This window comes from Panthera uncia, chromosome D1, assembly GCF_023721935.1.
Source record: "Panthera uncia isolate 11264 chromosome D1, Puncia_PCG_1.0, whole genome shotgun sequence".
Lineage (NCBI taxonomy): Eukaryota > Metazoa > Chordata > Mammalia > Carnivora > Felidae > Panthera > Panthera uncia.
Window position 1 is genome coordinate 24,892,779 of NC_064808.1, and position 72,089 is coordinate 24,964,867.

General features: G+C 45.3%; 1 long non-coding RNA gene across 1 annotated transcript; it reads left to right on the plus strand.

Moving 5' to 3' along the window:
- The first annotated feature begins 22,481 nt into the window (after positions 1 to 22,481).
- On the plus strand, positions 22,482 to 41,032 carry LOC125934773 (uncharacterized). Its single transcript, XR_007461526.1, has 3 exons — positions 22,482 to 26,299; positions 39,372 to 39,606; positions 39,988 to 41,032. It is a non-coding gene; the product is annotated as an uncharacterized LOC125934773 (long non-coding RNA).
- Positions 41,033 to 72,089: the final 31,057 nt, after the last annotated feature.

Consider the following 72,089-nt stretch of genomic DNA (forward strand, 5'->3'; position numbering starts at 1 on the left):
CTACCACCCATTCTATGCTTTCTATGCCCTCTGCCAGCACCATGTTTGGATGAAATCCTTTACCTTTTATGACCCAAACCTTCATTGCCACAAGATCTGAGTCCTGAGGGCAGCTCTCTTCATTTGCATGCCACAGTTATCCCATGATCAGGACTAAAAGGCAAAGGGTACCAGGAGATGCCCCTGGTCTCCTCTGTTTGGAATCCCCCCAAATTCTAACCATAGTCATTCTTGGCCCCATTGGGTAGCAGCATGCCAATTTTTCCTTACTAATACAGTGATTCTCTTCTCTTTCGGTTCAGGTATATGAGGTTCCCATGACGGCCAGCAGCAAGCTCAGCTGATAATTCATTAGAACAATAGCTGTGGTCCCTGGGGGAAGCATTCTACCTTCGGGCCCTAGGACCTCCAATCTTATTAAGCTCACAGACACAGGGAAAGGAGGCAACATTTTTTTTCTAGGAAGGTTATTTCTTGTAACAATGAGAGGGGGCATTTTTACCACCACCCCTGGGTTTCCAAATCTGTGCATTCTCCAGGTGGGGCAATGGTACCATATGTTCACTATTTGTCATATGCTGCAGATTGTGGGACAGCACCCTAACCTCACAGGGTAGTGCCTGACAGATAGATCTGTAACTGAGGCTTCTGCAGGCTGTCTTACTATTACTCCCAGGGTGATAGGCAGTCTCTAAAATGCCTCCCGATGATCCCTGCTTCCAGGTATTCATGTCCCCGTGTATTCTCTTCCCCTTGAATGTATGCTGGACCTGGTGACCTGCTTCCAATGAATAGAATATAGCAGAAGGGATGGGATGTCACTTCTAAGATTGAGTTACAAAAAGACTCTGGTTTCTGTCTTCCTCACTTCCTCCTGCTTTCTTGTTGGCTTGTTCTGATGGAATCCGGCTGTTCTGTTGTGAGCGGCTCTCTGGGGGAGGTTCACATGGCAAGAAGCTGATTTCTGCGGCCAATAGCCAGCCAGGACCTGCAGCCTGCCAACAGCCATGTGGGTGAGTGACTCCAACCCTAGTCAAGTCTTGAGATGATTACAGTCTTGGCCAATATCTGGCTTCTAACTTTGTGAGGGGCTCTAAGTACCCAGAGAAACCATGCCCATGGTCCTGACATCTGGAAACTGGGAGTTAATATTTGCTGCTTTAGGATGTGAAGTTTTGAGGTCATTTGTTAAGTAGCAATAGATAACTAATACATCCAGCCAACTTCTTCTGGTTGTTGGGGTATATGGAAACATCAGTAAATTCTGTAGTCATGAACCCCATGCTGTACTATTGTTACAAAATGATTCCCTTACTTGGAGTCAATGTCATATGGAACACCACTCTAGCAAATAAAGCTCTCTATACCACCCCAAAAGATAATGCTACACAGCACTGAGGGTAAGGAAAGAAAATTCTGTAAATGAAATGGGTGTCTTTTCCTATGAGGACAAAAGCCTGCCTTCTCCATAATAAAAGGGACTCATCTTGCTAATCATCTTGCTACCAGGCTGGTCCCCGGGGAATGGAAACACATTACAGGCTTATAGTTGTTTCTTTTTGGGGCAGAGTGGTCTTGGCAATGGTGATAGCTATATGAGCCTTGGTAAGGGAACATTTATGTTGTTGGGCCCACCTTGCCACCCACTCCTACTGCCATGACTGTTTCTCACATGGAGCAAGCACAGGGTCATCTAGAAGAGACTGATATCCTTCAGACAGATCACCTTGTCCATTTGATTATTGGGAGCCCCATCCGCAGTAAATGCCCTTGGTGAGTATGTATAGAGGACACAGATATCCTCCCACTGTGTGCCTCTTCCCAGAGAGCCATCCCCATACCTCTCCCCAACCTCCTTGTCATTAGTCCTTCAGTTCTTCTCTTTCCAAGTCCCCAGCCCATCAGAAGTTCTACTCAGAGCATTTCCCATCACCGCTGTCTCTTAGGGACAGCCCTGACTGTGTCTGTAATAGTGGCCATCCACTTCTGTTGGTGCCAGGATCCCATGCAGACCCATCCATAAACTTGATCCGTTATTGTCTCTTCTTCTTTAAGTAACCATGACAAATTTCCATGAAGGCATCCATATGGCTGCAAGGAGAAGGACTAAATGCCATTGGGATCTGAGACACTTGCTCATGCAGAGTACTTGTGCCTTTCAGACCACACAACTGGCTGATTTTCTTTCTTTCTTTTTTGAAATTTATTTTTGAGAGACAAAGCATGAGCAGGGGAGAGGCAGAGAGAGGGGGCACAGAGGATCCGAAGCGGGCTTTGCACTGACAGCAGCAAGCCCAATGCGGGGCTCAAACTCACAAATCGTGAGATCATGACCTGAGCCGAAGCTGGACATTCAACCGACTGAGCCACCCAGGTGCCCCTGCTTGCTGATTTTCTACCTGCATTCTCAGTTGAATATTCAAAGCTTCTAACTTGCCCTTTTCATCGTGTATACTCTTTTAGGGTCTCCAGAGATAGCCTGCCTGCACCATAATCTTTATAATCATCCTTGTCACCTAAGGGACTAAAACCACAGCCATTGATCTCAAAACAATACCCATTCCATCACCTGCCATAGCGAAAACGATCAAGTATTCCTAAGACCACAGCAAACCACAATAAACAGTGCCCCTCCACTCACAAGATAGTTGCATGTGTGCTTAATAAATGTCTTAGCAACCCAATCCCAGATTCCCGTTTTGAAGGGCTGTTTTCTTGGGCCACCTCTGGTACCGTTTACTATCAGTGTCCTGGCACAAAACAGACAGCACTCTGACTAAGGGGACTGAAGAGAATTCAAGAGGGTACTGTTCACAAACGTGTGGCTGGGATACTAAAGCACTCTGGGCGTGACTAACGAGAAAGCCACCACCACTCCTGCATCGGAGGAGGACAGGAATGGAGTGGTTCCCAGAACCTAGTGGGGCCTCAAGCCGTAAGGGAGAGCTGGTTTCTGTAGAGGAGCACAGCTGTTGTGGAGGTCTGGTTGGCAGGGAGCTGGGGAGTAAACACTCTGAGCACGCTCTTACCTGCTCTCCACCCCCCTGCCCTCGTCTGCCACGCGCCATCGACCAGATGTCAGAGGGCAAGAGAGGCTGCTGATGTGCACACACGTCAGCCTCCAAAACTACAGAACATGTGGACCAGGGTGGCAGGTGGATGTGAAGGGGCAGATGGGGACCTTTCAGCACATGCCATCCTCTCAAGAAGGTAAGAACGGAGTTGGCCTAAATGTTAGGAGACTCCACTTTTATCACCACCTCTGTCAATCCTTCTCATCTATAAAGGAGTTTTAGTTTCCATGCTTGCCCAACTGTCTTAGTACCAGTGGGGTTGGGGACACAGGCAGGAGAGCGCTAGGGTTGGCTCCAACTATGGTGGGATGTGGGTCTTGAGTTTTGCTTGAAGGTTTGAGAAACAAATCATTATTTCTTTAACATGCATTATGAAATCAAGCACAACGTTTCTAATTGTGTTGTTGAGATACTGTGCATTTAGGGAGGTGAAGTTTAAGTGCCACCCCCCCCCCCATTCTGTGCTGGGGACATGATCATTCTCACATGTCACCACGTGGGCTTTGGTGGAGGAATTCAGCAAGCACTGAATGATTCTCAAGAGTGTCTCCACATCTGACCTCCAGAGCTCCTAAGATCCAGACTTCTCCTGGCATTTGAGTTCCACTCCCTTAGATCCTGGATTCCTTTTTCAAATAGCCCCAAATAGAAAAGCTCAACTTGGGAAGGTATGAAGCCCTCTCAAACATGCGTTGAGTTTGCAAGCCCATCACATCTCAGCCCCACCTTGAAATATCTGACCGGAATTCAGTGCTGTCCATTGGTTGACCTCCTAGCAATGAGCTGTTCCCTGGAGGGCTGCTGGCTGCTGGCTTCCCAAGGGCAAGAGCTGGGCTCAAAACATAGGAAGAGTGAAAGGTAAGCAGACACTGGCCGCCAGAAGTGTCAGAGCAGAATAAGACAGGGATAATGGTGGCAAGAGGTGGGAGCAGAGAGGAGCTTAGCAGTTGGTAATGGGGGCACGGAAGTGACCATGGAGGTTGTGGGACTTACTGTAGGTCTCGTGCTAAACTTCACTGTTGCTGCAATAAAGCAAAAGGAAATAGACCTACATCCAGCTGAGCTACCATTATTTATTCGCTCGGTGGCAGGCTCTGTGTTAAGAACTGAGGACAGCACCCAGGGAGTCAACTACAGTCCTCTGCTCCAAGCTACTGAAGGGATGAGAACAGTACCTAGATAAGACAGATGAGTCTATCGGCTTGCATGGCACTTACATCTGTCTAGTGGAGGCAGAAGAACAGAAAAACGAGGAAGGAGACTGACTCATCCATTCAGATACTGCTAGGTGCTGTGAAGAAAAGAGTCTATGGGATAGACAGGGGCTGGTGAACTTCCCCTTCAAGGGTCAGACGATAGTTTCAGCTTTGAGGGCCATCTGGTCTCTGCTGCTACCTCTCATAAATAGTACTCAGCTCTGCTCTTGTAGCACAAAGGCAGCCACAAGCAGCATGTAAATAAATGGGTCTGAGCAGATCTGAGCCTCTGACCATAATTTGTCAAGCCCTGGAATAGGACAAGCTGGGAGGAGGGGGAAGGATGTTAAACACCCTGGGGACCTGAATAATAATAATAATAATAATAATGGCCAATCATGGGTGGTCTTGGAGAAAAGCAGTCCAGATAGGACAGTGAGCACTTGCAAAAGCCAAGGGGTGAAGGATGCGGCATGTTCCAGGGAGAGAACGAAGGCTGGTGCATATGGAATATATTAAACCAGAGCGAAAGAAGTATGGGGTGATGTCACCAAGGTAGGATGCCACCGAGTCTGGAGTTTTTCTAAGTATGACGGGAAGCCATTGGAGGGTTTTAAGGACAGTGGCAATCAGAGAGGTCTGTTTCTTGTCAGACAGAAGAAAGAAAATAGTAATTCCTTATTTACAGGGCATCTGGACAGTGTTTAGCACATGGTGGTATGTAATACCTTCTTGTGTATTGGTTGATAAGGCACTGTGCCTCCAAAAGTCATCAAACGCAGGAGAAGGTGGGACTATAGAAACCAGCTGGTGCATCTCCTATATTTTAGAGCAGAGTGGATTGAAACACAGAGAGGTTAAACACTTTGCCCAAGATCAGTCAGCAAGTTAGCAGCAGAGCTGGGCCAGGAACCCTAGGGAGAGAGAATGTCAGCAGAGAAGCTTGGCCTGATAACAAAGCATTCATTGTGGGAAGGGCGGGATGATTCTGGACCCAGTAATGGTGATGTCACTTGGCTATATTAGTGAGCCCGACTCCATATGGACTTAATGTAAGAGATCTGGGGAGAGACAAGCTACGAGAAAAACTCGAGCAGCAAAGATTTGTAGGTACTATGAGTTGAGCGGTGGCCTTGAGTGCACGGAGAAGGTCCTGGGCATGTATGTCCTTCCAGTGCCTGTTGGCTGAAGAATCATGGACACAGGACTCCAGTGGGAGAGGTCAGAGGTGGACAAGAGGACACGAGCAGCCCCCAAATGGAAGTGACAAGGGCTCGTTTATGAGAGCGTTTAATAAAACACTAAGAGAGCTCAGAAATACTTTAGTGACACTTTGAGAAGAGCTGAAGGATATAGTAGCCGGCGAGACCAGTGAAAGGTGACTTCTCGCTGTCACCTGCATTCCATTTTTGCCATCCTGTCTGGTGTGCTCTCGGGAAGCACGAGTCACGTTTAAAATCCAGGTGAAAATATACGCACCCATATCCTTGTCCATTCAGCAAATACACAGGCACCACCTTAAGTACCTATCTACTGGCTCTTCCAAAACATTGGTTTTTCTTGGAGCTCGTACACATAGCACTAATGACCCCAGACCTGTGCCAAAAGCAAGCTTTGCCAACCAACCTTGCATGCTGGTCCGGGCAGGATTATGAAAGACAGAAAGGATCATACCTTTCGTGTGGAATACAGCAGGGCTGGGCACCAGGAGGGCCATGCTCAGGGTCTTGATGTCACCTCTCAGGAGATCGGACTCCCCCACAAATGGGGGAAGCAAGATCTCACCGAGTTAAGACCCTGATGGCCTGCCAGCCAGGTAGCTTTCCTGCCATTCTGGGCTAGGGCCCCAAGTCCTGCCTCTTGCACGACAAAGTTAACTTTCTATTTTTAGGGGGAAAACTGCAATGAAATGTACTTTCCAATTTTAGGGCTCTTGCCTGGGTTCTATTTCTAGTGACCAACTGGAAAAATATCTCTCATTCTGCGTGTACGTATTTGAAATCTGGCCAGTGACTTCAGAGTCCACTCCCTGGAGAGAGTTTGCAAGAGAGAATCAGTTCCAAACAATGACAGGACCGTGCTTTAAGGAGAATGTTAGCCTGTATTTTGCAGAAAAGATGTTAACCTTCCCGGCGCCGACCCTATCACCTTCAGCCACAGGGAAATTTGATTTATGTTTTGTTTCCCTCTGGGATTCAACTATGGCCTTGGGGCTTTCTGTTAATGAAGATGATGAAACTTTAGAACGCCTAAGGAAGAAAAGTCAGAGTTCCCAGAAGAATGCCAGCCCTTTTGTGACTTTCTCCCAATGGGTTCCAATTCTAGGAGGAATCATGGACAGAAGAGAAATGCCTTACTGTAAACAAAACTGAACATAAGATGTGCTGCATGGGCCTGTGTTATCTTCACTAGAGAGGATGTAAGCCTGCCCAGGAAAAGGTGGTTGGAAGGAAGCCACAAAAACCAATATCAATTGAAACATTAGATGATCCACGCAGTGGGATTGAGACAGTTAAGACAAGTCAGATCCGTTGGCCCAACAGGACAGTTACGTAGCTGGCATTATTCAAAATGTCTCAAATGTGCTTCCACTTTTAGGAGATGGAAACCGTGCTCTCTTTTGGGGGATGATGATTCATCTTTAACCCCAGATACACTTTATGAGGCTGGGCAATGCGTCTGGAGGGCCCAGGCCTGGCTTCTCAATCTGGAGTAACTGTCCCCTGGAATTCCATGCACCATGACAGGTTCACGAAGTTTAGGAAAACAGAGCATATGTTTCTGGAACATTCTTTTCACTTGCAGGTTGGTAGTTTAAAAAATAACGGTAAAGTATATAATGTACCGGGGTGCCTGGGTGGCTCAGTCGGTTAAGCATCCAACTTCGGCTCAGGTCACCATCTCGCAGTCCATGGGTTCGAGCCCCGCGTCAGGCTCTGTGCTGATGGCTCAGAGCCTGGAGCCTGCTTCAGATTCTGTGTCGCCGTCTCTCTGCTCCTCCCCTGCTCACTCTCTCTCACTCTCTCTCTCTCTCTCTCTCTCAAAGATAAATAAAAAGTTTTTTAAAAAGTAAAAAAAAAAGTATAGAATATATCAATGAGGCCTATTGATGACCATATCGTATGTTCTGAAAGTCTTTCTCTACTGGGAAAATGTCTTCTATTGTGAGTCCTGCTGGGATTCACTCTTCCACTTTCCCTTGTAGCTAGGCTAGGGGCTGTGTTTAGGTGATGCCAGGCAGATACATTCAGCTTGGCAGAAAGCCCTCCAAGAGAGGGGCCCTGGAGGATTCCACATTTTGGCACCATGGTGGCAGAAGCGTCGTTTTCCACATGCAGTAGTGCTGGGTCTCCGGTATCATCTCCAGTGGGATCAGAGTGAGGAGACCCATCTGGAATGAGCCGTGGCATTTGTGTTCAAGCCTGATGCCCCTGGGGATTCGCTGGGGCAGCCCCTGCCGGATGATTTGGGCATGGTTCCTGTGCGTGGAGAGCACGACTTTCTGGTTCTCCTTTAAAATCCACAGTTGCCCTTAAATGTCCTGTTCTGCCTGAGCTTGCAGGAACGGCCTCTGCTGTTTTCAAGCAAGAACTATAACTGCTACCCATGGATGGATCATGGAGCCAAAACAAAGGCTCGCCAGCCAACGTCCATGAAATTTCACACTTGTATGGAGCACTGTAGGCTTAACTTTTTTATTCTTTTTGGTTGCTAAGGGCATGTTGACCAAAACGTCTTGAAAATCCCTAGCTGAAGGTAAAGTATGGGGGAAAAAAGGAAATAAATGAGAGGTGGGAAGGAGGCAGGACAGAGAACAAAGGAGGCGCAGAGAGAAAGACAAATAAGCAAAAGAAGTGTTGGTGGGGCCCCGCGTTGGGCTCTGTGCTGATGGCTCGGAGCCTGGAGCCCGCTTCGGATTCTGTGTCTCCCTCTCTCTCTGCCCCTCTCCCACTCGCATTCTGTCTCTGTCTCTCTCAAAGAGAGATGAACATTAAAAAAAAAAATTTTTTTAAAGAAGTATTTGTGTACATAATCGCCTCCTTTAAAAGGCCGAGGCATGCATTATCCCATGTGTTCCTCCCATCAACCTCGTGACTGTGCCCATTTTACAGACACGGAAGTTGAGGCCTACTCAGAGAGACTGTGGGACTTGTCCAAGACTATGTAGGCGGAAGGCAGCGGAGGCACGTGTTGGAGCAGAACACTTGTCCATCAAACCCTGTGCTTTCCCCGCTCCGCCACACAATGGGCCGGACGCTCTGTTTCTTCATCTTGTTTTCCTCAACAGCAAAGGAAACTGAAGCCCAGAGAGGAAGAACCAGAAGCCATCTTTCCGACCTCCCTCTCCCAGGATCCTTCTCTCTAAAACTTGTTCCCCACACCCAACACCCTGTCCGTGCCAGGTGACCAGATCACCGTGGCCCAGCTGTCCGGCAGGTGTGGCTCTGCTTGGGTCCTGCGGTTTCAGGTGTTGGAATGCCCCTCTGAGCAGCAGGTGCTGTCCTCAGCGAGTGTAAACAGTCCCTGGCCAGAGGCACTGCGGCTTCCAAGGTGCCAACTGGCTTTGGCGGGAGCAGGAGCTCTGTCTCTTCCTTCCCTGCCCGTCCCTCTCATTATGCGGTGTCACAGTGGCCTGAGCCTCACATACACATGGCTTTGTCTGGAGCGACACGTGCCAAAAGAGACGTGGAAGTGAGAACTGGGCCACTGACAGACAGCGTCTCCTGTTGGAAACTTGCACACCGCCACATGGCCTGTGTTGGCAAGACACCCTAGGGCAAGCCTGGGGAGAAGAAGAGGGGAGACCCGGGGCCCCCAGGCGGGCCCGGAGCTTCTGGCTACATGGAGTTGGAACGCGATACCACTTGTGGGTAGAAAGGAAAAGACATAAAAGGGGTACGGGAGATACACCCAAGAGTCCGGAACTTAATCGCTGATGATTCTGGCTCTCATTTATTGAGTACTTACCATACGCCAGCCATTCTGTTGAGCACCTCCCATATTCATTCTATTTGAATAAAAACCCTAAGACAGGTACTATTATTATCCTTATTTTTCAGACAAAAAAGGGTTAAGATATTTACCCAGAGTGACACCATTAGAGAACGGCAGAACAAAGATTTGAGAACAGGCCGGGCCATTTATGGAAGCCGTATCCGATTACGCTCTTATTACGTACTCAGCCTTTCGAGTTCTAGGTGGCTCATAAAGCCATCTAGGAACAGTGAACTTGGTACAGTGAATTTGAGCCTTTTCTCTCCCCTGCAGTCGCCCAAGGATTGTGCACCCAAATCCCGGCCGAGCTCCTCGGTTGAGCGACTGAGGACCCCTCCACGGTGCTCTTTAAATGCCCGCTGGGAGCTCTGCCTGGCACCCTACCGGTCCTGCAGGCTCCCCAAGGCTGTCAGCAGATCATCCACATTCATACCCAGTAAATACAAGAAACCTGACTGGTGGGATTTTCTTTATTTTGTTGCTCATACGACGCCAAGTCAGTACGGGCTGATAATATTTTAGTGCTTATTTTTGAGGCCGGGTTATTGTCCCTGACATCTTCAAACTCATTATCCTCTGCTGGAGGAAGGTGGGACAATTTTTGTCACCATGGAGCATAGGTTTGGGCTCCATACCCCAATCCACCCCATCCCCGCTTTGAGGACTACGTCTCTGACTTACAGGGGAGGAGTACAAACAGATGAGAGAAATTATCATGCCCTTTTGTCATTAAAAAAAAAATGCTCAGAACCACCTTTCTCAGTATATGTCCAGCCCCTTTTCACCCATCCAAGGTGGAAACATGGGGTGGGAGATGGCTTTTACATCTAATATATGCAAGAGGCCTAGTTCATGGGTCTATAACTAAATGCTACTATGGAGCCAGGATGTAAAACTAGACCAACCTCCGGGATGACAAATATGTGGCCAAAGCAGACATTGCTAGTCAATCACAGCACTCCTTGGAATCAGGATGTGACCCCTCAAATGCTCAAGAGAGTGCTCTCAGCAGTCGATACAAATCAATCAGAGCACATGAGATAAGATCTGGTTTTAAATGTAAATCAGTCTCTGTGTTCCTTACCGGGAGAGACCCTAACTTTTGAATGCATTTGTCTCCCCTCAATGTAACTTAATTGATATAGTCTGAATAGCCCCCCATGTTGGTTGAATGCATAAATGGATGAAGCAGTGAATTAAGGTAGCTATTTAGACAGAGGTAGCTCAGTCTTCTTCTGGATGCCCTATCTTTGATGGAGGTGCTGGAGTCTTCTGGTTACCAAAGCTGGAGTCTTCTGGGTACCAAAGCTGTGTTTCGTTCACATAGATCCCCTCTTGCTGCTTTAGCCCTACAATTTTCCACACTGATCCCAAAGCTGGGGAACTTGTACTCCAGTGTCCTACAGGGCTGTTCGGGAGATACCTTTTGCCCATACTCTTCCTGTACCCTCCACCATAAAAGTTAGACAAGACTTCATTGAGTTTAAGCCAAAAGACCCATTAGAATAATAGACACTAGGGTGGATTTTCTCAGCCTCTGATGACTAAGTCTTTGTTCCCAGCCCAAGCTTCTCTGCTTGACTTGTTCTTCCCTTGGGATGAGTTCTCTCCTGGGAGGCACCTCATGCAAATAACCTTCTACTAGACCTGCCCTGTCAGCTCCTCAGAGTTTCCTAGTCACGACTGAATTTTAGCAGTGGACACCACAGCTTATACATAATCTTTTATTCTCCCTCTTTAGCCCTACATGTGGGAGATCATATGTAGCAGTTAGTTATTGCTACATAACAAACCAGTCCCAAATTTAGTGGCTTAAAGTAACAACCATTCCTTATTTCTCACAAGTCTACAGGTCAGCTGGGCAGTTCTCCTGGTCTGGGTTCAGCTTGACTGATGCCAGCTGGGCTCACCTATGTGGCTGTGGTCAGTTTGTTAGGTGACTGGGGATGCCCAGTCTAAGATGACAGGACGACTTGGCTCTCTTCCATGTGTTCCTGACTTACTTCTAGCAGACTAGCCTGAAAATGTTCTCATGAGAAGGGCCAGGGTCACAGAGGGTAGGCAGAAATGGACTAGTGTTTTTCAAGCCTCTGTTGGGGTCAAAGTTGATTACATGACCAAACCAAGAATTAGTGTAAGAGGATACTACTAAAGGGGTAGATGCAGGGAGGCATGAAAATGGGCCATGAATGCAATCTATCTACCATACCATGGAAGAGGATGTGGCTTTCACCAGTGGGAAACATTTGAAACAGTGCCTGGATGTGAGCCTGATTCCCTTTCATGATGGGAAAAGTTTCAAATCAATGATAGTCGTAATTCGGTTGAATGTCTTAGGATCAAAAGCCTCAGTTGAAATGCTCTCTGTGTTGAACGGGCTTTGGCTTTGGTCAGTCTGCTAGGTTTTCCTCAAGGACCTTACGAGATGAAGCAAAAACAAAGGACATCCTTGGATAGTCAAAGCTGGCTTTAGGGTCCCCAGACACTTCCCCTCTGTGTCCTGAAAGTACTTCCTTTGTATCCACAATGACACAGACAACCAACTTCCTGTCACTCCCCATCACTTGGCTCTTGTACCAAGCTGGGCATCACTCCACTTGCTTAGATTTCTACAGCAGCTGTCATCATCTGGTGGTTTGGATGTGGTAGGTGTCAAGAGTGGGAGTGAGGATTCATTTTTGGTGCCTCCAGAAGCTATCTGGTTCCAGCAGCAACTCTTTAGCCAAAGCAAATTCTCAGTTTCAACAGGGAAGACATTCAGGAAGTACAGACTGATCACGCCTTTCTGAAGGTTTAACTCCCTTCACGCCTATTGTGGACTAGCTGAGTCCTACTGAAGATCTGATCATTCTCCCGGGCTAGCCTGAACAGCCCTACAAGGATTATTGAATGCATCAAGACTGTAAATGGGCAACCACCTTTTGGGGATCATCTCAATTGGAGAGATCTAAAAAAAAAGCAGTTATTTGCAGTTTTTTCACTCTTTGGGGAGATCCCTCCTTTAGGAATGAGCAGCAGGATTTTAAAGCCTTCTGCTCGTTGGGTGAGCAGATACACGATAAACCTCCCTATTCCTTATGTCCGGTACCCATTAAAAAATCCAAACCAATTCCAATCACCTTTCCCATTAATCTTGGATGTTAATTCACAACCCTTTTCTGTGCAACCTTCCAGGTAATCACTCCAACTGATTAGAGCTGGCAACTGAAATGAAGAAGATTTATCATATTGAATAGGGATGGACCGAGGATACCAAGAAGCTGGTATACGTTTAAAAAAAAAAAAAAGAAATTTGCACATAGATTCACCCAGGGAAACACCATATGAACATGAACACAGAGCTGTATAAACCAGGGGATATCAAACATTGCCAGCAAACCATCAGAAACTAGGGCAAAAGCATGGAACAGACGCTATCACAGCTCTCAGAAGGAACCAACCTACCGACATCTTGATCTCAGGCTTCCAGCCTCTAGAACTCTGCGACAATAAATTTCTGTTGTTTAGACCCCTCAGTCTGTGGTACTTTGTCATGGCAGCCCTAGAAAACTGATAACACAGGTCAAGGAGAATCTTGCCTATGGAGCGCAGATTATTTCTAGGAGGTTCAAAGAGACGGGCAATTGGAATAAAGAAAGGCAGCTTGGAAACCAGATAGATGAGCTCTCTCCCCTCAGCCACAAACCCACTTACAAATACACCAGAGCCCAGAGAAGTTACAGGGCTTAACTATAGTCAGTGAGCCAGCTAGTCAGAGATGCAATTTAAGGTTAGGTAACTTTTGACCGTCACTTTCCCATGCCCAGTTTCAATGCATACCTTATTTTGTCATTTGCTTACACACACGTCTCCTTTAATTTACCGTGACACCTTGAAAACAGGGATTATATTCCTGGACTGTGGCTTGGTGCCTCCCATGTAGCAAGCCCTCAATAATATTGGTTACTTACGGCTAATTTTTCCAGGGTCTTCCACAGGGTCGTCTCCATGTTGACCCAAGACAGTGCCTTTCCAAGAGAAATGTCTGCTGACAATATGGTGTTCCGGGTGAAGGGAGCCGCTATGAAAAGACTTAAGGTTTTGGCCAGCTCCCTTCTACAAATTGATGTCTCTTCCTCAGCTGATACACTTCTTAGAGGCAGGGACCCTTTTATTTATCTCTACGCCCCCCCCCCCCCATGTTGCCCACAGCCCAGGGTCGGGCTCAAATCATGGCAGACTCCCAGTGAACATGTGTCAGCTTGGACAGACCTTCTATGCAGCCGCCTCGCTGTTGAGCACAAGAGGAAAATTTACAAGGTGTTATTTCGCTAAAAATATACCTCTGAGGGGAATCTGATGCTCTGCCTTGTTATTTGTAACTCTTCCTTTCCAAAGGAAGCGCTGAAAGAAATCATCATCAAAGTGACACTTTTCAACACTTAAAATGTCTGCCCAAGTTGAGAGAACAAAGCTTCAGTCAGTCCAGTCTTTGCAAGAAGGTCTCCCACAAGGCACGCGTTTGGTGTAAATTTTACACCGTGCTTGATTTTCCATAATAAACAAATGCTTGTAAGAGCTTAGGACGTGGAACTCGTTTTATGCATAAACATAGAGTAAGATCATGATTGTATTGATATATTACATAGATCAAATAAATGTCTTAAATGTACTTAGGAGGTGACCTCATAGTACTCACGTCTCGCTTTCATAATTAGTTTTGGTATGTTTATGGTTTCAATGGGTTCTGGGGAACAGAATGTTATTTGCTGTAATTGAACTGGTAGGAAGTCAGGATTGGCTTTATTCATGACAGCTATTCAAGACCTGCTTCGACCTGTATATGGGGAGTCACTGGAGTATGTTTCATCCGGCTACACAATTGTGGTGTTCAAGAGCAAGGTGAACATACAGCAGGCAAGTGGAGAATCTCCCCTTCCCCTTTCCTGCCGCCTCAACCCACCCCCCACCCCCCAGAGGATTTTAGCCTCCAGCGTACACAGATTGGGGTAGATGAGAAGACCCCGCCATGTCAAATGCACCATGGCACTGTCAGCCCAGGGCAGGGACAGCACTGCCATGCTCTCCCCCAAGATGTCGTGGGGTGCATGCCCCAACGCATCCCCTGCTGTATCTGCTCCTAGGTCTCCTACTGGGAGCAGATGGGAGCATGGGGTATCCTGCCCGCAGACAAGGCTTGGCAAGCCACCCTGGGTGAAGGTGGCAGCACTCATGGAATGGTGGTGGGGACAAGGCATTTGGGTGAGGTCTGGGGCACTAGGAGGTGGGGGCAGGGGGCAGGATCGCCAGTGATCTGAGCTTCACTGTCCCATCAAACTTCACTTACAAAACACAGATTCAAAGATGAATGAAGAAACGCAAGACTATAGCAATGCCTTGTGTTAGACTCAAGCAAGGTCTCCTGAGCACAAGTCTCAGATGACAGCACCAGCTCCTTGCCCTTGAATCCAGCCTCCCCTGGGACATTTGCAGAGGGGCTTTCTTTCTCCTATGGGCTTTGATAGATGTGCCAGTCCCATGTGGAGGGTATAATGCTTTGTTCAATGCTGTGTATGAGCCTAGCTAAACTAGCTTGTAAGATTTGGGGGAGTCATCTTTATCCTTGTTTTCCCCAAAGCACGCAGAATGGTGTTTTCGACACGCAAGGCACTGACAAACGCCACAGAAGTCGTACAAGTCACAAACCGGTGTGCTGAGAGTTATTCTGTCGCACGTTATGTGGAGCTGAATTACAGTTTCAGTCGTGGCCACGCAGACCTCATTCCCATCCACAGATTTCCATGCAGCGTTTGTGGCAGAAAGGGTGGAGGGGGCAATTTCAAGGCACGATGTGGGACAGAGGTCCGAGGAGGGAGGTTTCTGAGAAAGAGGTTGCCTGTTGGCTCGGAGCCTCAGTGCACATCAGCGATATACATGCATCGTAAAGCCATGTCGACTCTTCCGGGAGAATTAGATAATGGTATGCCCTGGAAACCATAAGAAAAATGGAGACACGCCTTAAGTGTTGTGGTTGAAAACTGGAAACCACAAACTCTCAGCTCCTCACCATTGAGACTTCTTAATAACTAAATCCCTTCCTGACTCTGTGCATAATTGCCTGGAAGAGGGAGCGGGAGATGAGGTCCTTCCATCCTGTAAGGTCCACACGCCTGTTGGCTCCATTCACTGGCTCCCTGCCGTTGGAGATCTTCATGCCAAGTGGCTGCTGGGAGAGTCATGAAGCCGGTGGATGGAAATAGCCCTGCTCGCTGGGGGAAAGAGGACTTTGGAGCACCCTCGTCTTGTCTTCTTACAAATAGCAACCAAGCATTTCTGTACCTCTGCCGGTTGCCATAGAGACCGTGGGGGGAACACATGTAAATATTCGGCATGTGTGAGACATGCTAATGTCCTCCAGGGCAGTGTGGTTCCTCTTCTACTTGGCTTTTCTCTCTCTGGCCGAGCAGAGCAGCAGTTTGCAGCCACATCAGTAAGCCCTGTGGTTTTAGGCGTCAGACTCGTGCAGCTCGTTTTTAAGGAACTCATCTACCGGGAGGGACTGGGAAACACCCCACATTTAGATCATGAGACCCGGGCTTGCAATGCTTGTCTTTCTACTTTGTGGTTGCAGAAGCTTGTTCCACCTCCATCTTCTCGTCCTCAAAGCAGGGAAAATAAAGCCCTCTTCCCGTGCAGAGGATTACGAGAACGGACACAAGCTCTGGAAAGATGCGAGCACTAGGTGTGCTTAGTGACATTGTTATGTCATTACTGTGTGCTCCCAAAGGCTCGTCAAACTGGATCCGTGACTCAGGGGTTGGCATGTAGAAACGGGGCAGCTCGTCATGAGAGTTAGCGGCTGGACGGCAGTGCTCCTTCTCGGAGTTTGGTGTGGATGTCTCCACGCAGTGCACCTTGCTCTATTGAAGGCCGTGAACTCACAGGAGGAATCCCAGGCCCTGGGGCTTTGCCCTGGCCTCTCTCCTTCCGTTTTCCCAGGGCCTCCGTGGTGATCAAGGGCCCTAGCACAGCCTTACATCCATAGGAGAGCAGAACAGCTCAGCCACTAATCTCCCTGAACCTTGAAGAAACCCAGGAGTCTTCTTAAAACGCAAATCCACCCCCAAGGCTTGGAGAAGTCCACAAATCCAGCAGCAGGAACCTCCTTCTCAAGGGGGCACCGAGAACCGAGGGGTATGTGTGGGCCCAGCTCCGGGTTTGAATTCCAAAGTCAGCCCCTCGAATTCCAGCCCCTTGTGTGGCTCCTTCTGGGGGGTGGGAGGAGGGGCGGAGCCAAGGATCAGGGTGTTGTCCTCGATGACTGCCTGTCTGCTGCCACCCACGCTCTGAAGAGTTTCTTTCCCATCGGAATGTTCCTGCGTATCTCCTTGACAACACGGACACGGTGCTGTGGTGAGGGGAAACAATGGGAGTCAGCCAGCTGGGCGGAGCCGGGCCTGCGGTGGCTTCCCAGGACGCACTCTCCCTTCCAGGGTTCTAGGTTCATGTTTGTGCTTCAGTCTAGCACAACAGCGACGCTGAGGCGCGGCCCCAGAAGAACCAGCCTGGCACGTGTTTCTTGGGCCGCACAGCCAGGCGGCGTGGGGAAGTCGGGACACCCGACTTCCGGGAAGACATTCTCTTCCCTTGACGTTCTACAAGCCAAATCTTGCATCTAGAAGGAAAATGGACAGACAGTCCTGACTTATGATGCTTTGACTCAGTGGTGTCCGATTTTACAATGTGCCCAAATAATGCACACTGAGTAGAAACCGTACTTGGACTTCTGAATTTGGATCTTTCCCCAGGCTAATGATACGCAGTATGATCCTCTCTGGTGACGCTGGGCAGAAGTAACAAGCCTCAGCTCCCTGCCAGACGCACGATCGCGGGGGTCAAGCTCACAACCAGCCTGCACCCACACAGCCCTTCTGTGTGTCACTTTCAGTACAGTACTCATAAGTTACACGAGGGAGCCAGCCGACACTTTAGTATCAAGTGGGCCTTGCCTTAGATGATTTTGCCCAACTGTAGGCTAAGGTATGTATTCTGAGCACGTTTAAGGTAGGGTGGGCTAAGCTATGATGTTCGGTAGGTCAGGGGTGTTACATGCATTTTTGACTTATGATATTTTCAATTTATGATGCGTTTATTAGGACAGAATCTCACTGTAAGTTTAGGAAGATCTGTAACATAAATATATATGTAAATACGTATCAGAATTTCCATGAATGATAGCATCTAGCGGGCTTTTGTTGTTGTCGTTGCTGTTGTTGTTTTGTTTGCATTTGCTTTGCCAGGAAAGGAAAGAGAATTAAAAAGGAAGGCACTGAGAAAGGGAAGACATGATATTGACGATAACTAGTAGGAGCAAGCTGAGAACTCATGTATTCAATTAGTATGTATGAGAATTCGCTATATACCAGGCTCTGTTTTAGGCCTGGGGATACAGCAGTAAACACAATAGACAGAAATTCTGCCCGCGTGGACTCACATTCAGGTGACAAAGGCAGGAAATAAGAATGACAAATTTATTACCAAATGACAAAATTACCCAAAAACATTCCAGTAAGTGAAATAATATCGTGCGTGCGCATGCAAAAAGCAGAAAAGGATGGGCGAGGAGAAGAGATTTGCCATCTAGGATAATAATAACCAGGGGGATCTGAGTCAAGTCCTGACAGATAGAGATGTGAACTGTGCTGTGATGGGGAAAGAATACTCGAGACCAACAGGAGGCCACTGCAAGGGAGGGAAGGAAGTGAGTGGAAGAAAGAGGATGGGGCTGTAGCGTAAAGTGTCAGTTCAAGTCGGGCCTCAGCACCACTGAAGGGATTTGGACTTTCTCTGTGAGTTAAATGAGGAGGTATTGGTGGGTCTTAAGCAGAGAAGGGGCACTGTTTGACTTCTGTTGAAGGGTCCTGGTGGCTGTCTCATGCAGAATGGACTGGGAATGGAAGGCCACCAATACTCTGAGTCTGACGCCTGCTCTCACTTTGTTAAAGATGGGAACTGGAAAGTGCTCATGAGGTCAGAGACAAGGCTACCGCCAAAACTTGCTCTTATGTGATTAGAAGGGCCGAAAAATTGGAGAAGTTGAAAATGGGATACTTGGGTGTGATTCAGTGCTAATTGATGGTGTTTACACACAACCTAAAATCACCCTGGCTATCACCAGTGGTTTATCTCCCATCCTTTGAAAAATGCGGTCCAGAGAGCAGCCCAACAGTCACCATACACAAATCTGTAATTTATCCAACCCGTGGAGGTTTCTCTGCAGGAAGTTGCTGTTCAGCTATGACTTAGGAGATCTAAGCCTGACCTCTCCTTAACTCCATTGCTTGGGCTAGCATTCAAAACGTAAAATGTTTTTATTCAAGGGCAATGGGGTCACCAATTGATTCTGACACACTCAGACATGGAAAAACATGCAGCTCCTTTGTTTTTTTACCACTGATCAAACCTTTGCCCCCTCCCAACCACATAGAACTTGGAGGAAAAGCCTGGACTTACACACTCAGTCAGCATATCTTGGCCTCTTCCACTATCCCCTGGTCTTCCGACATAGCACCTGAGCCTCTGGTTGATGGAGGCGTCCTTACTATGTGTCTATGGGTATGGGAATAAGCATGGCGAACTCTGGTCTTGGTGGCCTCACCTGCTGGGTTTCTGGACCCAGCTAGTATCCTCAGTTGCCCCTGGTCTAGTTTGTTTATTGGCATGGTATGGCATCTGTAGTCACAGGACATTGATGCTGCCCTTCCTCCCAGAAATCAAACTGCTTGATCTCACTGGCCTCCATTTCCAAACCCCAGGCTTCTGCATTGCCAACCATCCCTGACCTTCAGCAGGGCATGTGGTAACACAAGGATATATCACATCGCTGACTACCAAGTTCCCTCCATCTTCTAACGCTGCCGTGTCCTACTCAAGCCATGAAAAATGTGGGGCTTCCGGTAGACGCTTCCAGCCTCCTCCAGGTTATATGGGGGACATAGTTCACTTGCCCCAATGGTATTAGTCTCCCCATACCTTTCTGAACGCATCCATGGTTCCCTCCCCAACAAGGCTTGGCCCCAAGGAGGAGGTGAGGCACCCAAGTATGTGAAGGTCTTACCCTGCCCCCACCACTCTTCTCATTTCTGTACCATCCTGGGCAGGAAAGAGTAGTCCTTTCCCCATGCCTTCCTTTCTGGTAAGAATGTTGCCCTCAAAATATCTTTTCCTTTGCTAGATTGGCACCTGGCCTGCCCACTTCCTTGGGGCCCTGATGGCTGTGTCAAGTGCGCCCCGAGAAGCAGACACTTAGGACAGAATTAAGAATGTAAGAGATTTATCGGGGAGTGACACTTGTGAAGATAGAAGATGGAGAAAGCAAGATTGGACAGGGACAGCCTCAGAACGCTCTAAGCTTTGGCCAGTGCAGTGGGGGATTCCAGAACACAGATCACTCAGTAGAGGAATCTCACATTGAAAAGAAACGGCCAGGCCTATCACTGGCTGTGGCTCAGCCATTAGCTGGGGGCTGCCCCAGCTCAAAAGACGAAGCAGAGGCTAAGATGCTAATATCTGGAGGCTGTAAGCTGACTGCACACCTTACAGCTGAACGGCCAGTGCTTTCTTGAAGGAAGGCCCAAACGGGCACCTCCAACACCACTACCGTGTGAAAGTGTTGCTAGAGAGATGATCGATGGGGGGGATGGCAAAATCACACCAGTTTAATCTTTTGGACATATCTTACAAAATACCCAAGCTCTTAAAGCCAGCACTGAGACTAATAATAATCTCAGCCCACATCCTCTTCACTGGAGGTGAGGCTTCTCCACTGACTGCAGCATGGGACAAGTCACACAGACGTGACTTCTCCTGAATCTCTCCTAAGAACATCTTCACCGAGCACAACGCTGGCATAATGCTTTAAAACCACGAGCCTGAGCGTGGCCCTCCTGGAGCCTTCTGTTTTTTACCTGAGGCTTTCTGTAAATACCCCGAATGCCCACTTTAATCCAATGTTTGGAACCGTCGAGTGCCCAGCAGTTAATCTAAACCCAGGTGTTTCTGTTTTGTTTTGTTTTGTTTTTTTCAAGCCAAGGCTCTGTGTGCTCCTAGGGAAATGTTAGTGGTTTGTCAATGGCAAACTAACGGTGATAGATGTCTACAAATCTTTAGCAAAGAAATTTTCTGTGAGTCAGAAGCCTATCATCCAACTGTCTGCTCACCAGGTTTCCTTCCTGTGAGTCACATTAAGAAGATTGACTTCTTCTTTCTCAGTTTTCAGCCTTGTTTTTGGTTTAATCAATGGCAGTTGAAGCCATATTATAATTCTTGGAAGTGTGGGTACATGTCATTGGTCCTTTCTGCCAGACAGCCCTTGAAAGGAAGTCATAGAGAGGAACTGGAAAGAGGTGAGAAAGAAGAAGTCTGTATGTGGAGAGAGGGAGAAGGGGGAAAAAAAAAAAGACTAGAAGAGAAACCAAAGGACTAGAAATTTCTTGCTGTCCCAGAAGTCAAAACATTGTTTGTTTAGTCACGATTTATAACAAAGGTGGCCAGTGTCCTAGGAATGAGGTTACCAGACAAAATGCAGGATTCCGGTTAAATTTAAATTCCAAATAAAGAATTTTTATCATAAATGTGTCAAATGCTATGTGCCAGACATACTAATATTAAATAGTTTTCATTGTTTATCTGAAATTCAAGTTAAACTCAGCGTCCTGTATTTTTATTTGCTAAACCTGGTTACCCGACCCAGGAGACATTTCAATCTCATCACCTTGGGTTGATGAGGTGACGAGCTACCATACTTAAGAGGAAATAGAGAGGATGACACCATACGCCTATTTTCTAGAAGAAAGATCCAAATTATTTGGACTTGATAGTTCCTTCTTTCTGCGGCAGCCCCTGCCTTCCAGCTCTGGTGAGCGTTGAACACTTAAAACTGACCATTGGTTCACACCCACCAGCCGGTCACTAAAATTGGACTCACTGTACTAGACTTGGTATTTTCCATAACTGAGGTAAGCTTGAATCCCACAATTCTACCGAACCTCATTCTTGACTTAATTCCCACCATGTTTGTCCTGTCAATAGGAATGAAATTTTGCCTTGGTTTCTGCCTATACCTGAGGTACTGAACTATAGAGCATTCAGTTATGGTTTTGACATCCAGCCTATACCTTATCTTTTCCCTCTTTTCCCTCAGCCCACACCTAGGATGTGTCTTCAAACCAAACATGGCAGCTGGGACCACAATGCTGACTCCAACCCTCATCCTCCGGTAGGACAGGAGTTACCAAACATTTTCTGTTAAAGGGTCAGATATAAAACATTTTGGCTTTGTACACCCTACAGTGTATCAATTCTACCACTGTAGCGTGAACAGACATGTCCTAATAAAACTTTATTTACAAAAACAGATGACAAGCCAGATCAGGCCCACAGACCCTAGTTTCTGGGGCAGCTGTTTCTGCCCCAAGGCTTCCACGTAGATATAGATGCTGCCCTATGCCACATCTTTTTCACCTGCTATTATGTCGATGGCTGATCCAGGACCCCATTAAGGGCCAGTCCTATTTTACAATCTTGGTGCCCTCGTCTTGAGCCTGGCAGTTCCCAGATTTCTTCTCTTTTCCTCTACGAGGCTCTGAGGTCCTAGCATGTCTAGAGGATGAGCACACTCGAGTGAGTCAACTTCTGCTTTTGTTTCCACACTACAATAAGGATCCACCCTCTTTCTTTCCATAGATACTATCTTAGTTTAAGATTTAGTTGCCTGTGCTTTAGACTGGGTCTGGAGGAATATTCATCTGCTTATCACTGCTGCATAGTAAGTCAATGACACTACCCACAGAGCTAGGCGTGGTTTATCTTGTAATAGCTATGGATTTAGAGAAAACCCTTCTCTCTTAGCTGATTAAAAAACCCAGGCAGAACCAGGTAAAATCAGCCAGTGCACAGTTTCAGGGCTACACATGCAGTGCTTCAGCATGAAGAAAAATCAGCATTATAAATTGTATTGATGCTGTTATTAGAGGTAATAATATGACCTCGGAAAAACCTTATTATGGTGTGAGCAAGCAGGGCAGATTTCACAAGCAACTCAGTACCTGCATGAATAAATCCACCTACTCATAGGGTAGGACTTTGGGATCTAGTGAATGAATTTTAAAAAAAAATAAAGTTTTAACTAAGGAAAGGACAACAGCTTTGAAAAAAACTGTACAAACATTTTCAATAATGTTAATTGACATTGGCTGCTGCTCTGGGTCAGTTTGACCACCTTGTTCTACATATCCTTTTACTTTATGGGGTAAGTATTTATCTCAAAGGTTGAGTGCAGTTAAAGAGTTTGTAAGCCAAAGACTATTTTAAATAGAGAGTTATAATTTTGGAGCCTTCATTCCCTCCTTAAAAAATTGTTTCTATTTATCCTCTTTCATTATAACAAATTTGCAATAACCATTATATCCCCAAATTAAAACTCTCTATGCTTTCTTAGAAAAGAGTATTTTTGAATTATCTTTTGATAATTGTCTGAACTCCTTCAAACCAGTCAAATGTTGCAATTAATTTTGATGATTTTGGAAGAGATTTTTTACATTACTGTTATTTTGTGGTTTGATTATAACTGATTGCATTAGATATATGCTCAATAAATACTACCTGAGGTAAAGAGTTCTGTAATAATTGTGACCAACGGTCAAACTTTTATTAGCATAGACTTTGTTTTAACAGGTGTATTTTTTATAATTGTCCTGTAATGAACCGTGCACATTTAAAGCATATAGTACGATAAACTTTGACATATGTACAGACCCATGAAACCATCCCTCCCGTCAAGATAAAGAACATATTCATCACCTGCCAATTTGCTTATGTTCCTTTGTAATCCCTCCTTCCCATCTCTCCCCATCTGTCCCTCACCCCAATCCCCAGACAAGCACTGGTCTGCTTTTGCATTTTCTAGGATTTTATATAAATAGAACCATACATTATAAATTCTTGCTTGGCTGGCTTATTTTATGCAGCAAAATCATTTTGATATCAATCCGTTTGAAATGTGCATCAATATTTTACTCCTTTTTGTTGCTGTGTGATCACTTGATAACAGTTCGCCCATTTACCTGTTGATGGACATTTGGATTGTTTCCGCTTTGGGGTTATTAAAAATAAAGCTGCTATGGATATTCATAAACAGGTCTTTGTATGCTTAGGCACTTTCATTTATCTTGGGTAAATACCCAGGAACAGAATGGCTGAATCACATGTTAGGCGTGTGTTTAACTTTTTTTAGCAAACAGTTGAACCTGTCTTCCAAAATGTTTGTACCACTTTGCATTCCCACCAGTCCGGTGTGAGAGTTCTAGGTTTTCTGCATCCTCGCCAACACTTGGTACGGCCAGACAGCTTTCACTTTCGCCTTTCGAATATGTGTGTAAGTGATATTTCTATATAATTTAATTTGCGTTTCTCTAGTGACTAATAGTATTGAGAACTTTTTCATGTGCTTATTTGGCATCTGATATTTTATTTGCCAAGTTGTCTGTTCAAATATATTGCCCATTTTTAAATTGGCTTTTTTGGCCAGTTTATAGTAAGTTTGAGAATTCTTTATATATTTTGGATCCAAATTATATCACAAATAGATAATTTACAAATATTTCCTCCCACTCCGTAGTTTATATTTTCATCCTTTTAACAAGGCCTTTTGAGAGTTTATTTTGTTTCGGTTTAATAGACTAGGATGTGGTTTATCTTGCTATATGCTCCTTAGACACTTGAAAAGAATATATTTTCTGCTATCGTTGGGTGGAGTGCTCTCTAAATGGCAGTCAGATCCTATTGGTTGAAACTTCCGTTGAGTCCGACTTCGGCTCAGGTCATGATCTCACGGTCCGTGAGTTCGAGCCCCGCGTCGGGCTCTGTGCTGACAGCTCAGAGCCTGGAGCCTGTTTCAGACTCTGTGTCTCCCTCTCTCTAACCCTCCCCTGTTCATGCTCTGTCTCTCTCGGTCTCAAAAATAAATAAATGTTAAAAAAAAATTAAAAAAAAAAAAGAAACTTCTGTTGAATACTACATCTTTGCCAATTTGCTCTCCAGGTATTCTGTCGATTATTGAGCAAGGGATGTTGAAGTATCCCGGAATAACAATGGATTTGGTTTTTTGTCCTCCCAATTGCATCAGTTTTGCTTCACCTATTTTGCTGCTCTGTTGGTTGGTGCACACACATTTAGGATTGCTATGTCTTTTTGTAGATTGACTCTCTTATCAATAGAATGTCCTTCTCTGGCTCTAGTAATATTCTTTGCTCTGAAGTCTACTTGAATTCATACTAATGTGGTCACTCTTTCACGTGATTAATGTTTTCATGGTCTACCCATTTATTCTTTTGTTCTCAACTTGCCTACATCATTATATTTGGAGATTTTTATAGTCTGCTTATAGTTGGGTCATGTTTTTAAATCCACTTTGCCACTTTTTGCCTTTTAATTGGCATATGTAGACCACTTACACTTACTATAATTATTTATATCTCAGGGCTTAAGTCTGCCGTTATGTGTCTTGTCTGTTCCTTTACTCTGTTTTTCACGTCCCTGTTTTTGCTTTCTTACCTTCCTGGGGGTCACTTGAACATTTTTTTAGAACTCCATTTGTATTTATCTGTAGTCTTTTTGAGTGCATTTCTTTGGATAGTAGTATTTTTTTGGGTTGCTCTAGGTATCACGTTGTATATGCATAGTTTATCTCAGTCTACTGACATCAACATTTACTAGTTTGTGTGACGTATGGCCACTTTATTACTCTTTATTTTTCTTTACCATTCTCCATTTATAATTGTCTTAAATATTTCCTCTACATAGGTTGAGAACCATATCAAACAATGTTAAAATTTTTGCTGCAACTATCGAACATAATTTAGAAATCTCTAATGGAGAAGGCAAGTCTATTGTGTTTACTCATATGTGTGCCTCCCATGTCCATTCATCTTCTTCTCTGGTGTTCCAAGATTCCTTCTTTTGCCACTTCTATTCTGTTTACAGAAATTCCTTTAGCAATTCTTTTAGGGTAAGGCTGGTTGACAGGTTCTCTTGCTTTCCTTTATCTGAGAATATACTGATTTCCTCTTTGTTACCGAATGGTATCTTCGCTGAATATAAGATTTTGTGTTAACGATTCTTTTCTTTGAGCACTTGGAAAAAGTGTTGCTTCATTTTGGCCTCCGCAGTTTCCTCTGAGAAATCTACTGTCATTTGAATTGTTTTCCCCTTACAGGTAAGGCACTGCTTCTGTCTCACTGCTTGCAAGATTCTTTATCTTTGGTTTTCAGAAGTTTGACTGTGGTGTATCTTAGGGTGGCTTTAGTTGAGTAATCTTTGCTTGAGAGTTTTCTCAGCTTCTTAAACATGTGGATTTGTAGTTTTTGCCAAATTTGGGAAGTTTCCAACCTCTGGTACTTCTTTTTAGCCCTGCCCTCTTTCTATTCTTCTGGGCCTCTGATGACATGAATGTTAAATCTTTTGTTACAGTCTCACTGACCCTGAGGCTCTGTTCATTTCTGGTTTTACTTTTCCCAGCATATGTCTCTCTGTTGCTCAGGTTGGGTAACTTCTATTGTTTCATCCTCCGGTTCATTGATTCTTTTGTCCTCCCCATTCTCCTGTTGAGCCCATCCACTGAGCCTTTATTTCACTCATCATATTTCAGTTCTAAAATTTCCATTCGATTCTTTATATGTTGCATTTATTTGCTGAGACTTTGCTGAGCTACTCAATAGTCTCATTTGTTTCAGATATGTTCCTAATTGCTCCTTGAAGCATTTTTCTGAGGACTGCCATATAATATTTGTCAGATAATTCTTACATTTCTGCCATCCAGGTGAAGGTATTTATTGATTTTCTTTTTTCTTTCAGAGATCTTCCTGGTTCATGGTATGATGAATGATTGGAATTGGAACCTAGGCATTTGAATCTTAATGATTCAATAAGACTCTGAGTCTTATCGAAGCCTTCTGTTTTGGCTGGCTTCTGCTGACATCTCTCTGGCAGGAGAAGGGGGTAAGTCCACTGCCTAATTACTGCCATGTTCCCCACTTGACCTCTGTTGATACCCAATGGGGACTCCTCATTATTGCTGGCCAGAGGTGGGTGCCCCTCCACTGGTATCTCCCTGGAGGAAGATGAGTGTCTCATTACTGTTTCCCACGTAGCCTTCACTGGTACCATTGGAAGAGTGGCCACACTCTGCCACAGTGGTACTGATTCTTCACTAAGCTTCCTCTACCACCACTCCTGTTTGGGGGCCTGGTGGTGGCACCTCATTATTGCTGAGTGGGGATGGAAGTCTAGGTTTCCTTGGTCTTCACTAATACTGGAATGGGGCTTCTAATTACCACCTGGCAGGATGAAAGTCCTAGCTCCCTACTTAGCTTTTTTTAACACCACCCTGAGAGGGAATCGGGGAAGTAGGGGTGTAATGTTAGGGGGCTTGCTCCAGCCTGGTGAAGGTGGAGTCTAAGCTTTCCACCAGGTCTTTGCTGAGTGGGAGTGGGGTCATAGTTTTTTTGGTGGTGTTTGTCTAGAGTAGAGAAGTTATTATCTAAAAGTTTTCTATCTTGCTAGGCTACTCATTTCCTACAACTTTGGCCAGAGGGAGTAGACTTTTGGTGTGTGTGTGTGTGTGTGTGTGTGTGTGTGTGTGGTTGCACCTGTTGGCGTTTCCAGGTTGCCAGTTTCTTCAGCTCCAAGGCTGGGATATATGAGATGAAAACTCATCAATGTTTTGTTTGCCTATGGGTCCCAATGTTCCTAGACAATATACCTTCTTCTCTCCCGTTTTAGCGTCTCCTTACATTTCTTTAATATATAATGTCCAGGGTTTTTAGTTGTATTTTTCAGTTGTTCCTCCAAGGAAGAATACGGAAAACTTTATCTACTCTACCTTCCCATAAGTGGAGTCACTCATTTGGTTTTGTTTGTTTATTTTGGAGTTATTCTCCGTGTGTGTGTGTGTGTGTGTGTGTGAAAAATAATGTGTTCCAGCAGGCAATATTTTTGTTCCAGGTAAAAGAATTATATGGTACTCCTTTTAAAAAGCAGATAGTCACTTTCCAGTTTACATAATATTTCATATCGGGTTTTCCTAAAGGGTAACACTGCCTGTGTCCAGAAAAAAAGTTCTTTTGATGACAGTCTAATCTAGGAGGCCACCTAGCTGCATAATAACTTCATTCTTTATATGATAGCTGTTATTCAAACCTGGGCTCATCCCCAGAAGTATTGGATTCAGCAGCAGTTCTAGATATGATTATAGCTGCTCAGGAAACACAAAGAGATGATTATATCAAGACCAAGTTACTTCACAGTGGAGAACCAGGCCCATTGGCCTTTCCAAGGGGACTGGCCACTGGCTATTGTATTACCTACACTGCTCAGTTGGTTTTTTCCTCATTTCTTTCAACCACAGAGCTTAACAGCCCAAACACGTCCTCACTATTTCTACCCAGTTTTCACCAATAGGATTATTTATTGGTTAAGTTTTAGAGTCAGATTCGATTTTAAATTGCATGATTGTCCTCACTCCCACTCTTGTGCTGGATATAGACTAGACCATGTGACATAGCACCTAAAGGAAGAGAGACAGAGACAGAGACAGAGACAGAGACAGAGACGAGAGGAGAGGAGAGGAGAGGAGAGGAGAGGAGAGGAGAAGAGTGGTTTCTCCCTAACAAAGGATGCTGGCAGCTCAGAACAAAAGGCTATAACACTAGTTCACAAGGGAGAGTGTTAGTCCAAGTATGAGATGTGGAGCAGGCGGGCTGAGGACCAAATTAATTGATAGGGAGTTTTCCAGGATGGGACTAGTAGGCAGCAAAGGTGGTAAGGGCACCATCAAGATGAGATGAGAGGAGAAGTGGAAAGACTGAAAACCAATTCAGGAACTAACCTTACAAACATGACCCAGTCACCGAGGCATCCCCCTTATGCTCAGCTTGATGTGTGTTCTTGGGGAAGCACCACCCATACGAGTCCACATTTGTCAGTGGTGATATAGAAGAAAGAGAAAGAATTGGAGTGGGTCAACAAGTCCTGTGCTGATGAGATTTGTATCAAGTTGGGTCAACTATAGAGCCCTCCCTAGAACTAAAACAGAGAGCTAAAATAAGGACCAGCAGAGGGCTATGGTATAGCTTTCATTTGCTAAGTCCAGGAAAGCAATATAAGAAGAGAAAGTGTCAAACTACATTGCTTCCTTTGGACCTCCATAATACCACCTCTCTTAAGGAGATGACATTATCCACTTTTTTCCCAAACAAGTTCCCAATAGTGAATTTTAGACCATTGTCTCGGGAACAATGTCACAAAGACCTCTGCAGACGTTACACAAGATCACGGAAAAAAAAGGCGGGCGAGTTGGATAGACAGCTGTTGGGTAGACAACCAGTAGAGTCTGTCGTTGGGGCAATTGGGCTGTTTCTTTGATTTCTCTCCCTCACAGAGGCAAAGCCACATCACATGAAAGGCATTTTAGGAGATGTGATCTGCCTTCGTGAGATCATGGATAATGCTGATGTTATAGTTCTGGGGCAAGCGATTCCATTTTAAAATCCTGTTGTGACTCTCCAAAGAATATTTCCTAAGTTACATGTAAAAGCAAGTCATTAATGCAAGTCACATTTATTTCTATGTTTAGCCTGTAATTCATCAAACCTCACCCTCTGGGCTAGGAGCCCACAGATACCTCATAACACTTACTAAAATGTGTAATAATTTGGATGTGTTTATTTTCTTTGCCTCTCCCATCATTTTTACTGTAAGGCTCATCTGCCTTGTTCTCCATTTTTTCTGAGGCACACAGCACCAAACCTGGGCTAGTAGTCATTCAATAAAAAGATGCTGAATGAATAAATGAGGAATGAAAATTTTGGATGCCTGAACCGTGAGGTAGCTCTTTGGAGTAGAAAGGGTACCTAGTAATATCAATGTCTTTAGCAAATTTTTGTTTAGCACAAAAGATTGTTTTTAATGCTTGCCTCTGTGGATTCTGCTAAGAATTCCCCCTGATACATAGTAGGAACCATTTCGTGGAGAAGGGCCAACAAAGGCACCCTTTCCACTGACTTCCAGAAATGTTTGCATGTGGAGTTTGGACACATCAAAAATATTTCCTTTCTTCCCAGTTACGAGAAGCAGAGAGTAAACTGTAATTCACTTTTGTATTCCAGGACCCTGACTGAATATAAGAGAAAATGGGTTTTGTCTTTCCAACTCTCCAGGGATCACAAACTCCTCAGTTTTTATTACTGTGTGCTGAGTTCCCAGAGCTGACTCGGAGGGAACCCCATCCTGAAACAGCTGGGCACCAGCTACATAAACACTGCCTCTGCTTTCAAGTAGTGGGCTGCTTGGCCCACCTTCCCTCTTGGGTAGAAAAGCGAAAGAGTAGAGTCTCTGGTGAATGTGAGAGAAAAGGAGAGTGGGAGGCCTTGGGACAGGCACCCGTCAACTGGGACTTCAAAAGCTGTGGAACAGCTATGTCTGTCCACTGCTCCTTTACCACAAAGAGGAAGACAAAAGGAAAAAGAGAATCAAGCTAAGAGAGGGCAGGAGTGGGCAGGTCAACCAAGTCTATGTTAGAATCATTTTAAAGAATGACAGCTAAGATGGGAAAAAAATGGCGTCTCTGGAAAGTGAGGTGGGGCGCCGGAAAGTTTCCGTCAATAAACACCATCTCTGCTGCTATTGTTTTTCCACCTTTTCTCCTCTCCGTGGGTGCTTTTCTTGGCTGGAACTCCCTCCGATAAGTCCTAGGGAGCCTGAGTGGTGACACCAAAGCTGAGGAAGCGGGGAAGCTGAGGAAGCACTCGGAGAGCTGCTTCCTCAACACTCTTCTTCATTTATCTCCCTTGTAATCTAGTTTTAGAAATAAAGAGCAACCCTGAAAAGAGGTTCTGACTGCAGCCTTGCAAGGCTACCATCAGCCACTTCTTCTCTTTGCTCAAACCATCAAATCCTGTAAGGTTCTTATGAACTTTCTAGCAGAGGCCCTGCTCATTTGATGACTCATTATAAGGGGAATGGAAAACATTATGAAAGGATTTGCAACTAATGGGTAAAATGTGTAGGATGGCTCCCATCCAAGCCCCTGCTGCCTTGGAGGGCCCCTTTCTCCAGCCCTCAGTCTCCAGCTCAGTGTGAAAGGATGTCCTGCTTGGCCAGGGACTAAGCATTCTTCTGGGTGAGAAGAATACCCTGGGCGGGACCTGGAGACAGGCGTAGAGAACCCCAGAGGAGAAGGCCATGGGCGGTTGGCAAACCTGTACTAGGATGGAGAAGCTTGCCTCTAGGCTGCTAGTTCAAACCCCAACTGAACTGGGGTCAGGGAGATGAGAAATTTTAACTAGAAATTTTAATTTTAACTGGTTGGTCTCCTTTGGGTTCTAATTTCCAGGACACTGTATTGCTGCATTTATCCTCACACCTGTAGTGTGAATCAGCCATCTGGCACAAGGCGAAATGAGGCCAATTCTTCCAGCATGAGGATATATCGCCTTCCTGCAGCGGAAGCAGAATTTAGGGCAGGGCTGATCTCAGAGGGCCATTCCTTGGACAACTTCTCTTTTCTGCCTATATCCTCTCCCTAGGTGATCTCATTCAGCCTTGTGGCTTTATACACCAACACCCAAAGTTACATGTTCAGTCCCAACTTCTTCTTCGAGTTCCAGCCTCATTATCTCCCACTGCGTCCTTGCAATCTCCCCTTGGATGGCTAATAGACGTCTCAAACTAACATGCGCAAACAGTATTTCAGAACCTTCTACTCACACCCATTCCACCCACATGTTGGTTGACGAGAAATCTGTTCTTCCAGCTGCTCAGGACAAAACCCTTGGCCTCTCTCTGTCTCATAACCCAAATGGTAAACCCTGTTTATCTCTACCATAAAATATATCCAGTTCTCACTGTCTGCACAGCTGGTCCAAGGAACCATCGCTTCTCACCTGTGTCACAGAATCACTTGTTTTGCCCTTACTGCTTTTCTGTCTATTCTTTCCCAACACCCTGAGTGACTCTTAAAATTTAAGTCAAATCAGGTCATTATTTCTACTGAAAACACTCCACGGGCTCCCATCTCACTCAGAGGGGAAGCCCAAAGCCCTTAGACTGGCCTAGGAAGCCTCGTGATCTTAGACTCCCATCTTTGATCTGGTCTTTGCTCACTCCCCTCCTGTCCCACTGGCCCCCTGGCCGTTGCCCTCATCTGAGGCTCCCTCTGCACCGGGCACCTTTCTCCCAGACACCCACATGGTCGCTCCTCTTCTCCTTCAGATCTCTCACCTTTGGGCGAGAACTTCCCTAACCACCCTCCACACGTGGCAAAACCTTACCCCTGGTTCCTGCTATCCCATGCCCCCCTGCCTTGTTTCTCTGCATGGGATTTGCTTGTTTTCGTGTGCATTTTCTATCTCTACCACAATAGGATGTTTTCTGTTGTTCACTGTTGTATCTGCAGTGCCTAGAATAATATCTGAGTTACAGCAGGTGAATGAATATTATCAGGTGAATGAATGACAGCTGGAAAATGTGCGTGGGAGAAGCATAGTGATCAGTCGTCGAGAGACCTAAGTTCCAGTCCTTTTACTTCCATGAACCAGCGAAGGGGGGAATATTATCAGGTGAATGAATGCATACATTTCGGATCTACATTCACCTTCTGATCCCAGGATGAGTATTGTTCTTGGACCCAGCATTTCAGCATTCATACCCATAAAGTGGGGGAGGGTGAGGTCTGGTGGTTTTATTTGAAGGTCGTGTTTTTTTAAAGACCTTACAAGGAAGACATTACACTGAAAAAAGAATCTGTAAAAGTCCATTAAATTTTTTCCATTGTGACTGACTCATTTGGTGAGAACAACAAGTTCATGCAGTGGGGAATGTGGCTGGGGGAGTAATGTTGGCAACAAGGAGGGGAGAAACATTTTGTCATTTGTTAAAATGAGTGTTACCCCTCGAATTTCATTTCTATAGATAAACCATCTGTTTTAAGTAGAGCATGCATACAGGAAGGTGCACGAACTTTAAGTGAGTTATTGATGGATTATTGCAAAGAAAACACATCCTGGCATCCACCTTCTAGGTCAAGAAATGGAACTTAGTAGCACCCGGAGTTCACCTCACACCCTTCCCACTACTACCTCCTTCTTCTTTAAGGGGATCACTATTCTAACTGGCAACATTGGAGATGAATTTTTCCAGGTTTTGAACTTGATATAAATGAAGTCAGACAAAATGTAGGCTTCTGTAAATAGCTTCTTTCATTCCACACTGTATGTGTGAGATTCCTCCATGTTGAGTATAGTGATGGTTAATTTATCTTCATTGTGTAGAGTATTCCATTCAATGACTATACCACAGTGTCTTATTTGTTCCATTCTTGATGAATATCTGGGTTGTTTCTATCTTGAGAGTATTATGAATAATGTTACAAAGAATGTTTTTGTGCAGGTCTTTGATGAATATAAACCCTCATTTCTGCTGGATAAATATCCAGGAATAGATTTGATGGATTTTGTCACATTTACATTTAGTAGATACGTCAAACTTTTCCCTAAATCTGTATCATTGTAGATTCCCACTGGCAGGGTACTTTTTCTGGCTGTTCCACATCCTCACCAACACTTGGTATTATTTGTCATTTTAATTATATTCATTTTCATTCAGGTGGGTGTTTAGTGATATGATTTTCATTTGTTTTTCCCTCATGTGACTAATTGAGCACCATTTCATGTGTTTATTGGCCATTCTATTTTTGTGAGGTACCTATTGATGTCTTTTGCCTGTTTATTTTCAAATGAGGTAGCTTTCTTTTCTTCTGCAAGAATTCTTTGTATACAGTGAATGTGAGCCTTTTATCAGTTATCAGAATATCTTTCTCACTCTGTAACTTGGCTTTTTTTTTTTTTACCTTCTTAATGGTATCTTTGGATGAACTAACATTTTTAACTTTAATAAAATGCAATACATAGATGCGCTTCTTTATGGTTAGTATTTTTGTGTCCTGTTTATGGGTATTTGAGAGTTATTCTCCTATGCTATCACTAGAAGTTTTCACCTACAATCTACAGACCACAGAGGATTGATTTTTTTTTTCCTGGTATGAGGTAGGAGGTGAATTTTATTCTTATTTCTCCATCTGGATATCCATTTGACCCAGGACCATTTATTGATAAGACTGTCCTTTCTCCACTACTCTGAGGTGCTGCCTTCCTTATAAATCAAGTGCCTATGTGTGCATGGCTCTGTTTCTAGACTCTTTTCTGCCCATTTGTCTATTGTTGTGCCAACGCCACACTGTCTTCAGTACTGTGCCTTTAAAAACTTCTTCATATCTAGTTGAGTACGTCTTCCAGCTTTGTTCTTCTTTGAGGTTGTCTTGGCTATTCTTGGCTCTTTGTACCCCTACCTTACTTTTTATATGAAATACAAAGCATGTTTTAAAGTAGAATGTCTTTCCATTTCGGTGGAGCCTCACGTCACCTAAGCCACCAGCTCTGAGCCACTGTCATAAAGGCTATACCACAACTGATTCTGCTGGCTGCTTCTAGCGCGGTCCTCACTGCCTCACCAGACACTGTCTGGTCCGTTCTCCCTTCTCCTCCTTCCTTTTTTTTATACAAACAGCACTTTCTTGTGTGTAAGTAGAACACTGCACCACAATGTTCTGCAAGTTTCTGCTACTGATACTATTCTATTACGTCTAGTAATAAATGAAGCACGTTGTGTTCTTACTATTAGTCAGGCACATTGCTAAGTGCTTCGCATGCACCATCTTGTTAAATCCTTCCCCTCCCCGTCATCTTGAGGACCCTACTTCCCTTCTCTGCCAGCTTCACCGTCTCCACAGGACATAGTTCCTCCGAGCTGGAAGGAATCCGAGAGATAACTGATTTGGCAAATGAAGGAAATTAATGCCCAGGGAGGGAACTGATTTACCTAGAGCCCCCTTCGCTGGTTCGTGGAAGTAAAAGGACTAGAACTTAGGTCTCTTGACGACCGATCGCTATGCTTCTCCCACGCACATTTTCCAGCTATCATGCCCAGCAAACAGATGCCCTGCTGTAACCCACTTTATTTCTTCCCCATTTCCATTTAAATTTCTTCAAAGACTTGTCTATGTTGTTAAGCTACTTCCACTTCCTCATCTCCCTTTTTCTCCTCAACCTACTCCAATCCTACTTCCTTACTGAAACTGCTCTCCTCAAGGCTCTCATTTCTCTGTTGCCTAACCCAGTGTCTCTCATATTTCTAGACCTCTCAGCTAGTTTTGACCCACCTGTTTATTCCCATTTTTCTTGCAACATGCTCTCCTTCCTTCACCTCGATTGACTACACATCCTCAGATTTTCTTCTACCTCGCTATTTTTTCTCAATTCTCCTCAGCTGGATCGGCCACCCCCCGCCCGAACATTAGGTTTCAGAGTGTCTCAGGTTTGTTCTTTGACCCATATTTCCATCCACACCCTCTTTCAATGTGACTGCATTAGTCCTCTGGCCCTAAGTACTATGCAACTTCTGATGTTTCCCAAGTTAGTAGTTTTGGAAGTTAGTAGTTCCAATCCTGACTTCCTTCCTGCGCTCTAGACTTTTCACTTCTTAATTAACATCTCCGTTTGGAGATTGTCTTAATTGAGTCCTCTGTAAAACAGAGCCCAAGGCAAGGAGTAAGGATCCTGAAGTTTTAATCAGGATGTGCAAGTCCTTGGTATTGAGTGTAGGAGAAAAAAAGGAAAGGAGGCAGAGGTGTGATATGATGTGCTGAGCAGCATTATCATTCTGGCTTCCACCTTAGAAGGCTGCCAAGAGACCCAGGAGGTCACTCAGAAGTTGTGTTCGCTCAACATATGGGACTTCTCTGGAAGAGCTGCTTGAGGCTATTATATCCTTGAGTTGTCCATAGGAGAAGGAAACATGAAGACTTTGTCAGGTTCCTTTTTAGCCCCATTTCCCTTTGTTCACGGTCCACCCTCAGGTTGCTAACTCCATACTTCTGGTATGTGTAATCTCAACCCTTGCCGCCATGTGGGAAGCCACCTTGCAGGGTGATATGCCATTAAAGTCTGGACGTGGGGAAATGCACAGAGCTGATGGAGCACAGACTGGGACTGAGGAAAAGAAGGAGGCTGAACAATGTTTGTGACCCAAGGCACATGTCTATCAGACATATCAAAATGAGCATGACCAGACAGAACTCTTGACTTCTTTCTTCCAACCAAACCGATTCCTTCCTTCCCCCACAGTCTTTCTCATCCCAGAAAGCGGCACCATTGTCTCCGCTGCTAAACCTTAGTTGAGGGAACCATCACAGAAATGGCCTGTGAAGTGGTCTCCTCACTTCTATTCTTGCTGCCTTTCGACGTATTCTTTACACTGCAAGAGTGACCTTTCCAAAGGTTATACAGCAATGCTCTTCTCCCCAGCTCTGGGACGCTGTTCCGTCATTTAGGTCTTAGATCAAAACACTTACTAGGCAGGCTTTTCCTGACTTTCCTCTCAAAAGAGTCTCCATCTGCTAACACTGCCTGCATTACTGGATCCTTAGTACGTACCACTCCCTGAAATGGTCTCGTTATGTGTGTGTTATATATTGTTCATCTCCTCGCTATAATGTAAGCTCCATTCAGGTACAGACAGTCTATTATTTGTCTCACTGGACCCACGGCACCTAGTACAGTCCTGGGTACGTAGGAGTGGCACTATAAATGCTCATTGAATGAGTGGAGTTGACATAAGGAACAGTCGGTGAACTGAGGACATAACTGTGTGGCAAGGAAAACATTTATTTGCCTGACTTCTGATCTGGTTAGGTCTTTCTATAACTAGAAATTCTTTTGAGCGTGGAATATGGGAAACTTGAGAAGCATTATTTAGGTCTTACTAGAGTTCAAGGTGAGTCTGGGGATAGTTAACAGTCTTTCTCCTCTCTCCTTGGTTTAAATTAAACTTTTATTTGGAAATAATTGTAGACTCACATCCAGCTTTAAGAACGGATGCAGAGAGTTCCCTTCCATTCGTATTCAGTTTCTTCCAGTGGTACCCCTTGCAAAAACTATGGCATAATATCACAACATTATGTGAGTTTTAGCAATAAATTATCTTGTGAGTAAGGTAAACACCTTGTTTTTTTTATTAAGCCATAATGCTATTGCACACTTAATAGACTGCAGTGTAATGCAAACATAACTTTTATATGCCCTGGGAAACCAAAATAGTCATTTGACTCACTTTATTGCAGTGGTCTGGAACTGAGCCTGTAATACCTCGGAGGCATGCCTCCAGTTCATTCCTTCTGTATTGCTAAGTAATACTCCATGGGATGGAGATGCCACAGTTTGTTGGACCATTCACCCGTGAATGGACACCTGTGTTGTTTCCAATGTGAGGATATTACCAATAAAACTGCTATGAACATTTGAGTACAGGTGTTCGTGTGACAGTTAATTTGTCATTTCATGGGGATAAGAGGGCACGAGTGCGATCGCTGGGTGGTACGGCAGTTGCGTATTTTTTTTTTTATACGAAATTTACTGTCAGCTTAGTTTCCATTCAACACCCAGTGCTCATCCCAACAGGTGCCCTCCTCAATGCCCATCACCCACCCTCCCCTATATATTTATTTTTTGAGAAACAGCCAAACTGCTTTCCAGAGTGGCCGTACCATTTTACAGTCCAGCAGCAGGGTCTGAGTGATCTAGCTCCTTCACATTCGCACTGCCCTTGGAAAAAACAGACGGGTATTCCTTAGATGCTACTACGGGTCCGGGTGTTTGGGAATTCAATAACCGATTTTTTCCCGCCCTATTTTTCTCAAAAGGCTGATGTTCTCTGTTCCTAGTTTAGCTCAGTAGGAGATTAACGATAAAAACCAACTGTCACCTAGGTAGAACAACCCACCAAGCATTTTCCTTTAAGAGGGGACAAGAAAGGAAACTCACACATTCCCAGTCCACTTCAAATAACATTGGAAATGATGAGCATCGCTTGAAGCTTTGGAATAGTCTTATGGCCGGATTTCCGTCAAAACCTTGATAAGCCATAAGAAAGCACGCACTCAAGCCACATCAAGCGGGTAGAGGACACCTTGACATGTCTCCAGGTAGAAAGTTCCACAGATGGAAGCAAAAACAGCAGAAACGCATGTTATCTTGCCAGAGCGCACCCTGGATTCAAGGCTGCGTCTCAGGTGGGAAAAACTGAGCTCTGGTAGTTGGGACTGGGGCCACGCTGGGATTTTTGCTTTGGGGGCTTGACAAGACAAAACTGAGAAGCAGAAAGGTCTGCTGTCACCTTCTGCTATGATTGTCCACGGTGTCATATTCCTGTTTCCTCCAGAGACCCGGCAACCTCAGCCCCCCCTTTGCCTCCCCAGCCTTGCCTTTCTCTCGCTTCCTCAAAGTCATCTGTTGCTAACACCTGAACTCTTTGTATTTTATTCAACACGTACTTATATAGTGGTTACTATTTTCTAGGCATCATTTTATATACATTAGCTCCATTAAAACATTTAGTGACTCCATATGGTAGGAATCATTAATGTCCCAATTTCACCTGTGAGGGAACTTAGACACAAAGAAGTCAGGTAACTTGCCCAAGGTCACACAGCTCATAAGTGACAAAAAATGAGATCCAAACCCAGGCAGCCTGGCTCCAGCATCCATGTGCTTAACCACTATATTATGATGACTTTCTGTTATTGACAAATACGCTTTAAACAATTCTCTTCTGCAAGGCCATTGGTATTTCAGTAAGGGTTGGGGTGCCAGACTGGCTCAGTTGGTAGAGCATGTGACTCTTGACCTCAGAGTTGTGAGTTCAAGCCCCATGTTGGGCACGGAGCCTACTTAAAATACAAATTAAAAAATAATAATAATAAAACTAGGTGGGTGTTTCAGTTCAAGCCTTCCCAAAGGAATGAAACACTTAAATGTGGAACTTCAGACAGCAGGTAAGAGAGACATCTGGGGGCACCACTGCCTTTCAGGTGTTTTTGACCTATGTCATAGCCTGTCACCGAGGCTAAGGCATGGACAGGAACCCCACAAGGAAGAATTCATTGCACATAACAGCATTATCTTGTGAGGTTATTTCAAAGGACTGCAACTAACATTTAAGAAATGGAATTATCGGGGTGCCTGGGTGGCACAGTCAGTTAAACCTCCAACTCTTGATCTTGGCTTAGGTCATGATCTCATGATTTGTGAGTTCAAGCCCCGCATCCAGCTCTGTGCTGATGGCGTGGAGCGTGCTTGGGATTCTCTCTCTCTCTCTCTCTCTCTCTCTTTCTCTCTCTGCCTGTCTCCCCCCTCATTCTCTCCTTCTCCCTCCTCCCCTAAATAAATAAATAAATAAACTTTAAAATTTTTAAAAATAAATAAATTAATAATAATAGAAAGAAAGAAATGGAATTGCTATGTGCCAGAAACTGAGCTAGGAGCCATACACACAATCTATCAATGGCTCTGTGGGACACTGGACATTAATTCCTTTTTAGAGATGAGAAAACTGAAGCATCGAATGGTGGTGAGTGGCCAAGGAATTTGACTGAGGTCACGCAACCTGAAAAGGGCAATCCTAGTTAGGTGTGTCTGAACCCAGCCCTAGGTCTGCCTGGTCTCTTCTTGCTAAACAAAAAATGACTAAAAAGTTCAACCTTCCAGTTTTGTGTTCTTTATTTTTGGTCAGAGTATCAATTTTGGCAAATGACAAGGTAAGAATAGAACCTTCCATTTCCCTACCCATGAATCAGTTACTCCCTCAGATTTGCACATTGCAGAATATGGCACCATTAGCCTCGTACTCAGATAAGAAACCCAGAGCTGGGTCTTTGTTACCCCCTTATCCTGCATCCTTTATGGCAATTTAGCAGCAAGTACTGTCAATTTCATTTCCAAAAATGCATCCTGAGTCTACTTCTGTCCACTCCATGATCTCCACCAGGCTACCACCATCCACTGCCTCAACAGCATCAATTGTGCTTTGTGAGCACACCCCACTTCGTGTGCAATCTACCTCCAAGTGGAAAATGTGTGTGGGCTTCTTAAGATAAGGATTGGATCTCGTCCCTGTCTTCCAGCTGGATTCGATGCCATATTCCCGCTCTCTGACTAACCCCCAGCCACAGCAGAAGAGCCATGCGCCTCCACACTTGGGGCCCTTCGCTTGTGCCAGGGTGGTCTCCTTCTGCCGTTCCCGTGGCTGCGACCTCCTCAAAGAGTCCTGCCGGATCTGCATTTTAGACATCCTCCCTCTGCTAAGATTAAGTGTATCAGTCTATCCACCCAAAGACTCAGACCGGCACCTGGCATACGGTAAGCGCTCAGTTAATGTTAGTTCCTGTTAACTGCTTTGATCATTGTTGTTCTAGTAGATACTCTAAAATTGTACGCCTAGGTGATTAGTTAAATGAAGTAGGAAAGAGTAATAATATCAATATCGGGGCCCCCAGGAGCTTTTAAGAGAGCTATTTTCAGAGGAATAAGAATGTGGGCTTGTAAATTTTTTTCCCTGCCTTAAAACAAGAGTTGTCAGCTGCTATTGTCACACACGCAGTTACTTTGTGTCTAATGATAGTATACAAAACAATAGCAACATAAAATGTATCTGGAGAAAATACAAGAGTACTTAATATATTGTTAAAGGCAGTGTCTAAACCTGATTTTCCTTTTTTTTGAATGTTTATTTATTTTTAGAGAGACAGAGAGCATGAGTGGAAACGGAGCAGAGAGAGAGGGAGAGAGAATCCCAAGCAGGCTCCCGGCTGCCAGCACAGAGCCCAACGTGGGGCTTGATCTCACGAGCAGTGAGATCGTGACCCGAGCCGAAATCGAGAGTCAGACGCTTAACTGACTGAGCCACCCAGCCAGGCACCCCATCTGATTTTCTTAAATAAACCTCACCCAGGCTCTTACAGTCCTGCATCACCTGTTTTCTATTACTTAGCAAAAGGTACCTAAGCCAAAGTTTGTCCTCTTTTTTAACTTGCCAGCGCGCTTGCTCACAATGTGAGAAATCACTTCCCGAGACATGAGAAGAGGGACAAGAGTAAAGAAAAATTGGGTTAGAATAACCCAGGAAACGGATCATTAGACTTCGTTCGAGTAAGCACTGCCTTTTAACGGAGAGAGAGGGGACAGTGCGGAAGCCCCACACCTGACAGGTGGCGAGGCTGGACTCTTCTTTGACAGATGGTGCTCCCGTTTATGCACAAAGTTGTCCGTCACGGCAGTCCTCGTAAGATATCACGTCCAAGGCCGGGGCCTGCTTTCATAGGTTACGGAACAGCCATTGGATGAACTATCATAAAGCCATTAGAATGATAGTGGCAAGGAAATTCCAAAACATCACACGTTCCAGTTAAGTGCATAAACGAGGACTCTGAATGGGATGCGTTCACACGGTCCTTGTGCTAAAAGCCCTTGTTAAAGTTTTACTTTATTTCGGGCACCGTTCCCAAGTGCGGACAGACAGGACTGGCTTGGAAGGGGTCAGAGACGGCACCGCGCCGCCGACCCCTGAGTCGTTCCTCCTCATCTAAAAGCCAGGACTGGAGCCACACCGAAATATGAACACTGCACATCATCGCAGGCTTTTCTTCGTTGCCCCTCTGCAGTTTGCAAATGTTCTGACACTTTAAAGAGAAAACGCTTTTGTTCTCTTTCAGAGTTTCCCTGGAAACTTCTAAAAGGCAGCTGCTGCGGTATTGCACCGTCCCCTCTTCCCTCCGCAAATGTGCAAATAAAGCAACATCTCTATGCCTTTAATTTATAACAGGCTAAACTTGCCCCTGTAAGCTGATACTCTGACCAGAAGTCTGTGGGTGGGATGGGTGTTGTGTTTTTTGTTTTTTGTCTTTTTTTTGTCATAGCTTCTTTGGGCCGATAAACTAGCACTTAAGTATTTCCCTTTTCCAAACCCCCAAATGACAAGTGTCTTTGTGGTGAGGTGGCCGTCCAACTGTCACTGCCAGCATGAACGGTCCCGGGCACACTTATTTTTAGTTTGCTGTTTAAGCAACAGTTAGGCTGGGTAACCAGGGGCCTTGAGGCCTAGGCTTCTATGACCCCGAGCATGGAGCTATTAAAGAGACAGCAAGGCGAGGTAGGCGGACCTCGTCGGGAAGGCCCAAGCACCTGTTCTCCAGGTGGGCCAGCAAGACGAGGCAGGCATCTTGTCTTGGGCGACAAGATTGTGATCCACTTTTTACGCGGGCGACTTTTACCAAGGATGCTCTAAAACAGGAACGTGTCAACTCCACTCGGATGCACGTAAAACCGGGCAGCCTCAGGGAACTAATTATAGTGACGAGGCTGATGGTAAAAAGCAGAGACCGTGGAAGACATCTGTTTTACGGCCTGCTCAGCATTCTGTTCGCCCTTCTGACAAAGCCTGAAGCAAGGTGCCTGACCTCCTGCGGGTCAAGCAGTGGTTTGTCCCCAAGCAAGGCCGATTAAGTCTCTTCAGGGAGGAGAAATCCTGTGTGAAGTGACATAAGGGAACCCTAGCTAAGGGGGAGCCCATTCGTTTCTCCGATCTAGGTTTCCCAGCTTCCTGTCCTGTACAAAGCCAGATTCCATAGCTACCCTATGTGTGTGTGTGTGTGCGCGTGTGTGTGTGTGTGTGTGTGTGTGTATTTTTTAATTTTTTAAAACAGTTTATTTATTTTGAGAGAGAGAGAGAGAGGGAGAAAGCATGGGGGAGGAGGAGACACAAAGGGAAGGAGAGAGAATCCCAAGCAGGCTCCATGCTGTCGGTGCAGAGCCCAACATGGGGCTCAAACTCACGAACGTGAGGTCATGACCTGAGCTGAAATCGAGAGTCAGGCGCTTACCCGACTGAGCCACTCAGGCACCCTGAATTTAGTTTTGGATTAAGTTAGCCCATGTTGGTGTTTCTTTGCTTGGAACTAAAGAACTCCCCCTCAGATAAGAACCCCAAATATTTCATTGAATATGCTCATCTCTGTCTGGCTCTGGATAGAAAGTCAATTTCTCCCCGCACACCCTCTGCCTCAACATCCTAGCCCAAATATTTTCAGCTTAGGGAAAAATGAGTCCTCCCCCTTAAATAGGAACTGTGACATGCTGGGTCGTATGAAAGCATTGGTGATTTTTTTTTCCCCTTCCTTTTTCCATGAATGCAAACTTCTTACCATGTCTCACCCAGGGGCAGCCAAACATCTCCTCTCAAAAGGACCCTTCAGAGAGGAGAGGGAGTGAGGGCCTGCCCACCACCCGAGTCTCACGCATTGCTGCTGTAGGACCTGGCTTTGCTCATCCTATGGTCCTCGAGCTGTAAAGCAGGCTCTGGCATTGACCTCAGAGATCGGTCACCTCTAGCAGAAGCACCTCAGACCCTATGAGAGAGGTCGTCGGACATCAAAAAGCAGTGCTCTCAACCACACGGGGCTGTGTCACAGGCAGTGCCGGAAGAATAGCCCCACCCACCCCAGCAAAATCTTTCTTCTCCGTCACAGCTCCGCGCAGAGGCAACATCAACACGAACGGTGCAGGACGGGCAAGGACCCTCGATTGCCGCCACAGCCACTGCTGCTGGACAAGCGTGGACAAGATCTCCCAGCTCCAGAGGACATGTTTACATCTCAAGGCATCTCTTCCTGCATTTGATGCATCTCAAAATCCCATAAGGTATGAAAAGCCCGCAACCTTAGTCTCATTTTCCGGGTATGAAAACCGAAGCAAGTGGCAGTACATCACGTTCGCTCTTGGAGGACTATTCCTGACAATAACAATGGTGGTCAGAGACGTCGAATTACCAGACCTCTTTCCCAGAATCTCTTTACAGCACAGCAGAAACAGTAATCGTTCATATTTATTGAGCGCTCCCTAGGGGCTTCAAATTTATTGAAGTAGATGCGATTGTCCTTGTTTTCAAGGTAAAGGAACTGGGGCTCGGGAAGATTAAGTACAACCACATAGTTAGTAAATGGTTGAGTCAGCATATGAACTCAAGCGGTCTGACTCCAAAGTCACGCCCCGGACTAGAAAGCCACATGACTGTTTGTCCATTTTTTAAGAAAAAAAAAAAAAATCCATTAGAGTCAATTGGCCAGACTCTTAGGCTTTGCTCTGTTCTAATCTGACCCCCACGTGTCACACTTGTGAGTCTGAGAGTAAACATCCCACACTCACCATGCGCGGAAGTGGCTCTTCACAAATATTTTTGGCTCAGAGTGAAAAGGTGCAAGAACTCAAAGGAGAGGGTGCCCCAGTTCATTCCCTAGGCCCAGATGGCTAACAGACCTGGGGTAAACACTCAGCTCGAAAACGCTCACAAAACTCCCAGCCTTGGCTCACCTCGGCCTGAGTGTGCCAGGCCAACAAAAGTAGTAGCCTGGGAAACGTCCAGGATCTAATCAGTTCATGCTGAAACCAAAGTCGACGTCCTTCTGCAGCGTGTATCTCTGCCATGTTGGTCTGCACGGCCCTGCAGACACCCAAATGTGGCAGGAAACCCAACAGCCTAGGCTAGCAACGTCACTGTCAAAGTAGTGTTCAGAGGCTGGCGAGGCAAGGCAGGTCAGACAAGATCTTATGAATAACATAAGATCAAAGGTTTGATAGGACTTGGTATCATTCAGATGACACCCACGGACATAGGAAAGGTGTTATGCTCACATAGGCAACCTGGGGCAAGCTGATGAGGGCAAGGAAGTTGGTAATTAGCAGCCTCGCCATTTCTCAGTGCCCCTTCTTCTCTTGGAAAGTCTGCTTCAGACACGCACTGCCCTCAACTCTACCGTTTGTCCCCAGAACTGGGGCCTCTCCAGTGTCTTCCACACAACTCTGTCCTGCAGGGACAGAGAATGTCCCTCAATGTGTGTGTGTGTGTGTGTGTGTGTGTGTGTGTGTGTGTAAGTAACTGGTAGTGACCACCGATCTAAAAATGCACTATTTAAAAAATGACTTCAGTGAATTTTGATTCCTACATTTGAAAAACAGCACATCTGTTACTCAAAATATTTAAATATATGATATATTCAGGCCACAGACACGTGTGTATATTTACAGACTCCTTGCAATAACTCTGAGGCTCCCCACAAGCTATTCCTGCCCGGGGGCTGGGGACTGTAAACCTAAGCGATCTATTGCAACCTGTATTTGGTTCTCATTTCCTCCTCCTCCTCCTCTTCCCCCCTCCCCCGCCTCTGATTCTCAGGGAAGAAGATGCCGAGACAGAACGAGGAGTACATAAGGTTTTGGGGGGAGTAACACCTGGGAGGAAATGTGAGGAAGCAAGAATGGTCATGAGGAAGGCACCCGATCAGGATACGGAGCAAAAGCACCTGTTGGATCTGAGTCCTCATCAGGAGGAAATGGCCAGGTCTTTGTTCCATGGCCTTGCTCACTTACTGGCTAGTGCCACTCAGAACCGTGTGTGACTTTGGCTCAAAAGTTGCTCACAGAGGAGGCTGTGAGCTAGCTACCCTCTCCATCGCTGGGCAGGGAGTCCCATCTTACAGGGGTAGCTGGGTAGTGTATCTGTATCTGCCACACCCCACCTTCTCCCTGACTCTGTGAGGCGATTTTACCCTTCGTGGTTCTTCACGAAGACAACAGAACTCTATAAATGACAGTGTGTGAATTGCCCTTGGGAAATAGGCCATCTCTCAACCAGCAACATTAGAAAGAAAGTTATAACCATACGTCAGTATAGTTGAATCAGCTAAAAGGTGAGGTGCCCCTAGGATATGGGACTGCGTTTCATTTAAGCAGAGTCTCCTTCTGCAGAGGGAGCGCCTTGCGAATCTGAAATAAGATCAGAGAAGGGCTTGCTGCAGCAGTCTGGCCATCCTCTGCCGATGAACGTGAACCCTCGTGAATAGGTGAGTCCTGCCCGTTTACTGTGGGGAAGTCCCTTTGCTAAGAAAGATGAAGCAGTCCCAGGGTGGTAGGAAGCAGCCTCGGGAAGGAGGCTTAGGAAGAAGGAGTCTATTCTAAGGTCAGTCCCTTCACTTAGCCTGGGCTATGAGGGTGTATTGAGCAAGTGGCATCAAGAAAAAGACCGAAAGCGATCCAGCTAGTGGAAACTATCTGCGACATCAAACCTGAGAATGGGGGCCATGGCCTGTTAGTTCCGTTTCAAACACGGGAACAGTTAACCTCCAAAGATTCATCTTCCAGAAGCTACCATGATGGTTTCCAAGGGAGAGCCTACGTAGACCAAGGAGAGCGGAGGGGAGATGGGAGACAAGGAAAGCCGGGCCATCCCCTAGCCTTGCCTCCAGCTTCCTTCAGAAGAGTGGTCCCATCCTTATCTGTTGTATTTCTTAGGATTGTGTGTGAGGTTACATTTAAGAAAAGGTTCTTTCACGAAGATAAATGCGTCCGATAACTACAGTTTCCTCAGTCTCCCCTGAAATCTGCTGAAATAGAATCTCCCAGGAGTGTGTTCTTCCACAATGCTGCTCAATGCGCCCCCTGATAGGATGGGTGGCTGGACGATAGATGACATAGATAGATGGTAGGTAGATAGATAGATAGTATATTTACCAACATACTAATATATAATGCATATTGTAACATACACACAAAAGTAGAAAATTTTAAATAAATGTAATAGAGGCTCTAGTATTTTCTCTTTGCACCCAAGGGATCATCTTGATTTCCCCTGATGTAGGCACACCTTGCACTGGAGCTTTCTCACAGTCTTATCTACGATAGCAAGAACGTGTGGGAAAGGAGGGGATGACGCGACCCTGCTTACAGGTGGAAATCCATCCCACGGTGTTTAATGGCCCCCGAGCCACTGAGATAGCGAGCGGCACCCTCTGTCCTAGCCCATTCCTTCCTCTGTACCAGGGCTAGGGCTGAGGGGTAGAGCGCATAGTGACTGTCGTTGATTACTACACGGTGGGGAAGGAATAAATGTCTTTTTCCAGACCAGATGGATCCTTTCTCCCTCTCCCCTTTGAGCACAGATGAAATCCAACTTAAGCAAAGTTGATATTTCAAAACTGAGCTCCAATGTTTAGAACAATGAGTGGAGCTGCTGACGCTTTAGTTGCTGGAATGTTCTCTAGCTCAACTCTGAAAGTCAATCGTCAGCATGTGGGCCTGATGTCTGGGCAACGATCAGAGAAGGACCAGTGTGAGGGGCATTGTCCCCGGGCAAGGTGGGTGGAGAGGAGACTGCAAGGCCCGAGCGGGCAAAGGCAAGGCTCGTCAACACCGCGGGGACTTAGGACGTATGAGAAAGGCACCACATGTGTTTGTGTCACTTCTGTGACTCAGCTTCTATTTCAGCCACTGATAAATAAAGGACTGTTTCCAGGTATGCTATGTTTGGTTAAACCCTAAACTTGGACATTAAGTATAGCCCTAAGGTTCCCAAGACTACATTGCTCTAAACCACAATTATTTCACACATGCTGGAGTGAAAAGAAAATTAAAATTAGAAGCATAAAGAAAATGAAATAAATGTCTGTGGGTTTCCCACACAACCTGCAAATCTCCCTTCTGTAACAGTACAACACAGCAGTTCTGCTTCTGTTTTGACAGCTCTTTCCACCTCGGGGACCCATTTTCGGTACTATTTCCCCAATGTGTTTCCCCCCCCTCCCCGTTTTGTTCATTCACAGTCTCTCTCCCCACCCCCCCACGCCTTTCCTTCCAAATTCCCAGGTGCCAATCTGCTTTTCCAATTCCACCTCCAGATACATGTACGGGCTTTGCCCCAAAGCCTCCCTAGTGAGCAGTATCACTTTCTGGGGATAGTAAGCACTGAGTCATTGCCTCCTTCTTACCACAGTTTCCAAAACACAGTCTTATTTCACCCTTGTCTCTACCCAGATCTCCGAAAGTCTGGGCCACCATGTACGTAAACAGACTCCTAATGGGGGATCCCCGGCCCATCTTCCTAACACCCTCTCACTCTCTATCCCTCCTCGATGTCTGTCCTCCCAAAAGTCGGAAGAAAGCAGAGCTTAAGGGACTAGGACCCTTCAGGATCCATCCTTCTCTGTAACTCAGACACCTGGTCAACAGAGGAAAACACGCTTCTGCTATGAAAACAAGGCTCGGAGATTTGTAGAGAATGGCACCGTGAAGACAAGATAGTACCATGGTCCATTCGCTCTCAGCGGCACCACCTGGGCAGGAACGGTACAACCTAAAGATAAGCCCAGATTTTCTCTGAAGTGGGTAGCTAAGCGAATTGTATTCTTTTGTTGTTGTTGTTGTTGTTGTTCTCCCAGCCCCAGTGAGAAGCAGCAAGGGATTTAAATGCGAGTAGTTGAAGACGAAAGTTCTCAAATTTTTATGTTAAATACAAGTGTACTTATCCCTTGATCATAGCCATACAAGGCAGCACCTTTAAGACACTGATCTGAGGGGGATGCACGTTCAAAATGAGAACACTGCTAGGCAGCAAAATCAGATTGCCCTCTTAGATACACCCAAGGTGAAGCAGCTTGAACTGGGTGTTCCTACCTCTTTCGATCCTCCCCCTGCTGGAAAAATCGGTCTCCTGGTGACTCAGAATTAGTTCAAGATACTTCCCCACACCCTTACACTCTGTCAAGATCAAGCCTGTTCCCCGCTGATTTCCAAAACTGACCCCACACGCCCTCAGGTGATCCCTCTACCAAGGCGCGCACAGCTTTCCATTCGGGAGGCAAAGGACAGCGTGTATAGCAGCCTGTGCCTTTAAAGCTCCTCAAAGTCCTGCCCCAGCCTTCCCGGAGGAGTGTATTCAGGAATTCTTTAGTCCACCATACCTTCATTTTCCAGAAGAGGAAATGCCTTCTTGTCTTCCAGAACTGCTGCTTGTCCGGCTTAGATTTTAGAGGCAGCGTGATCTAGAACACTTGCAAATGTGTGCTCGTTGCAAGACTACTGAAATAGAACAAACCAAGCCAATGACAACAGAGGAGGATGGGTAAAGCATCCCCATGAATAAAATGGGGTGTTGCCCCTGAAATGATGCAGTGGGGGTGGGGCCCCTGCAAGGAGTCCGCTCACCTGGTCCCCAGGCCTCAAAAAAGAATTTGCATTCCACAGGGCTGCCAGATGGCACACGGCAGATCACCTAATGTTCCTTCTGCAACATGTTCAATCATATTTGGGAATTAGCATCTAACTCGGGAGCTACCTGTCTCAGGGTGGATCCATGAACATGACATAAACCCAGTGCTCGGCAGCCCCAGTGACTCAAGTAACCAGAGGTCAATCGATCCCTCTTCTGTCTTCATCTACCTCCCGAACAGAGCTCTCAGCCAGGACTGTCTGCGGCTGCCTCTGATCCCTTTTCCGGTGCCCTTCTTCCAGAACATGTGAAGGAAGCAGAGGTTAAGGAACCAGGACTTCCAGGATCCAGTTCTCTTCTGTATGTCAGTGATCAGATAGAGTATTTTCGCTGCCAAGGAAGACTCTGAACCTCTTAGGTAAATGGGATTATAAAATTGAGAGTCGTCGGTGCAGTCATTTCCAACTTAAGTTCTCTCCCTGGGCCGGAAGCTCAAAGCGAGTTAATTTTTCTCCGAAGAAAGATTTCGCTCATTCATTCATTCATTCATTCATGCATTCAATTAATTTTATCTTTGTGGTCATCAGATCTGAGGATCAACAGCCATCAATAACCACAACTCCTCTCATCTCCTTGGAGACCACAGACCATACAGGTACCTCTCTGTTTTGTTTTCTAAAGGCCACGACTTAACTGTGCCATGGAGAATTAACCATGGAGGGTTAAGTCACCTCTTCTGTGTTGTATGATCCTGAGTCCTTGAGCATAAGAAACAGAAATCAAGTCTGGATTAACTGAAACAGAAACGATATTTGTTGGTGGGGTTTAGCGACGTTCACAGAATAGACAGGAAGGCGGGAGAGGGAGGCTTGGGAAAAAGCAGAAACTAGAGCAGGTCTGAGGATCCAGGGAACAGTAAGCACCGTCAAGATCATGTCTTAGGAAGAACTCGTTCAAGACATGTTGTGGCTACTACCGGTGGTCTAGCTGACCTCCTTCTGCTGTTACCACCATTTCTGCTGATTAAAGTATTTCTTTGTGTCCCTCCATCCTACGCCATGATCAAGAGACTCCGTGTCCTGCAAAGGAGCATCTGACTGGATAAGCGGAGGTTACAGCCCACGCTGCCAGAACTCAGAAGTTCCCTCTTCAGGCTTCTATAGGAGGAGGTAGGGCACCGAGTTCTACCAATGCAAAACACATCGGGGTGGGGAAGTTCCCCCAAAGGGGAGCAGGAAGGTGGAGAGCCAACAAAAATAATAAGCATCCACCACGTATTTCAATCTCCTCCAAAAAAGCCAAATCTATAGTTATTCCTTGCAGAGCTATCTCTCCAGTCAGATCTTTTAAGGGTCTTATCTTACACATAAGAAGAACTCTTTGAGATGCCTGCATGGTTCAGTCGGTTAAGCGTCTGACTTTGGCTCAGGTGGTGATTTCGTGGTTCTGAGTTCAAGCCCCTCACTGGGTCCCGTGCTGACAGCTCAGAGCCTGGAGTGTGCTTTAGATTCTGTGTCTCCCTCTCTCTCTCTGTCCCTACCCCACACTCTCTCAAAAATAAACACTAAAAAAAGAAAAAATGAAAAACTCTTAGCTGAAAGGACCCACTTTGGGCTGTAGAGCATAGCCCTTATTTTTCACATTATCTGGCCTCTTCTGCCAATTTCTGGCACAGTAAACACATTGTTTATGTTCATATCTATTATTCCTTTGGACACTTCCAATACAAATTTGATGTGGCTCACAAAATTTAATAAGTTATAAAACAGGTCGATGAAAAATGAAAATGACCCAGTTGGGACCCTGTGTGGTGGCCACTGCTCTCAGTATTTCCAGGGAAGCGGGAGGCTAACCAAGGAAGATGGGGTCATTCTGGACTCTCGCATTCTCTTAAGGCCTGATGGGTTGCTTGGGTCCACAGGTATGGAGCATGGCTCAGATGTGTTCATGACAAGCGAGAACTAGGCTAGTGAAGGGGGCTAGAGTCATGGCAGGGACTGGCCAGCGGCTAAAGCAGGACCATGGACACTGGGCGGCAAGAGGAACCACAGCGGGCCTCCCGGTGGTTAATAAGTCATGGCCAAAACCAACAGGGTAGGGATGCAAGGGCTAAGGTGAGGTCAGAGGATAAGACTGAGGTTTCACCCAGAGATGGGCCTCTTCTGGCAAGGGGCTCGCCAGGTGCTGCCTCTTAGAAGGGAAGCCGGAAGTGGTTTTTCCAAGAGGTAGCCAAACCCAGAGCATTCAGAGTGGCAGTTCTGAATTCTTCATCTACTTATAACTCTTTAATCAGAAAAAAAAATTCAAATGTTATGCTTTGAAATGAACCTTTCAGACAGCAGGATGTGGTAGAAGGAGGCCTGACTTTTACTTGAATCCAGCTTTTCCGTTAACCAGATGTGTGACATTAGGTAAGTCAAGTTTCTCAGGGTCTCAAAGCCCCTCTATTAAATGAGAAGATTGGGCTAAGTATTGCCTAAAGAGTCTTCTAACTCTGGATATGTCTGTCTAGTCCACTTCAGGTGCCTGCGTTACACACACACACACACACACACATACACACACACACACACACACACAAACACGTGCACACACACACGCGCGCGCACACACACACACCCAAGCACGCACGCACCAGGGAGGATTCTGCAAGTGTGTTCCAAGAAGGAAGTCTCAAAATACTGTCCCTGCTGCGCAGCTCCTCTACCCTGAAGCTGGCTCTGGAAGAGACGAACTTCCTCACCAACCACAGCTGTTGAAATAGCTCCCAGGGAGTTGTACTTAATTCCTGTTTCCTCACATCCTGGATGTGAGGTCCAGCAGAACTGATAATGGGGTACTTCCCCCCAGTGACTAACCACACACTGAAAGGGGGAAAACCATGCTACCCAAGGACCTAGCCAGTAGTGGGTAACTGGGGCCAGAAATAATAAGCCTGACCTGGGGCACACCAGTTCATAGCTCGGGAATGCACAGTGGTAGACCAGCTAGGATTTCCTTTTTTCCAAGACAAACCATGTCGGCTTCGATTAATCTCCTGGTGGCGGCTAAATCCCCCTCCTTTACTCACATCCTTATCCCCAAGAGTGCACTGTGCTCCATCATCGGGGTTTTGGGGGAAGTCTTGGAAATTATTCTAAGTGACGTGCATTTACCCGCCTCTCCACTGAGCGACTGGCTGTGTCTTTATGTGCCAGTCCCCGGGCCAGGCATCAGGATCACCGCAGTAAATGGGACCGACATGGCCTGGGCCTTTATGGGACTTGTAGGCCAGGGGAGATTGAAAGCAAACAAATAACGAGGGACATAAAACAAGAAGCGGAGGGCGGTGCAGCAGTGGACAATAATGGCAGGGGGCCACCAGGAAGATGTTTGCCTAGAGCAACTAGACATCTCTCCGTGAAGGTAGAGTTAGAGCAGAGACCCGAAGGACGACAAGTCGCCAGTTTCATATAACACAGGATAGAGTAGGAGCAGCATGCAGAGGGTGTGTGTGTGTGTGTGTGTGTGTGTGTGTGTGTGTGTGTGTATGAGACGCATCGAGAAGGGGAGAAAACAGTAGCCAAACTGGCAGAGGGGGGAAGAGCGCGTTGGTAGAAAGCTCCACCGGTGGAAGGAGCGGCGAGAGGTCTGTGCGGGTGCGGCACAGGGGAGGTGATAGGAGATGAGACCGGTGAGCTGGGCAGAGGCTAGATCACACAAAGCCTTTTCAAAAATCTGATATTTTTTTCTTCAACTTTTTGCAAATTCAATAGGCAAGGACTAAGGCACTTTAGACAGGAATAATGATGATCTTGTTTCCATTTTCTGTTTGCTTTGCGGACAACAAAACAAGAATACAGATAAAATTTGAAGCAAGAAGTCCAGGTAGGAGATCACTGTCGTTCAGTGAGGAGATGGTGAGGACTCGGACCAAGTTGACCTCGGTCCTCCAGGGGACACTGGGCAGTCATGTCTGGAGACAGTTTTTGATGGTCACGACTGGGGGCTGCTTCTGGCATCTGGTGGGTAGAGGGCCAGGGATGCTGCTAAACATCCTAAAAATGCACATGATAGCCCCCCAAATGAAGAATGATCCAGGCCCAAATGTCAAAAATACCAACATAGACAAACCTTGGATTAGGTGATGGCCGGAGAACTGAAAAGAAGGAATTGGATTCAAGATGCATTTTTTTAAATTGAAATGACAAAGAATTCTAGAGATTAAAAGTGGAGTGTGGGAGGGGGGGCCTGGGTGGCTCAGTCGGTTGAGCAACCGACTTCGGTTTAGGTCACGATCTCATGGTTTGTGAGTTCTAGCACCGTGTTGGGCTTTATGCTGACAGCTCAGAGCCTGGAGCCTGCTTCAGATTCTGTCTCCCTCTCTCTGCCCCTCCCCCGCTCATGCTCTGTCTCTGTCTCAGAAATAAATAAACATTTAAAAAATAATAATAAAATAATAAAAGTGGAGTATGGGAAAAAGAAATAATCCAAAGATGGCTTTCAGACTTCTGTCCTGAGCAACATATCAGGAAAACATGCTGGATGAATAGGTATTAAAATGTATGTCCAGGGGATAAAATCAATTGCATGGTTTAAAATTCCAGAAATACTATTTACCAATTGTGGGGTGCAAAACGCACAAGCATTCTGCCTCCGTCCCCCTATCTATAAAGTGAGGATTACACTGTACCTTCTTCAAAGGTATGGGATGACGATCCATGATTCCATCATGTGAAGGGTTTCAAACAGGCCTGGCATGCGGTCAACAGTTGAGTTTTATTTACTTTTGTTGTTGTTACTATTGTTAATAATATTATTATCACGGTCTGGGTCTCATGAGAGCTATTCAGATGGGACATAGGAATTCGTGAGCCATCAACATAGAGATGGCTACACCAACATAGACAGTATGTAAAGACTTGAGATGAGCATATACATAGGAAGGGTCCAGGACTGATCTTGGATACTCTATTGTTGGGACACTGGGGAGAAGAGATGACACCAGTGAGGAGACTAAGCAGGGTCAGATGGTGAGGTAAGAGGAAAGTTAACAGAAGAAAGCATTTCAAGGAGTGGAGGTTCAACTGGGTTAGGAAGAGGATAGAAAAAACATCTCTTGAATTTCAAGGTCATAGGTAACTATGGGGGAAGGTGAGCGAGAAGACATGACCACGATTGACCCATGAGCTGGACCCGAGCCATCCTCGCCCCCTACCCTGTCTTCGGAACGTGGGTTCTGCTTACCTTTCCTGCTCCCAGAGCTGCTCCAAGGACATGGCCGTAAGAGAGTGATGTGGTGTTAAGAATGACGTGTGTGTGTGTGCAGTATTCATGATTGAAACTCAATTAAGGCCTCTTTATAAACTTTTCAAATTTGGCAGCGGGGATCCATTCATCTTGCTGCTGCCCAAGTAAGTCCCCTTCGCTTATTAAATTGCCACTTCCTAGCCTGGAGTGGCGGCCTCTTTCTTTGGTCTCTCCCTGCCCTCTGCATAAGGGAGCCAGCTTCAGATTACACCTGGGAAGCTCCCAGGAGGGTTACTAACTGGCAGTAACTTTGACAGAAGTGGCTTCTTCACGTAAGAAGTGGGAACGGAAGCCAGTCTGGACTGAGCTGAAGCTTAAGTGGGAGAAGATATGCAATAGAGTATGTGGGGTATGTGGGAAATTTAGGGGAATTTTGGCTAAGGAGAGCAGAGTTGGTGGGGGCGGGCCGTTAAGTTAATGAAGGACTCTCAAGCTGTTTTTTAAGATAAATACTATTATGTTATAGTTATGTATTGATGGGAATAACATGGTAGAAGGGGAAGCATTGGGGAGAGAGGAGGGAAGGTGATAAGTCAAGTATCAAAGTCCTTGCAAGGATGAGAGAAGGCAGGTCTTTGGTTAGATGGGAGACACTTTGTGTTTGGAAACAGGAGGTCGGCAGGAGATGGGCACCGTGAAGACAGGTTTGTAGTTTCTTGCTTAGGGAAATTAAGGTAGTGCCTGTCTGGTCACTTTTACCTTCTTAGTGAAGTATGGGGGGCAGGCAGGGCCCCAGAGGAAAGTAGAGGAAGAGAGCGTATTTTGAGTACGAAAGAGTCACCTCAGAAACCACGAAGGCTACTCATCTAGAGAAGAGTGGTAGAATTGTTAGACATGTTTTGAGATTTAGGATCATGAATTTTTAGTGACACCAACGAACTTCATTCCTTGATTTTCTTCTGCAATGTCCAGTTGTTCAGATAGAAACACAGAGAAGGGATGAGGTAGAACATTGCATTCGTTGAGGAGTTGGAGTCTTGCCAGATGCATGGGACACAGGATGAGGCAAGGGAGTTGGGGGCATTTGCAAGAGAGTGATTATAATGGTGGTCCATGGAATCTAAGCTGAGATGAGAGGGGATGAGAGAGAGAGGGAGAGGGAGAAAGAGAGAGACGGTTGCTTAGCAAGAAAGCATACTTAGCAAAGGGGCAGGAGAGAATGGGGAGGACGCCTCTTCCCCACCGGGAGTGAGGTACATGGGGTGTGAGCGAACAAACTGTCTCTGGTTGACAGACCTAGAAGCAAGCAGTAGACTTGTGAGCTGGCAGCTCTTAGTAGGGCAACGACGTGGAGTTCAGAGAAGAGGCCCAACCAGCTCCAACCCCTATTTGCTTTGTACACAGCAAAGTCTATTACACAATACAAAGTCCGGGCCTGCCTGCTTAAAGCCTCTTCACTCCCATCCCCCCTTTCCCCACTTCTGGTTCAGGGAGAAGATTTTCAAAAGTTTGCAGATGGAAAATAACCAGAGTAAGCTAATGAAGCAGCATGAGTGGTTCAAACAAAGGCCCACACTTAGCACCAATGTGGAGTAGGGAGAGGCTGTTTTTATGAACTCTACATTGTTTTGAGAGCCATCCCCCCGCTCCCCACACCCAGCATTCAGTTCCAAACAAACTTTTAAGCTTTGTTTTAAATAGTCTAGATTCAAAATACCTTATAGATATTGTCAGAGAGAGAGAGAGAGAGAGAGAGAGAGAAGTCTAATGAACTCCATGCTTGCTATGGCCTTTTAATTTGATCCTCACCCTTACATATGGCAGATACCCCAGAGCTATTCATGGTACTCATCCAAGATCAGGGATAGCAATGCAATTATAATTAACATTTATTTAGTGCTGACCGTGTCCCAGGCATTGGTCTAGATTCGGTTCCTTTGTTACTGTGTTTGATGCTCACAACCCATTTATGGGTTTTCATCCTTGTTACAAATTAGGAAAGAGACACATTGAGGGGGCAAGCGACTTGTCCAAGGTCATCAGTCAAGAGGGGTAGAGTTGAGAAGGTCTGCAGAGCTTGCGCTCTTGACCATTTGTCACTGCCACCATACTCTGCAAATACATAGCATGTACCCTTCCTTTGTTGTCCAGAGTGGACACCACTGGCCTGTCACAGAACTATCCCCCCACACGTGGCCCCTAATCTGCTGCTCTGGGAGCTCTGACTAGCTGACGAGTGTTGACGCTAGAGGAAATCTCTCTGCCCTTCCAGGCCTAGACCCTCCTCCCTTGGGTCATTCCCATTCTCCCTCAACCCCTGTCTCTTCCCTGCTCTCGACGTGGGTTCTACTTTGACTCTGACCTTCCATACTCAGCCTATGGTCTTGGTCTCTCACAAGTCTGACTCCAGCTCAGGCTGCGACTTGTCCCCAGGCCCCTCTCTGCCCTTCTTTTAGTTCTTCCTCACCCTCACCCCATCCTGCGCTGTCTCCAGGAGTGATTTGGTCGGTGTCGACAAGGCATCTGTGGAGAGGGGCAATAGGCAGGACGGAACGGGAAAGGTCTTAGTGAAGACCCACTCTCGGAGCCCTGAGCTTCAAGCCCTCCGTGCACATTTCTGTAAGAACGGTATAGATACAGAGATTTAGAACGTCAGTCATGTTCTGGAGCTCCTGCCGTTGGAAACATACCACCGAGTTATCCCGCCCATATCTTTTTAAACGACCCCCAAACACTCCCTCAAGTTTAGTCAACTGATTGGTAAACCCAAGAAAATCTTTTCATTTTGGAGGAAAAGCTTGGATATTTGTTGGGTACCAAAGGTGCCAACTGGGGGGCTGAAAAGTAGTGAGTTCTAACCAGCGGTGCAATGTTGGAAAACCGTTTCGCCTCTCCGAGCTGTGGCCGGTCCGTAAAGTGGGCCGATCGAGCGGAGGGCCTCTCGGGTCCCTTCTAGTCTCAGCACTTTGTGTCAACGCAGCCTGAGTTTCAGAGGCTTCTTGTCATCTCCCCCGTTGCTCCCAACAGTCACCAGGAGGTGCTTCTCATATACTGACGGGACTTCTGTCAGTTTCCACAGGTCAGATGACATCTGATGTCTCCTGCTGTGGCTCTGCCCTTTATTGTGTCCACGGATATTACCTATGCCGTCCCCCGAGTTGCCGCCTCTGTGGGGTTTAAAGTATATCTACCTATCACCACCATCATGGCCCCGGGGTATTCATGTCCTCTTGGTGCCAAAGCCCTTTGAGGACTTGTACACTCTAGTGTCGAAACCTGAAGCAGGACTGCCAAACTCCACTGCGGACCCCTGAACTTTGGGTGCACTTGCTAACAGGTATTGTCATGACGGTGAAAACTTTAGGGGCCCCACTCAAATTCTTGACTGCATGTCAATCTCTCCTCTATTTACACAAAGAACAACACAAATTGGCAGAACACCCAAGACTCACAAAATACAGGATTGACCTAATCTGTCCCTGGAAACCATTGAGACAAACCCATTATCTGAGGAGCCAGGACAAGGTATAATTAGAAGCCCAGTGAGTCACAGCTCATGGGAGTTAGCTCGGAGGCTCATAAATGACACACTAGTTTGACGTCTGCTTGGGCTCATCCTGGGCATCAGAATTTAGCCTCGTCCAGGGACTGAGAGGATTTATTAAAGCAAGATTCATGGAGCGCAAGAATGTTCACGCTGGGCCCGGTCTCCCCAGGAAGAAGGAGCATCAGATACAGGAAATACAGAAAAAGCGATAACATTTTTTTTTTTTTTTTTGCTAGCAAAAAAATTCCCTTCACCGCATACGTTTTCTCTTTAATTTTTCTTAAGGACGTCCAGTTGCTAATTTAAGCCCGTCACATACTTTCCCAGCAGTGAATTGAATTTATGAGTTTCCTGTACATCCTTCCAGGCCCAGCGGATTCAGAAAGAGAACGGGTTTTAAACTCCCAGTCCCATGACCTGCTTACTGACCGTGTGACTGTGAACAAGCTCGTCAAACCTTCTAAACCTTGGTCCCCTAATTTACAAAATGGGGGTTGTAGGGCGATTGAAAAGACGATAATGCCTGCAAAGCACCTGGCTCAGGATCCCACCCATGGGGGTTGCAGTCAGCAGCGTGAGCTTCCTTCCTCGTGGAAACCATCCGAGGCTACCAGCCCCGGGCCTTCCGTCAGACACAGAACACGCCCATGCAAAGTGCTAATGCCGGTTCAGCTCAGCAGACACCTTGTCTCAGGAAAGCCATTAGAAACCCCCAAAGTACTATATTTTTCTCCTGGCAAGTAGCTCACTTCCCACAACTTCCCACCACTTTCTATTAAGTGAGCCCAACAAATGAGTCACTCTGCTTACAGATGAAAATTTGGGAGCCACACCCAAAACAGAAGGCAGCTTGACTTTTCCCAAGAAGCCGGCAGGACCACCAGAAAGAGGGCCTCGGGGACCCACGGTCAGAAAACCCCAAACTCCCAAGCTACCTCCGAAGTCATAGGCAAATCCAACACCTTAGTTTTGTTTTTGGTTTTTTTTTGTTTGTTTGTTTGTTTGTTTTCTTAAGCGAATTTTGGTGACAGCTGAGAGTCACTGAACAACGTTTAAGGTCTTGCTGAATCTGCTGTTTGAGGCCGGGTGGCATGGATACAGAGGGGTCCAGGAAGATGGGCCAATCATTTTCTTTCCTAGGTAAATAGGCAACACTAAATTAAATTGAAAATAACATCCTAGGAGGGCCTGGGTGGCTCAGTTGGTGAAGCATCTGACTCTTGATTGCAGCTCAGGTCCTGATCTGACGGTTCATGAGTTTGAGCCCCACATCAGGCTCTGTGCTGACAGCGTGGAGCCTGCTTGGGATTCTCTCTCTTCCCCTCTCTCTGCCCCTCCCCCACTCATGTTTTTTTCCTCTCTCTCTCTGTCTCTATCTCTCAAAAATCAACAAATAAACATTAAAATAAAATAACGCCTTACTTGTATCATTTAGAAGGTGATTATTTACTTTTCAAAAACATCTACCATAGCACTTAAAGGATGACTGATTTTCATAAAAATTTTCAAGAGTTGATCCATTATATAAAAATACAATTATTTATATAAAAATGCAAAAACAGACCAAGGAAGCCTGCCATGTGCCAAGGTCATAGGTGAAGAAAAAAGTTGCACTTAAGATATAAACACTCCAAGTCCGCAGCAAACACAGGTGGGGTATTTGAATTTTTACTACTTGTGTTGTCTGAAAGTCTTATCTGAGGAATTAACATAAAACTGCTGTAGAACCATTGAAAGCCCTGGAAGCAGAAACTAAAACAAAACATTTCTTTACAGGCTCTTCCCAAATCCAGAGGACATGGGCCTTCTGCTGAAGAAAGGCTCACAACATCAAAGGAAGTTAAATGATAAACTATGTGAGTACGTAAATGCCATTAGAGAGAATCATCAGGTACCATAAACAAAAGGGTTAGCACCCGAGGTGCTGAACTTGATAGAACAATCTAGAAGAGACAACAAAATCATCATGTTTCAAGTAACTAAGGAGTTTTAAGAATGGAGGAAGGAGGGGCGCCTAGGTGGCTCAGTAGGTTCAATGTCTGACTCTTGATATCCGCTCAGGTCAGGATCTTGCAGTCACGGGACCACACTCGATGCTGAGCGAGGAGCCTGTTTAACATTCTGTCTCTCCCTCCCTTTGTGCCCCTCCCCTGCTTACTCTCTCTCCCTCTCTTTTCTCTCTCTCTCCCTCTCGAAAATAAATAATTTTTTTAAAAAGGAGGCAATAAGATCTATAGTGAGAGCAAAGTACAGCAAAAGAAAAGACAGATTTGCAAAAGTATTGAAAGAAAATGCAGTCAATAAAATAAAGAATTAACAGGATAGTAGAGCTGCTGAGAAAATTGGTGAACTGGAAGACAGAACTGAGGAAACTATCTAGACGGTATCACAGAAAGCAGATGGCAAATACAAATGGCCGGATAGAAAATATGAAAGCTAGATTGAGAAAATCCAGCAGATATAAAATCAGGCTGCCATGATGCACAATTCTAAAGTCTATCCCATTCATTGGGAACCCAATATAAATGGTGGGTTTTGGATTTTTACAATGTATCAGCCTTTATTTGATAAGAACTCCAAAAGGAGAGAATAAAGAAGATGAGGATAAAGTGGTCATTAAAAAAAAAAAAAAGATAATAGATTAGAAACTTCCAAAATGGCAGAAAGATGCACGTTTTCAGATCTCAGAAAATGTACCCAAGAGTCCTGGTCAGGATCAATAAGAATAAATGCACGCCTAAACAATTTGTGAGGAAACTGTCAAAGATGATGAAAAACAACCAGAAATAAAAGAGATTACCTGAAAAGTAATGAGCAATTGGGATTACGGCTGTGTGGCTCTGAGAAAGCCCGTCAAACTTTCTAAACCTTAGTTCCCTTATGTGTAAAGTGTGGTTTATACGACGATGAGAAGACAGCAACAATGTATGCAAAGCACCTGGCTTGGGATCCCTGGCTTTTTATCAGCAACATGGCATGCCAGGAAAAAGGAAATAAAATCTTTAAAATGCCGAGGTGGCAGTCCCATCATTTAGAAATTCTAAACCCGGGAACATTTTCGTCCCACCATAAAGTATGGCTCATTCACACAGTGGAAGCACACAATGGAGAGAGCATTTTAATACAATCTTAGGTGAAACAAACAAACAAACAAACAAAACAAGACAATGAAGCAAACAAACAAACAAAAAAACAACCCTTAGTGTTAAAAAGGAGGGCAAACATGCAAATATCTTCAGGTTACAGTAACAGCATATAAAACAGTGGAAGAAGACTACCCACCAAATGGATACACTTGGCTACCTGTGGGGGAAGGGAGGAACTGAATAGATGGGGATGCGAGAGCAGAAGTTCTCGCCACTTATATCCTTGATTATCCCTTTAAAATTTGCATTTAATGGGCAAATTCCTGAAGCACAAAATCTACCTGGGCTGAGTCACGAAGAAATAAAAAACCCGAACAGAACCATAACTAGAAAACAGGATGAAGTAGTGACCAAAGAAACCTTTCGACAAAGAAAAGCCCAGGGCCAGATGGCTTCACTGTTCGATTCTACCAAAAGCCGGAAGAAGCGTTAACACTAATCTTCTTCAAGCTCTTCCAAATAAAATGGAAAAGCAGGAAACATTTCCCAATTAATTCTATGAGGCCAGCATTATTCTGATACCAAAGCTAGACAAAACACAAGAAAACTAGAGACCAGTATTGTATATCAGTGTGAACATTTTCAGCAGACTAGTAGGAAACAGAATCTAACGGCATATTATAGTATTTTACACTATGGCCGATTAGGATTTATTTCTGAAGTGCAAGGATGGTTCAATATATGATATATGAAAAACAGCATATTCCACTACATTAACAGAAGGCAGGGTGAAAAACCCATGGGATCTTCGCAAATAATACAGAAAAAGCCTCTGACAAAATTTAACACCATTTCATGGTAATGAAAAAGCTCTCAACAAAGTAGGAATAGAAGGGAATGACCTCAACATACTAAGGGGCATATATGAAAATCCCACAGGTAGTATCATATGCCGTGGCGAAAGACTGAAAGGTTCTTCTCCAAGGTCAGCAATGAGACAGGGATGCTCACTTTTGTCACTACTAGTCAACACGATAGGAGAAGGCCTAGCCAGAGCCATTAGACAAGAAAAAGAAATAAAAGGCATCCAAATTGGAAAGGAAGAAGTAAAATCATCTTTATTTGCAGACGATATGACCTTTCATGTAGAAACCCTAAACATTACACACACATACCCACACAACTCTTGGAACCTACAAATTCAGCAAAGTTGCAGGATACAAATCAACACACAAAAATCAGTTGCATTTCTATACACTGACAACGAACAATTTCAAAGGAAATTAGGAAAATAATTCCACTCACAATAGTATCAAAAAGAGTAAAATACTTAGTAATAAACTTAACCTGGGAGGCAAAAGACTTATACACCAAAAACGATAAAATGTTGCTGAAAGAAATTAGACAAGGCACTAATAAGTGGAAAGACATCCATTGTTTATGGATTAGAAGACAGAATGTTGTTGGGGTGCCTAAGTGGCTCAGTCAGTTGAGCGTCCAACTTCGGATCAGGTCGTGATCTCACAGCTTGTGAGTTTGAGCCCCACGTCGGGCTCTGTACTGACAGCTCATAGCCTGGAGCCTGCTTTGGATTCTGTGTCTCCCACTCTCTCTGCCCCTAACCTACTCGCATTCTGTCTCTGTCTCTCTCAAAAATAAATGAACATTTAAAAAAAAAAAAAAAAAAAAGACAGATTGTTGTTAATACCATTCATGGTGATCTATAGATTCAATGTTCCATTGAGTCCCTCTGGATATCCCAACGATGTGTTTTCCAGAAATAGAAAAATCCATAAAATTCATATAAAATCTGAAGGAACCCCAAAGAGTCAAAACCATCTTGAAAAAGAAGGACCATGCTACAAGTCTCACACTTCCTAATTTCAAAACTGATTACAAAGCTATAATAAACAAAACAGTGTAGGGTGGGCATAAAGACAGATATATAGTCAGTGTACTAGAACGGGGAGTCCAGAAACACTCACATATAAGGTCAAAAGATTTTTGACAAGAGTGCTCAGACTATTCAATGGGGAAAGGACAGTCTTTTCAATAAAAGACTTTTTGGTGTATATCCTTTAAATATGTTGTAGATATGCGTGTGTATGTAAAATATACCAACGAGAATTGTTATCTGTGGGTATAGATGGGGCTGAACAGACAAGGGTGGTCCTTTCTACCCTCTGGACCATTATATATACGAAAGCTGCTTCATCCCCCAAACATTTTATTATGGACATTTTTCTTGTCTTTCCTTTTTTAAAGTAGGCTTCGTGCCCAGTGCGGAGCCCAATGCAGGGCTTGAACTCATGACCCTGAGATAAAGACCTGGAATGAGATCAAGAGTCAGATGCTTAACCGACTGAGCCACCCAGGTGCCCCTTATTATGAACGTTTTCAAACAAACAAGAAGTTGAAATAATTTCATAGTGAGCAGTCTATATCCACCACCTACGTTCAACCATTAACATTTTCATTATGCTTCTTTTATCACATATATATCTATTCTTCTTTCCATTCATCTATCTGCTTTTTTTGTAAACTTGTAGGGGTCAATACATATCACCCCCAACACTTCATCATGCACATTAACTTCTGTTTTGACATAATTTGTGTACAATGGAATGTGCAAATCTTGCACATCCACTGAGGTTTGACAAATGCATGCAGCTGTATAATCCAACCCTCCCAAGCTCTAGTACATGACCATCACCTGAGAAAGTTCCCTCCTGTCCTTTCCCAGTCACTTCTGCCCTCACTCTCCAGAGGCAACACATGTACGGATTTTTTTCCACCATAGGTTAGTTTCACCTGTTGCGGAGTTTCATGCAAGTGGAATCAGGTTTCTATTCACATAATTAACATGGCTTATTCAAGAGCTCAGCTAGAGGGGCTTAGGGACAATTTGATTCCTTCTGGTCTCCAGTGATGTTGGGACACCCATTTGATGCGGCTGCTGTCCCTGTGAGCCACTTGATGTAGCAACGGGACTTGCCACAGTCTATGAGATGGATGAAAATGCCAGGCCACCATTCACGGGAGTCAGAGGAGAATGGAAATCATAGGTTAGGTGTTTATGAATTACATGCAAGAAATAGCGACTGCCCAATTCTACTAGCGAATTTCTAGGGAGTAGTCAGAATAGCCTTGTGCAGTGCTTTTGTCATTAATCATACAGTTTAACTCTACGACTATTTGTTTGACAATTTTGCAATCAATCCTTTAGTCAACAAAAACCCATATATTTTTAACTCAACTCAAAGGGTATGTTTGGTGGAAAATTAAATACTAAACTTCTGTGTCTTCTGACACTTGACGATGGCACATGAAATGTGCTTGGCATTTGCTATCCATGAAGAGTGTCACGGCAAAATGGCCAACCAGCTGGAAACCAGGGGATTCGAATCCGTTGCTGAAGAAGCATCCGCATCTATGTAACCCCAGGTGGAATTCAAAGAAGAATGTGACCACAGCAAGTGGCTACTCCTTATATACCGCACGTGCAACAACATTTGCTGAGATGTGCCAGCTGCTCTGGCGTACGAGACGAGACAATGAAACTTCATTTATGATTTTCACAGACCGAGTCAAAAATCAAAGCACAACCTCCAGGGTCACAGTGAACTTGGAGGGAAGGGTCAATGAGATGTGCTCTGCCTGGAACAAAAGCTGCTGGAATCTGGAAGACTCCTCCCCTAGCGAAGGATTGACTTTGAGGTTCACTCCAAAGTCTGAACGGCCACTGGGAACAGCTGGCCTCATCATTTTGAGGATTTAAAGCACTGCAATTCCAGTCCACAAGCACTAAGGTAATTTGTGAAAGCAGTACACCCAGAACTGGGGTCCAGCTCAAAACTTAACAAGATCCCTTTTCTACTAGAATGTATTATTGGCTAATTGCTCTCAGCTGTTAAGCTCGAAGAGCTGCGTGGGGAGAAGGCTTGGGAGCGGCACAGAGAACAAGGTGATTTAATTATTTCTCACATTTGTCTCATGTCTCTTTCCTTTGGTAGTTAATTCGCAAACATTCCTTTCGCCACCTTCTCTCTTTTTTGAGGTTGTACCAGCAACTATCTGCCCTGACTTATGCAAAACTGTCTGAATAATTCATAATGCAGATGAGCTTATCGGCTTGTTTCCATTTCCCTTTGCCCAAGAATGATTAGCAATGAAATATTTCAAACATACAGAGAACTAGGTAAATAAAATCACCCAGTTTTAGCAGTACTCCACCATATATGCCCAGTGTAAATACATCACTGCTGTATTTACAAGAATATTTTTCCTTTTGCTATGACGGGTGGTATGAGCACATCCTTGTGTGTAAGTTCGACATATTTCTCTCAAGTGCTTACCTGGCTGTCAGCCCCGTGGTCTTTGTTGTTCCAATATGGCCCACTCCACAGGGCAGGGACGAGACCAGACGGTGTAGTGGTTGCAGCATGGCTTTGGGGCCATGCAGATCTGCTTTCCAATCCCAGAAATCCCAGCTCAGTGGTGGGCAATTGCCTGTACCTAGTTTCCCACTTATATTATGGGAACAATACTACCTACCTCGTAGAGACGTTGGGAGGTGATGTTAGGAAAGCATTGGAAGGGTACCTAGCACAGGGTAAGTGGCCGTTATCAGCTTATGTATCTTTTGTATGTGCCGAGCAACCCCATAAAGCTTGGGTCCATCTCTAACCGATGCTGTATTTACCGGGAACCAGCCAACCACTATCCAGATAATTGACAACTCTTAATTATGGGCTAATCCTTGTCAGCTTTGCACATGAGGCCGGGTTTAGCCAGGAAAATGGTGGTCTTTTTATTTACTTTTTAGCAGCTGAAGGTGAGTTTGCCCCGTGTGTCTGATCTCCAAAACACAATGAAACGTAATAGAGTCTTGTAGCACTTACCTTTATGTAAAGCCGAATTAGCCCATGAGATAAGGGCACGGTTGGTTATAACCATGAAGCGAGCCCCCTGGTGACCATGGGCATTATTTGATTGTTATTTCGGTGAGCATCTCCTTCTCATCATGTCCTTAGCTGTGTGTATTATTTATCATTAAAGCAAATTGTCTTTAAAAGACCACATTGTTTAACATAGTGGTTCTCAACCATGGCTGGGCCGCAAAATCATCTGTGTTTAAAAAAAAAAAAAAAATCTATCCATCTGTCCATCCATCCATCCATCCATCCATTCCAAGGCCCCCATCCAAGATATGCTGGGACTCTCTGGGACTGAAATCTTCATCTCCTGGAAGACGTGGAAGGGATCAATGTTCCAGCCAGGGGAGGCTCTTAGAGACCCAGGGTTGAGAATCACACTGGGTTAACCTCTTGAAGTGGTACCTATCTGAAGGGCAGTTGAAGATTTTGGAATTAACCAAGTTTTTTTTTTTTTTTTTCTTTTTCTTAAATAATTTTGCAAAGCAGGATGCTGCTATCCCAAGCCTTCTGCTGCAAATTATGTCTTCCACAGGAATGAAGCATACACATGGTCCATCCAAGCGCAATGTAAATCAAACCACATGTCCACAGCTGGACCGAAAGCATTAGGACTATCTAAGTGGATTCCACTGGAATGAGCCTATGTGACACCACGTCAAAGTAATTGTGCACAAACCACCCCCCCCCTGCAAAAAAGCTACATGAAGGATGGCCAAAACACACACCAAAAAATGGATTTAACTCAATTTTCTAAAAAAATTAAAAGCATAATGCATATACTGTATCTTTTGCAAATAAAAGGACACCAAATGTCCGAAAGCGACACAAGGGTACATTATTTTCCAGACATGAAGCCCAGATGTCTACTGACCAGTACTTCCAATATTCACATTCCCTCCTCCTTTTCTTTATTCCAAATAGTTGTGTGCTCTCCCAGGTAATTGGGCGGAGAAGTTCGTCTGAAGATGGAGGCCGGTAAGAAATCACGCTTCCCTTTATTTATGAGTTTCCGTGGCAAGAGCAAAATAAAAGACGATTGTGTTTCAAAGCAACAACACGAAAAGAAGCAACATCTCCCTCAAGTAGGCAAACCTCCGAGGGAAAGCAAAGGTTACGCTGCCCTACGTGCCTTTCCCCAAACCAAGGGACATCATTTGAAATGGTGCTGGCTACATGTAGACACTAACTCCGGAGACCAAGAAGCTACTCCCGGAAGGTACTAGCTTTTGTGTTTTCTTTGGGTTTTCTGCTGTTAACCTTCTCTTGCAATTGACTCCCAGAAATCAGACAGTGAAATCTCTGGGGCTTTCCTGGCCACCTGATTCAAGGTAATCAGGAAACTGAGTAGGGTCAGGATGTTGGCTGCCTTCTTTCAAAACACAGGGACCTAGAAATTGGGCTACTGAGATGTTTAGCCAGCTCTACCCCTTAAGATAAAGAAAGTCAGCAGGTAAAATACCCGAGATAGTTGGCTTGTGTAGTGCTTGAGGCAGGCGAGTCCAAAGCCAGATCCCTCTTCCTCGGAGCAACCAAGGTCATCACTCTGTTACTCGTTAGTAACATAGGGGTCATACTCCCGCCCCATCCTTATGGGTGACCTCTGCCTCACATTCAAGTGCCTGGTTCATGTCAGTCTGCTCAAATCATTAGTTTCTTCACCACCCAACACAATGACAAAAATGTTCATTTTTGAGAGACAGAGCAAGAGAGAGAGAGTGAGCGAGAGGGGGAGGGGCAGAGAGAGAGGGAGACACAGAATCCCAAGCAGGCTCCAGGCTCTGAGCTGTCAGCACAGAGCCCAACGTGGGGCTCAAATTCATGAACCGCAAGATCATGACCTGAGCCAAAGTCAGATGCTTAACCAGCTGAGCCACCCAGGTGCCCCATCATTTTTCTCCTTGATTAGCCTCCACAGCCCTATCTTAGAAGAGTGGAAAATTAGGCATAGATAGAATGGTGAAAGCAGCGGTTTCTAACCCTTCTTTTCTTCTTCTTTTTACAGGAGGAAATTCCCTCAGTGGATATTTTGCCTTAGAGCAAAAATGGTATCTCAGCGTTGGGCTTGCCCCTACATTCATTCATGTTGGTACTTTTTATTTAAGTTTTTAGAGTAGGTAGGTTCCCCTTTGCCTAAAAACCCAAGGGAAAAAACCCAATTCTTTAATTTACTCACATCCTGCTAGGCTTTCTCAGGCTATTCATTTTCTTACCCCACTTCATCTTCAGCTGCAAGGAAGCTGGAGTTTGGAGGAAAGGGGGAGGCAGGTCAACCGGAGGTTGTCCTGACCTCAGAGGGAGAGCCCCCCTGTCGTCAACACCAGGGCTACCCTAGGCTATTGCAACATGTCTGCAGGCTCAATTCTAGAAGAAAATACCATTTACTTCCCAACGTGCTGGGGCTCAGTGGGGCATAAAGAATAAATGAAGCAAATTAACTGACAAAATTTGGTAATTGCCAGTTCCTGAGAACTTAAAAGAGACACCCTAAAAGGGATCCTGCGATCCCTTTTGCGAGCGTTTCGAGACTATCTTGAGTCATAAAAATAAAGGAGTGATGTGCTCTGCAGATTTGGAGAGGACCTCTTCTCTTGTTTTGAGGGTGCCCCAGCGTCCCTGGCTCTCAAAGACCACCCAGCCAGCAAAATTGACAGTTGCTTTAAAAAAAAAAAAAGAAAAAAAAAAAAGGCATAATCTTGCTCTGCTCACCGCTCGGATCTGTGGACTGTTTTTACTCTAAGGGTGATTTTAAATTTTAAATTCTTCTCTTCCTGCCATGGCTGTTCCATGCTGTGCCCCATCTCAAATCTTTATATCCAGGTTTGACCACACGGAAATGAACTCTGAGCGTCGAGGAACCACGAATGGGGGAAGAGGCGGTAAAGAGGGGTCAGAAGGCCTACTTTGGTCGACAAGGATAGTCATGATCTTGGGGTGGGCTGGGGGGGATTTAGTGTAGATATGTGAGACAGGACCAAAGATTGAAGGCGCCCGTTTTACCGCCTGGCTGGTGAAGCCAATTGCACTGCTCGACTGCCACATATGAATATGGACTGCAGGTCTTTTCTTAGCCCTTCCTGGCAAATGCACTTGCAGCTCCTCCTCTCCCGGTCCCTCCCTGGCCATCAATTACCTCCAAAGCAAAGTCCCATGGCCCTCGAAGTATGGGACCTCTGGCCACTTGGTATTTGTAATGTTGCCCCCTGAAACCCTTATGTCTCCTGAGCTCACACACTTGGATTTTGGCATCATATTCTTCAACTGTAAAGCCCTTCACTTCACGGCCATTCAGAAGACCTAACTAAGCAGGCAAGACTAATGCATCTAGGCAGTGGCCCATTGACTCCACGGAAACTTGTTCCTCTCATTGCCCAGTACCCATGGACAGCTAGGTTTCACTCTGTCCCTAATAGCCATTTGACTTTGGGGAAAGACCTGTCTTTTCTCTAGATTTTAGTTTTCTCCTCTTTACAAATGAGAAGCTGGCTGGGCAGTCAGTCATATTTCTTTCACCTGCACGTTCTTTTTTTTTTTTTTTTTTTTTTTAACTTGAGAGAGCGCTCAAGCAGGGTGGGGGAACAGAGGGACAGAGAGAGAATCTTAAGCCCTGGTGCAGGGCTCCATCCCACAACCCTGGGATCGTGACCCGAGCCGAAAGCAAGAGTCAGACGCTCAACCGACTGAACCACCCAGGCGCCCCTCCGCTGTACGTTCTGCACTTTGTAACCGAAATGTTGAAGATCAGAACCGCACGCTCCAGAAGGACTTAAAAATAATAGTACCTAACGTGCACTCTCCATGTACTAAGGCATTTAATCCTCTTTAGAATCCTATGAGTGAGTATTGTAATTGTGACTCCTATTTGCTGGGTGAGGAGAATGGCACACAGAGGTCGAGCAGCTTAAACTGTCATGCAGCGGGTGGTGCAAAGGGATTTGAACTCAGACATTCTGGCCGTCAGCTAGGTACTAGAGACCAGGAGAGATACAGGATAATAGGCAGATCTGAGGACCGAGCTCCCTTGACGTTATTGTGCTTAGGTGAGAATCACAGTTTATCTACCAGTCAATAGCAGTTAGCAGGAACCAAGACGAGAACCAGCCGGTGCCCTCTCCACCACCTGCTTGGTTCTCCCGCGTTATTTCGGACACCTATTACCATGGATAAGCACAAGCACTGTGTGGCAGTGGTGTGAATCAGGATGATTCTGGAAGGCAAAGCCTAGAATCACGAAGATAAAACGACCAGCTTGGGATCTCTTCGCCTCCTACCGACCTGTCAGCGTATGGATGTCGTTCGGGGTAAGAAATGTTCACGTGATACTGAATGAGGGAACACAAGAAACCTGCCAAAGAGAGCCACTCCCAAGACCCATTTCAAGAAATAAGCTGTGTCTCCAGGGGTCTTGCAAACATAGCCACCCTGAGGTCCTGACCACCCCATTCTGATGTCCTGGCTGTTCCCCTCAAGAGCAAGTGCATTTAGTGCCTTTCATTGAAGCCAATCCTAGCCCAGGGAGATCTTTGCACAGGAAAGACAACATGCTCACTCATTTCTAAAACAGGCCCATTAAGAACCCCAAACTCAACAAGACTCTACGAGGAAAGTTCTTGCCAGTTCACTACAGAGAGGTAGTGATGAAAATGTAGAAAGCTATCTTGAGTCTAAGCTCATGGCCATTAGGGCCCAAGGTCTTGAATGGGGCCTCTTTTCAACGCTAAAACATCATGGGGTGTTAGACGTTGTTTCGTTCTGTGCCCTTCGGGTCTTTTCCGTCTTCAGTCCTCTTGGAGCAGGGTGGGGCTGAGCCGGGAACTAGTATAACAACTCAGGTTGCAGTTATCCTTGGGCAAACCAGCACAGCCGAAAGTCAACACCACCTTTTGGGGGAATCTAACACACCAGTGCTGTTTGATGACAGGTGTTATGGCCAACTTGGAAGGAATGCCACGTACTGACACTTTCTTTGACCATATCAACTGAATAGCTATGTGGCATACGTCCTATCATACTGAGCGCAATACCTTTCTTCCCCCGGAGCGAACAGCACGCCATAATAAGAAGTTACAGATTCTTTGCCACCATGTCACTGATTTATCTACTGTACTTTGTAACCCAAAACTATGAATCATCCTTCCTAACTTTTCAGCTCACAAAACGCGTTCCTTTTGATACAATCCCTTCTTTATCTAGATTTATTTGTTCTGAAGCCTGATGCATTCTTAGGGCATTATTTCTTACCGAAGGCACCTCTCCCTCAGTGTTTGTTTAATGATAATTTTTCTTTTAAGCTCTTCCTGGGCAGTATGCTTGTCCTTTCTCAAGGCTTTATACTCGTAGTCAACTGAGTCAACTGTCAGATTTCCCACCTTCATCAAATACGGGCAGGGGGGGGGGTGGTATCTTTCCTTTCCTCTCTGAGCAGTGCTAAAATTCTGAATTCCTTAGGAATAGAACTCAGAGACAATCTCTTAACTTCCCCCCACTTCTCTTCTTATTCATTAGTTTTAATTTCTAATGAATAGAATTCAGTGATTCTGAGTGATGCAACAGATCATTTATTCATTCCAGCACTAGTTGAAGAGTAACCATTCTTTGTTGGGGACCCAGAGATGAAGAAACATGGTCTGCTCTCAGGACGCTCACAATACGGTGAACAAGATAAGGTCATGATTAGAAAAGCAATACGTGCTCTGAGGAAAGGTCTGCAAGGCCTTTGTAGGTGTACAGGTCCCAGAAAATCCATCCAAAAGCCAAGAAATGATGCTTGACCTGAACTCTAAAGGACAAATAGCAGGCCTTTTGGAAGAGTCCAAAAAACAAGTGGATTGATGTGGTTGCAGCAGACAGAAGGACATAACCAAGGGAGTGGCTGGAGTCGTGGTCGGTTCATGAAGGCCTTTGTCCCGTGGGCTAAGAAATTTGAACTTTCTCTTTAAAAAGAGAGGAACCACCAAAGGGGAGAGACAGCAGAATTGGAATATAGACGGGTATCACGTATGAAAGAATGAGATCTCTGCTAAGTTCACAGAAGTTAGTGAGATTCTATGTCCCCATTTGCTTCATCTGACACTGCCTTTTGGCCCCAGGCATGGCTTACAGAGCATGTGGAGACTAGTCCGGGCTTAGCGCCAGTTCATGGTGCCAGCCTGCCTCTCCAGGAGACTTACAGCAATGACCTTCTTCAAACTCTGAGAGGGTTGTGCTTGTTCGGTATTCTGCTCTGCGCAGTGATCATCCCAGAAGCCTTCTGGAACACGCGCTCATTGCATAAGGTCATGAAATAAGGAATCTAGATGGTGGAGAACCGTGTAAATGGCACTCGGAGATGGGAAGAGACAGCGTGTGCAGAGACAGCAAGCCCCACGTGTGACATCTCAAATAAAGGGAGGTAGGGGAAGAGGGGGAAAAAAAAATTCGCTGGTTCTCTTCCATGAGAGTGTTGCTACAAGGAATCTTACACATTTCCACCTAGAAGCCAGGGTACCAAGAGATAGAGCAAATGGTCTCAGCCCACACGGCAAAGCAGTAGAAAATTAAGAAAACAAAGCACTGGGGTTTGCTTGCTTCTTTTTTCCAATCTCTGGTCTCCATGCCCAAAGCAGCCTTCCTGTCACATCGGGTTAAACATTCTCCCTTGGAAATCATGCCTTCGCAGAGCTGAAGGAGGCTTGTAAGTGGAAATGTCATTACTTTAAAAAAAAAAAAAAAAGGCTCATGTAATGTCCTAATCATCTCCTATTATTGTTCCGATCTGTAGCATGGCCCACGGTGCACTAATGCACTTAAGGCTCATCAGAGACCCGGGAAACTGCTCAGGAGAACAATTTGATGCCTAACGATCCCTGAAAAATTATTTTCATGTTTTTCCCTGGACACTGACTTTCTAAATTTTCCTTGAGAAATTATGGGCACAGCTAATTAATACATACCAGAATCTGATGAGTGAGCGGAACTTAGTTTATCTGGTTCCGTGAATACCAGCCTCCCCGCTCCACATCAACCCATGATTT